Raw genomic sequence first — 72,089 nt, forward strand, 5'->3', positions numbered from 1 at the left:
TTCACTTTTGTAGAAGGACACCCTCTCTGATACTAGATGTGGAATCTGCATAATTCTTTACTCCAGACACAAGATGTTTTGAGAGTGGAACAGGAATAGTTATTTACTGACTTTTTAGTGACATTTTCCAGGCAGTAACATTGTTTCAGCAGTAATGTCAGCTTCAGAATACAGAATATATGTATAACATAAGAATGCTCCATAGGTAGAAGATAAATATGAACATATATATAAGTATATCTAAATACACATAAATATAAAATATATATATATATAATTAAATATATAAATAAACTTATAGCTAGAAGAAAAATAAACCCACATTTTTCTAATGTATCAATAAGTCATAGAATGAGGGAGAGGTTTCACAAAAGGAACAGTCTCAAAAGTATTCTCAGGGCTATTAATAAAAGAAAGCCTTCCTAATCCAGAGGATATTTTACATATGACTTCAATAAGATTTACATACACAAGTGTTTATCTGAAAATATTTGTTCTGAAATTGTTGCAAGATTAACATAGAATTTTCCTAGTAACAAACTATAGAAGGTCACCACACTGTACTTTCATTTTCCTTCCACTTTATGGAACTTATTTTTTTCCCATTTTCATATTAAGTAGCAACCTGACTTACAGCTGACCCTGTACCATGCTGGTTTTTTGGACATGCTGTATTCTCAGCTTGAGTAAATCAGTATACATTTACATTGGCATTATTACCATTATTCTTACTGACTCTTACTGAGGGCATTGATCTAAGTAAATTGATGTTTAGTAACCTCTGAAAGCTGGCACGAGAGTTTTGCAGAAGTGTGCAGTAAACTGGAAAGGTGCAGTTTCCCATAAGGCTTAGATTACTGGTAGTAAAATACTGACCACATCCCTTTTTCTGGTCCTGTAGAGAAGTCTGTGGTTTTGCCGTTCCAGAAATTGTCAACTTTAGACTGAAGTAGAAGCAACCATGTCTATCTGAACAAACTGGGGGAAGGATTAAACTAGCCAGAATGTTTCATGTTCTGGAGTCCTCCCTCCTGGCAGAGATCTATCATTCTCACTGCTAGGTTATTTCTGTGCCTTGAGTTTTCTCTTGATTTTTCTTAACCACTGTAAACGGTATCCCCACAGTAACAGTCTTATGTTGTAGGGCTTTGGATGAAACAGATCTTTTATTTGAGAAATGCAGTTTTGGTTATAGTTTCAAACCGAGCAGCTATTTTTCAGGTTTAACAGTCTGCAAACTGCATTTTGTCTAGCCTTTTTGCATGGAAAAGGCAAGGAAAGCACTCTCCTGCTGTCTGATCACATAAGAACAAACCCAACATGTAACTAAGTAGTGGAGCACAGTCCAGAAGTCCCTCTGCAGAGGTAGGAGATTCTAGAGGAAGAGTCACTTCCCATGTGATCCCGGGAAAAATAAGTTGCACACCTTTAAAGAATAGCAAGACTTCTTACTTTTCACTGTCACTAGGCTCATTTTGACACTTTCAGCCTCTTTGAGAGTTTTCTATGGCCCATCCGCACATGCAGACTGGAACAAGATGTACTTTACCCAGAATTAAAAAAATTCTGATCAGCATGTCCTCCATCATTTTTCCCCATCTTCTGCAAATATTTTTACGTCAATTCCTGCCTGTCAGAAGCACCTGGAATTACCACTGGAAGTAACACTCCTAGGTGGCAGTTGTTACTTGGTTGACTCATACAACTGCATATAGAAGAAATTGGGTGAAGTAGGAAACAGTTTTCCTTGTTTCTTCTCAATGAATTAAAAGGTCAGCTTTGAAAGTTCAGGCTTGTGATCCATGAGGACATTCTTGTCCAGTGTTTATCACTGTAAAAATGTGATAATATGATAAAAGACAGTTTTCTCAACAGACGAGATCCTGCCTGGTACTGAACAGCTGTAGATTGCTAAGACGACGGTATTTTGTATATGCCTGCAATAGCTACATTTTAAAAAATAGCTACAATTTGCAATTACAGAAGGAAAATTGCATAAGATGGAGAAAGATTTGTATTTCTGCTGCAGAGCTTCCTAGATACAATTTTCAGAAGTATTTAGGAGCTAAAAACTTCTAGGATTTCTGTGTGACTTAAATCATTTAAGTTCTTGGAAATTTCACTTGCTGTTTATGTTTCAGATGTGCCAATAAAGGACAGTGTGATACAGATGGGGAAAAGGTGGAGCTGGGAGGATGAAGTATGAAGCAATTAAAAGTTCATTAAATGGGCTGGTAGGTATATCAGACAAACCAAGTAAGCCCTTCTCATTGTAAAAGGAAAATGCAAATAAGCATCATGTCTTTGTAAATAGTAATAAAAATGTAATATATAAATATTACCTCTGTCATAACTCTCCACCCTTGAATGTGTAGAGAGGTTTTTTCTAACCTTCATTCACATGTGTATTGCTACAGGGTTCCTCAGATAAAATACTGCTAATGCAGGTCATATATGAATTAGTCAGGCTTGTATCTGTACAAAAGAACCTTGCATAATAAAAGCCTAGGATCATCAGTACCTCTTTAGGTACTTGCCAAACAACTGCTCACAGATATGTTTATCTAATGACAGATCCTCAGAAGGAGAAAACTACAAAATTTGATCTACTGTCAGGATACTATTCTCTATGTCCTTCTGAGGATCCCACATGCTTTATGTACATTAGTTAATCAACTTATATCCTCTCTGAGAAGTAACGGCAGTTAAAATTATTATCAGGACAGGAGCAAAGTGTAGAGTCAAACTGTAGCACATGGACAATTACTGACGCTTCGTTCCAACCTTGCAAGCATACAAAGAGATGTCCCCTGAGGGAGGTCAGCAAGGACACAGGTCCCAGTGAGTGCTCTGCATGTCTAGCAGGCCCATTTTGCTTTACAAATTTAGAGTCTGTGTTGATGAAAACAGTGGTTGTATTTATGAAATTGATCCTTGCTTACGCCCTGAGTAGCAGCGGTCTTGTCTGCACAATGGGGAAGGTGATTTTTTTTTAGCTCAGAGCTGAAGTTAATTCGCAGACGTTAATGAGGTGCTCAGATTCTGACAGTGCTGATGAGGACGGAGGCAGGTTGCAAAGCAGAGCGGGCTGTCAGCGTGCCGATGGAGCGCACCTGCAGGGGCCTCGCACTGAACCTTGTCGGTAATTAGCAGCGATGTCTGAAGGGCTTGTTCAGTGCCACTGTGTGTGCCCCTTCACCCTTAAATCTCAGGGCTCGTGGATTACCTAAAGCTGTCCTCCCCGAGCACACCCCTTGAAGATGGCGGCTGAGGAAGCTAGCCTGCCTTGTTCTTGCAGTTCAGTGGCCCTTCCTGGGAAGGGAGGAGCTGGCTTCGGCTGTTCACTGATTTGAAGTTTAATACAAATATGACGAGTTAAAGAGGTTTGGTTTTTTTAATTTCCTTGTTAGGAGGGATCTTAATTTGAGGAGAATGCACTTTAAAAAAACCCTAAAACCAGTGTGTGTCCACCATTGGGTTTTTTCTGTCAAAAAGGCTGGGAATAAATCCAAAGTGGGATTTAAAGACTTACTGTATTTCTACAAACAAAACAAAAGAAAAAACCCCACAACCCTACAACCCCTAAATGCTGAAGCTCTTGACTTACTATAATATTTAGATTTGTATAAAAAAGTTTGACTGTAATTGAAACGAAATTCTCTCTCTTGGTTCCAAATGACCAGTTTGCTCTTATCAGCATGACGAGGGACTGGGGCAGAATTTGTAAACAAGGGAAAATACTGAACACAGCGCTCTGTGGTTTCGTTGTATACAATTCTGGCTTTGCTGCATTACTTATGGCAACAGTCTACAGTCTTGGCCTTGTGTCCCAAAACGAACAGATGTAGCATGGACTCCTTATTTTTAACTGGCACATGGTGTCATTCCTGTGAAGCTGTTGCTGCCAGTTAGAATAATTTTAACCTGACTGTTGATTTAAAGGCCTGTGTTGAGTAGCAAATCACTTTTGTGGTGTAAGAATGATAACAAAATCACATATACAATATATGAGAAAAAATGCTTTCATCAAATGGGTATGGTAATATTTCTAAACTCTAAATGCCCATAAATCACTTGGGTAAAGAGTTGAAATGTGATGCAAAGTTCTGAAAATTGTAAACATCCACCTGCTAATTATTATCAACAATTCAGAGGATTTATTCAGCTTTCAAATTCCCTCATTCCTTATATTTATGGCAAAAGTGTCCCACAAGCATAAGAAGAGTCATCTTGGACTACTCTTGAGCCAAAGACTAGTAAGAAGAGCTAAAACCTGGACAGTAAGCTGTACATTTGATTGCTGTCTTTGAAACCATGTTCATACATTACTATATTTATGATCTTTCAGATGCAGACGTCTGTTTAATCATCAACATGAGTGTGCAGGTCTAATGTTTATTATAAATTTCTTCCAAGTCCTTGTTAGAAAGCATTAAAGGAAGAAAAGATCTGAAGAAAGTCTGTTTGGCCACTGCAGCAGACAATGAAACTCAGCATTTCAATAAGTTCAATTTCCCAGCTATGTGAAGGTGATGTCTACCTGGGAAAATGAATAATGTTAGAAAGGAGGTGCCATTGTATCCCATTTTCTGATCTAAAGAATACACAGAATCTGTTCACACAGAATGCCTGCATATTCAGAATATTATTCTGAATGAAGTGTCAGATGGGGCCTGATTATGACTGAAAAACATCCCTTCCCTTTAGTCTCTGCTGAACTTGGGATTTCCTGCAGTCAGAATGTGACCAACAGTTTTTCTACATAGGTAGTGACTAGGACTACAGGACTAGGCATTTAGAAAATGTAAAGCTATTCTTATCAGATCAGAGCTACATGAAGGAGAATTTAATATTTGTAATGTTTATATAGAGATTTATCTCAGAGCCACTTCTCTCATATATATTATTTCCCAGTCTAATCTAATATTTGCTTGGAATCTTCCTTGTGTTCAATACTTTTTAGAACCGTAATAAATAATCCAATTCAATTTAGAGAATAATAATGTTTTCCTCCAAATTCTAATAATCCTGTGATACAATCTGTCCCAGTTATAGTAACATGTAGTAATTTCCTTTCCTTTTCAATTTCTTTTCCTAGTTCTTTTTTCTTTTCAATTATTTTTTTTTTTTTTCGTAAGAGGTTCTTTTGTTCAAAGGGTTTGGAACGGGTTGGCAGGGCTTTTTTGAATTCATGGTTTCACCATATCTCTTTCAATTTCTTCCTTTAATGTACTAGATATTACTCCTGAAAAATTACACATAATCACTAATGGATATTAAGTGCTGCCCAGCACAAACTTTTCATTCATACATTTAAAGATATATGTAATAGATGTCCTGGTTGTTTCTTCTGTTTGATTATCTTGTGCAGTGCATACAAAAGAGGGCTGTGTGGATTCATCCACCCTTCAGTTACTTAGAGTAGGAGTTACACACTTTTTATTAACATATGGACCATAGCAGACCTCAATAAAATAGACCCATTTCATCCTTTATTATTTCTTTGCAAGACTAATGTCAGTATGAGATATTTCTCTGTATAATCCCTAGTTGTTCTTAAAGTTGTATGGGTTACTTTCTGTCCTACATGCTTTTGAAACCCCTAGGGCTCAAGTTTAAAGAAGTTTGTCCAGCCACCCCCTGTTGGTTTTAATGTTGCATTTACCTTTCATACAAGCTAAAACCCTTTATTTTTTAACATAAATTAGCAGACCATAATGAGTGAGTATTGATTTCCAGAAATAGCTTGGTATTTTTACAAGCTGTTGTTTAATGGCCTCATGGTTGTGGAGAGAAATGAAGGAAAATAAGTTGTGGTAGTTAACATGAAGATGCATAAAGTGTGCTGTACTAGCCATGTTTTTATCCGGGGCAATGGTTAACCTTCCAAGCCACTCAGACATGGACTGACAACCATCTTCTTGGACCTGAACATTGAGGAGAGGGATTTGTCCTTGGGACAGTGTCAGCATAGTTGGTAGTGGCTAGAGCTTTCTCAGGGTTAGATCTTACTATGTTCCATCTTCAGAGAAGGTATTAAATTACTTAACCCTTTGGGAATGCCACTTAGATGTTTTTCCAAGCAAGGCAGGCTGTATTCTAGCAGTGATGGCTCATGCAAGCAGCTCTTTTATAGACATCTCTTATGGTTATTTTAGCTATAAACAAATCTCCCTCTCTATGTGTTTGGCTTTCCAAAATTCCCTTGTAACACTACACAGAATGCATGTTTGCTTCTCAGTTGGATCTAGACCTTGGCTGACTTTCTGCTGTTGCATATCAAGAATGCCAAGCCACATGCTCCCAATTTAGCAGGTCTTCTAGAGGTGTTCTCCATTTGTACCTCATCCATCCAGTCCTTCTTTCTCTGCTGTGGGCATAGGTATCAAATTAGCTTTGTGACTGCATCTACAGTTTAGGGATTTGATTTAGGGGTGTGTGGTGCTTGGAAATCTTAACCCAGTTTCTCCAATTTAAATCTGCTTCTTTTGAATTAATTATCACTTCTGTAACACATATTCCCTTCTCAGCACAGTGTGAGCATCAGGTAAACAGACACACTTTGAGAGTAGCTTAAGGGAACTTTTTTACTGGAGTAATCATTTCAAGAGTACTACAGATGCTTGGGGTTTTTTTTAAGAGAAAAAAAAGCAAAATTTCAGCATAAATTGTAAAACAATACAATACTACAGGTGCGTGTGGACCTACACATTATGTGTGCAGATGGGACCTGATCTCTTCTGACATCTTATATGACTAGTTAGTATGTTTGGAGGCCAAATGATCTTCTAGAAAAAAACTGGCTTTGCTATGGGATAGATCTTACAAAGAATAAGTTCAACAAAACTGCTTCCCAGGATAGTTACTCACATCTTAACTCTCTGGCACGATCTTATTCCACAAAGTCGAACAACATTTTTCTTTTCCAAAACAAAGTAAATTTTACTTAATATCTCTTTTTGCTATTGAGGGATAGTTAGGAGATCAGAGAACGGTTCTGCTGAAAAGTTCTTATTCTATTCTGCTGGAGTTTTATGTCCTTCTACTAGTAAACTCAGTACTGAACTGTAAAATGGCTATTATGCTAAGGATGCTATTGTTAATGAATCATCAAATTATTATTGCATCATTACTAAATATGGTTTATGACAACAATTAGGTAGCAAGATGAGAAAGCACATCTGTTATAATGTCATAGGAGTATATCTATTTAGGTCATGTACCTAGGCATTAAGCCAGAGAACAGTTGATTGTTATCCTCAGATATTAAGTATACTTATGTCACTCATCATAGAACAAAGAGAACATTCAGGATGTGGTCACAACACCTGGATAGTTAAGGCAACAGGATTAGAGTTGCGATTCAGTTTGTGTACTACAGAAAAATATATAAGGAGTAGTTGTCTCAGAACTGCCCAAAGTTTAAAACTTATTCCCAAATCTGTCCTCTTCCTTCATAATAATGACTAATAGTAACATATTCTTTGTTTATTATTCATGGTGCATTAGTGATGCATTCATGTGTGCATCAAACTGAACTGACAAAAAAGAAGACAATAGACTAAATTTTCAAAGCACCTAGAAGCCTCAGACCTGTAGACTTTGAGTGTAACTTTGTGCTCAGAGTGTTTGTTGCTGCTTTTGATGATGATTCTAAGAACGTGATTGCAGCATCCAAACAACACCAAAGCAGAAATCCCTGAGCTAGCAAAATTCTAAGTGAGGGACTGAGGGATCCACATAGATGAGGAACGCATACTTGCTTAGGTTTGGAACCATGTGCCTTATGCTTAAGCAAAAAGAAACCCCAAAACCAACAACAAAACCCACTCAAAAAGAAGCCATGCCAGAAGTCTCTAGCCTGTACATACTTAACCCCTATTTAATTCTCTGTGAGTTATTCCTTAAAAATATGTAAGCATTTCCAGAACTGAGTTTGTGCTTTGAGGAGAGCATTCGCAGAACTAATCTAAAAGATATAAATGCATCTTTAACACGGTTATGAAGATTTTTTCTAAAAACTAATGAGTTGATCAGTCTTGTATTTGATAGCTCTAATGACAAGATATGAAAACATGGATCACAGAACAGCTTTCAGGAATTTACCTTCCTTTTCCCTGAAACATTCAAATTATGATCCATATTGCTGTGAGGCAAAATTAAAAGGCCCCCTCTTTTTAAGTCTCCTCAGTCTTTTTGCTCTGCCATATGAGCTACACAGTCTATGGAGGTTATTTGGGCCCACCCATGTGAATATTGTCTTTAGAGGAACTTTACTACCACAACACCATAACATCAGTGTTGTTGCTTTCCTTTTCCTTTCTTCCACCCTCACTTCCAAAAAATAACTCTTAATTCTAACAGAATTATACCCTGATGCAGATAGGCATTGTTAATAGTTCTATGCTAGATGTGCATGCACAGCAAAAATAAGTCTCTTTACGTTTACCTTCATTGGCATACTTCACATAGAGTGGCCACTACAACATCACCAGAGAAGAAACATAGCTAGACATGAGGACAAGATGCTGGAGAATATCTGCTTAAGTGTAGCTGCGCTACTTCTCAGAACAGCAAAATTTATGGTCCAAAGAACTTTTTAATGTACTGTTGTCCTGAAAAGTTGTAGATTTTTTTGCTGTAGCTCTTGCAGACCAGCCCAGGTGTTAGAAATCTCAGTGAGGAATATGGAGGCCTGCACATGGCATAGATCTGTCACGTCACCCTACAATGTGCATGATGATATGAAGGCTGAACAGGAAATCGTGTCTGCAGATCCATATGGCCACAATCTGCCAACTGTAAGGGTTGATGAAGCTGACTAGAGGTTGTTAAAAAGGTGACTGTCTCAAGAGCCTGGTGTTGCCCAGCCCTTCTGTGCAGTTTGAAGAGTAACAAAAACATACATGTATACCCACAGCATTAAAACTAACACCTTTCACGGAAGGAGTGGGAATAAGTCATGCTTAAGGTTTTCTTCTCACATAGATATCTCTCTGGGTATACATTTGATATATTCACGAATATCATATAAATTAAAATTGGTCATTTTACACAGAACACAACAGTAAGTCATAATGATTAATGGGATACTTAAAATAAAGGGGTAACCTTTTCCTAAGGTGTCTAGGTAAACTGATATGCACTTCATTAGCAATATTCCCTATATTGTGTTTATGTAGATGAATAAAAAATCAGTTGGATATTTCATGCTGTATTTTTATGCAAAAGGCTAGACTTAACTCAGTGCTACAGTATAAAAACACAGCACTGCTTTAATTCGGGATTTTACAGTGCTCAATTTAAACCTTATAAAGATGTAGTATATTCCAGATAGGCAGAATGAAACACTAACCAGCCATGATAAAAAATATACCATCAGTGAACATAAAAATGTTTAAAGAAGGACTGACTATGTCTTTTTTGTTGTCAGAAAAGATTGTTGAATTTTGCTTTAGCAACTCAGTTGTGGACTTTGATAAAAAGATTCAGATAGAACTGTAGTTAGAAGCATGAAGAACAAAACCCCGACTTAAACTGCTGCAAATGGTCATTTGGAATAAGAGTATCTTTTTCAAAGAATGGACAAAGCTGAGCTATTTGAATATTTATAAATTATGGAGAAGGAAAGAAGGGACCTTCCACATTGTTAGCTAGTTGGTTATTTAAGCATGCAGTGTGTTTAACTTCTCTCTTCTGCTGCTTTTCCTTCTGAGCTCTGTTTTGAAACCACTGTTCCCAGAGGAATTCTGCCCAATGCTCTTCATATAAGTCTATACTGAGTGACAAAAAGTTTTGGATACATTCAACACACAACAAGTTCTACGCTGATTCTTTCCATTTGTTTTAAAAATGCTTCTGGTTTCTGATTCCGTTACAGCAGACTTTTATACTATGTACAGATAGTCAAGTTTTGCTGGGAGTTCTCCTCTGGGCTAACACATGTCATGTTGCAGTGGACATCTGATCTCACAGAAATGCAGAGAGCATGCTAACAATGAACTGTAGCATTATATAGCTATCTTAAATGGTGGTGCATGGGACCCATGACTTCCAGTTTTAGGTTCACAAAGATATTAGCTGGAGAAGGAGGCTGAAGGAATTAAAGATGTGTGATGTTAATTAGGTACACACATAATCTACATTTGGTGAGATACTGCTTGACAGCAGAAGATTTTGGAGATTTACATCAGAAGTATAGGAATTACACCTAACATATTTGGTCTACAAACAGAAGTGAAAACTGGACACAACTGGCATATGTATAAACACTGCTTTTACTTCCTGAGTTGACCTGACCTCAAATAACTTGAGAATTCCTGATTTTCCAATATTTTATTTTAGAGTCTTCCTGAAAGTGGGAAAGCATTATAACTTTTTTCATCTTGTAAGGAGTGAAATGAAAAAATGGAAGAAGACTCCTGCTCTGATGTATTTGCAGACCACTGACGCCAATGAAACAAATGGGGAAAATGTGTTCCAAACCCAAGTTGAGCACATATGAGCTGTTCTAAGCCAGTTCAATGTCCTGCCTGTTGAATATAGTGGGGTCTGAGTTAGCAGGTTCACAAAAAGATATATTTTTTTTTCCAGTGCTACTTTGAGCTGCCTTTTTGGTTGAGGTCTGCTTGTTTTATTGGGTCACAAGTAAGATGGGAAACTTGCTCCAGAAGTTACTACAATACCTGGAGGACAAGAAAACCTAGGATCTTGCAGCCATTATTAGCCCCAAGAATTAACCCAAGTGGTTTCTTGGATTCTGCCTTACTAGTATGACAACTGTCTGGATAGAAACTTGATAATACTGCGTAGGTACACAGGTTTATACAAAGCTGTTCTTCCTTAAATAAATTCTTAGAAAAACGTACAGATTCTCACTGGGATATGATTGCTATCAGCATCAGAATGCATTTTTTTATTGTTTTTTATGGAAAGAAAATTATTTAGGATTTGACTTTCTCAGGGAAGAAGGCCTAATGTGAGTAATTACTGCCTGGTCAGCTCAAATACTAAGAAATGTCTGAAACAGCTATGAGCCATGATGTACTCATGTGTTTGGATATTTCTTATTTTTTTATAGCTTGCAGTCTTTTACCACCCTTTTCCAGTTTCACTGAGCAACCACTGCTTATTCTCTTCAACATTCAAGAGTCATCTTTGCAAACCCAACTAGAAATCCCTATTAATTAGAAAAAACCCAAGCAAATGCTTAACTAATCAGCTGTTAACAATCAGTACCAGATTACACTAACATGCTTTGAAAATCAAATTGGGGGAGGGGAAGGGAAAACCCTTAACAATTCATGAAGTAGGTAGTAAATCTAGCTGACAGAAGATAAACTTCTCCAGCACTGAGGCAATGAAAGTGGTGTTGATCTATATAGCTGCAGATGTGGCTCCAGGGTGCAATCTGTCCAGCTGCTCAATATCAGTGCTGCCACATGGGCACTGCAACAGGGAAGATAAATAATAAAGCTCTTAGTCAAAGAGATAAATACAATCGGCAGCTGCTAATTTTCACACCAAAAGACTGCTGGTTCCCATTGTTAGGGAAAGAGAGTACTTCTGTGAGGTATCTGATGAACACAGAGGAAGAATGAAGACTTCCCTCATTAACTCTCTTATGTTAGGCAAGCAAGGAGGGAGTTTGGAATTTCATCGTCTAGCTTGCAATTGGTTATGCCAAGGAATACCCTAAAAATTAAGGCTCTGCAGGGAATTTAGACAGGAGTCCAACATTTGACTCCACTGAACCCAAACTGTTCAGTTTATCCTGACGGTGAGGTTTCTGCTTTATGAGCCTGGCAGAACCTCATGTGCTGGTCCACTGAATCCAGGATGCCAAAGGAGATGAGCCATTTGTCTTTCCTCCATCGTTAACCTAGAGGAAGTCAGCGCAATGATTTTGGTTGCAAACCTGAAGCATGTGTCAGAAGAATCAGGTGCAAGCAGTTCGTCTGGTAGATGTGTGCTTATTAAAGACCAGATTAGTAATTATGCATGCCATCACAAGGTAACCGTGGGGTGTCTTAAAAATATATATGGCCAAAATGGTTTGTTACATGCATTTCTGGAGACTATAGCTCCACATAGCTTCTCTGCAGAAGCGTAAACATCTTAAATCCAGTCATTAAAACCTAGGTTCATTAATGTAAATTTTCTACCCCCAGAAACCAATTACTAAAATATTTTGCCATTTTTCCCTTTATCACTCTTAATGAAACAAAAAAAGCTTTCATATTTTGAAAGAATTTCTTACATTTGAAAAATCTTTGCTTCCTGTGGTCCATAACACATCACTAACAATCTTGCTTTGCTGGTTAATAGGAAATCACATTTGATGGATTACTGAGGTTCAGCTAAATAATATTACAATGTTTCCTCCTTAATTTTGTCTTGGAGCAAGAGATTGAAAAGCTGCCGGTGTAAACTTATCAAGAAGTCTGAGTGTGGGCTTTAAAAATTGAATAATAAAATGAAATCCTCTGGCAGGCAGGTGGAAGGATACTGCCTGCAGGACTGTGTTTTCTGATGCCATCCAGTGAGATAATGAATCCATGTCTATGGAAATTGATTCATTAATATTTCATTGCATCGGCTTCAGTACAATTCATGAACTGCCCCTAGAAATTCAATAAGTGAATTCAATGAGTTGCAGAGCTTAACAAATCTGGAGCAAAAAGTAAAAATACTACGAGTTGGTAATTACCAGTGGAATTTGCTGTGTGAAGTGAGCCTTGGCAACAGTATTTTGTGGGTGTATTTTATCTTCAGAAAAGCCTAAACAAAACAGCTGCAAACCTGCATACACATGTGGACCCAGAGAGTGATGCTAAAGTAACGAAAGTTTGAACTGGATAGGGTCCTGAAACAAAAACTTACCTCCTAATGTTTTGGGTTGTTTGAAATTAGAGCCTGAGCTGGATTTGCGTTTTTCAATGGTAGTTATCGTTATAATGGGCTCTTGCTACATAATACCTAAGCGTTGGCAGGTGCAATTGCAGAACCCAAAGCGCACATTGTGACACACGCTTCACTATTCTATCTATCTCCATTGGAAAGTCTGTGGGAAAGAAAAGTTTTACCCAGCAGCACACAATGAAGCTTGTTATTTTGCTACATTTTGTGCAATCAAAGGATGTGGGACAGATGTGAACATTTAAGCCATCTTGGAAGAAAGGATAACCATTGAACATGGTACATAGCTGAGGTTTTGGGTCAGAAACACATGCATACCAGTAGTTCAGTTCACCATGCAGAATTGACATCAAAGGGACTGATTAGGAAAAGAGATTCAAATTACCTTGTCAACTTAGTAATTGGTCTTTGAGTGTCCCTAAAAAGGAACTGATAAATAATTTTATTTTCATTTTGTATCAGTGTTTCCAAGACCATGTCTAACTAACCTGTATTGATGTCGTTTAATTAAACCATGCTTGATATGCTTACGCTGCAGTGGTGCATACTGAGTGTGCATGCTAGACACTCCAGATAAAGTAATTATGCTATTTGTCACTGTCATGATTAATGTGTGACAGCTGTTATGACAGCTGTGCCACTGTTTTGTCACAACACTATGTTCATCCATAACAAAATTAGGTGTCTCACTCAAAGGTACACAGTTGCTGCTATTTCCCTAAGAAGTCAACAATGAAGAAAACTGAGAAGGAATATTGCATGAACTCTGTGACAAATAAGAGAAATGACATCTTTATTTTTTCTTTAAATGATGATATGGCTTGGAAATGCAGATAGCTCACCTTTAGCAAACAAGCTGTCACACAGAGCCAATCCACCACTAATCTAACTAACAAGGTCTTTCTATGTGAAGGGATTGCTTCATAATTTGAATTTACCTTGTCAGGCAAGGCTTTAGATGTTATCTAAATTAGCATTGGCTGTAAATTTCCTGTCTGTCAGGGGGTCGGGGAGGGGGGAAGTTGGGAGGAAAAGCAAAGGCTGTATATAACAGAGCTGGGGAGGTGCATCTTCCTCTCCCTTAGTAGCCAGTCAAACAAAGTAAAATAAATAAACTTCTCCGCATTTGCTCACACCCTTCTTTCTGACACATGCATACCTCCACTTCTTTTAAGCTAATTGAAATCTAACTCCAAGCTGAATCTTAAATAATCTAATTAAATACTGTTATTAATGCTACCTAATATTATTTCTTATGAAGCCCTGAAACCGGATTGTAACAATAATTAAAGAAAGTGATGTGAAGAGACAGATGGCTAAAAGAAAGCATTGTTTCATTACCCGATAAGTTTTGGTGACATGCCTATTGTGCATGTTGTTTAAGTACAGAAGAATGTACTTTGGCTTCTGCTCACTATCAAAGATAAGCCATGAAACATACGCCTTAGAGTAGGAAAGGATATATCCTGCCAAACATACAGTTTTATACTAAGAAGAACTCATTTATTTAAAAGTAGGAAAGACCTTTTTTTCTCATAAGCTCATTTAGAAATGATAAATATCTTTTTTAATTGTACCCCATTTTCTCCATAATTTAGTTTGGATGAGACACACGTGGTGTATTTTACTGCCCTAGCCTACTCTCAGATGCAGAGGAAGAGCATCTATGGTGCTAATTTTATTTTATCCCACATCTAGGATAAAAGAAACTAACTCAGTTACTGTTGCTACTAGACATTTTATGTCAGATATCGTAAGCACCGTGTACTGCATTTTGCAGCTCAGTACTTATATCTGAGCCAAAGTGGACTGTTTGGAATTATCTGTAAAAATGCATCTTTATTCTTACTTGGTGAAAGAAGAAGCATCAGGGAATTTCAAATTCAGTTCAAGAAAATATTCAGCACAAAGTCATTTATTTTCTTTCCAATGATCATTTCAAGACTATGCAAAGAATCAGGTTTTTTTATCTATTGGAAATAAATAACATCATCAGTGGATGTATGTAGCATAGGTGTGTATATTCATGTGTTGAGTGAATGGACTGATATAACTGCATAAATATGTGTCCTGGATTCAGCTGGGATAGAGTTAATTTTCTTTTTAGTAGCTGGTATAGTGTTATGTTTTGGATTTAGTGTGAGAATAATGCTGATAACACACTGATGGTTTCAGTTGTTGCTCAGTAGTATTTATACTAAGCAAAGGCTTTTTCAGCTTCTGATGCCTAGCCAGCAAGAAGACTGGAGGGGCACAAGTCGTGAGGGGACACAGCCAGGGCAGCTGACCCAAACTGGCCAAAGGGGTATTCCATACCATGTGACGTCATGTCCAGTATATAAACTGGGCGAGAGTTGGCCTGGGGGAGATCACTGCTCAGGAACTAACTGGGCATCAGTCTGTGGGTGGTGAGCAATCGCATTGTGCATCACTTGTTTTGCATATACCAATTTTTTTATTATAATTATTATTATTATTGTCATTTTATTATCATTATTATTATCATTATTATTTTCTTCCTTTCTGTTCTATTGGACTGTCTTTATCTTAACACATGAGTTTTACTTTTTTTTCCCCTGATTGTCTCCCCATCCCACTGTGGAGGGGGGTGTTGCGGGGGGAGGGAGTGAGCGGCTGCATGGTGCTTAGTTGCTGGCTGGGGTTAAACCACACCAATAAGTTAGATGAGAAAATGACCAAGTTAAAATCTCTGAATTTTTAAATACTTTTTTGCCTCTTTTTGGAAATGCATGTGAGATCGTTGTAATATATTTGCATCACTGGTCATACATACAGTAGAATATGATGGATACTTAGCATAGGTAAAGAAATTTACTTTAAAATTTAAACCACAAGGTGGTGGATTATCGTAGATTCATATACATTATATTCTAGTCTTTTTCAAAGGCTACATCTAAACTCATGTGAGGAAGAGAGTCCTAATTTTTAATAGAGAGTCATTACAGCATTAGCAAAAAAAGTATCTTACTAACAGGTATGTACAATTTTCATATGAAGACAGGACTCTGGATATTGCAGAGATAGGACCTGTCTTATTGTTTTTCCTCATATCAGTCCAGCTCTAAAGGAAAATACATAAATTCCTCTGTTGATCCTCTCAGCAGTAATTGTGGCTATGGTAAGAAGGAAACTGTTCTGATGAATATCAGTCTGGACAATCCAATGTTTCAGATTAACATAATTTAAAACTAAAGCTCACCCCCCTCCCCTTTTGCCTATAAATGTTGGACATTTACAGTAGCAAAGAAAACTTCCTAAGCTGTTCAGTGATGTTTAAAAATGTAGTAGAATCCTCCTTGACAGGAAACACTTTTCACAATTAAGAAGTCCAACTTTAAATACCAAACACACCCTAAAGCAAAGCCAGGCCAAACACCACTTTTATTGAGGGCATCAACTACTTTTTATTTTCATTTACTTAGTGAACAGATTATTTTTTTAATTTTCTTCCTGTAACTCTCTAAAGGAAACACTTTTTCCTTTAATTTTCCTTTAACTCTTTTCCTTTTATTTCCCTCTAAGTCTGGCTTGGAAATTCATTTTTACATGAGAATTGCCTACTCTATTTTGATGGCAAAGAGTGGTTTTGCACTGTTTGAAAAAAACAATTCAAGATTTTTCTGAATTACTCTGTATTGAAATCTCAGTGCTCTTGCATGATTGTGTCCCGATCTAGTTCAAAAGTGATATGGTAAACTGTCCTTTTTCTGAAACTTTCTGTATACTTCTTTTTCAGAGTTTATGTGAAGTCTATGTGTGAAGAAACTCGACTATATGTAAGAGAAATAAAACATTTTTGTCTGGATATTGCTGAGTGCCATACTACTTCCTCTGATTCAGTAATTGTTTTTAGTATGTACTTCAGTGGCAGTAAGATTTGCACATGGTTTGTCTTTGTATTTCCCCATCTGTTGGCTGCCTGTACTTATGAAGTATGTCTGCAGCATGCATGCAGCCTCTCCAGAAAGTTCTACTGGAAAGATGATCTTGATCAACCTCTTTCACAAATGCATTCAAAACCATTGCTTATGAAGGTTACATGTAGGAACAGCTATAAAGATGTGCACAGGCACATATATAGGAACTAAGAATGTGAATCCTAATTACTGACTGTAACAGAGCCCTCTGCTCATATGAAGGGACTTTGAAAGCTTCACTGCTAATTGCTGATTACATTCAACTTACTGGTGTGATCCTGTCACAAAGGCAGAAGGATAATCACTGACATACTGTGTTTCAAGGTGGTAAATGTATTTGCATAAGATGAGTCATCTGTTGAAGTACAGGGCCCATTTCTAGTGACATTTTAAAGTAACATTTCTCTTTTATATTTAATTGGTGTTGCCAAGAGTGCATGCTAGGAAAGGTTAGCACATCCAGGCTTCTGCTGACGTTTGTGACTGATCCATTTCAAATGTTTGATTGTCTTCTGAATCATACCATTATTATTATGTGTGGAATGAATGTAGTGTCCTACAGACACTACAGAGCATTTTTACATTCTGTAGGACCAATGTGTTGATTCCTATAAGCATCAGTAAGACTCCTCCCTTATGACTGTTGAGGATGAGGTAAGAGGTGTGGTGTGATTACTTTCTAACTTACAGTGTTGTTTGCATTTCCTGTATACTGTGTACACTGAAAAGGAAATTAAAAGATACCCCTTTCCTCAGAGGCACCTAACTCTGTTGGTCTTCACTCCATTGCTTGTCATCTTCAGGCAGCACAGAACAAGGGCACCTGAACATGTTAGAGTGAGTTGGTTTTCTGCAGGGTGGCATGCAGCCAATATACTCACCCTTTTGGGAGAGAAAACCAGTCAGAAAAAAAATACGCATGTGGTTCGTTTGGGAACAAAGCACTGTGCTGGTTTTGGCTGGAATAGTTAATTTCCTTCATAGTAGCTAGTATGGGGTGATGTTTTGGATTTGTGTTGAGAACAGTGCTGATAATGCAGAGATGTTTTTGTTACTGCTGAGCAGTGCTTACACAGAGTCAAGGCCTTTTCTGCTTCTCCCCCACCCCACCAGCGAGGAGGCTGGGGGCCCACGAGAAACTGGGAGGGGACACAGCTGGGACAGCTGACCCCAGCTGACCAAAGGGATATTCCAGACCATACGACGTCATGCTCAGCATATACAGCTGGGGGAAGAAGGAAGGGGGGACTTTCGGAGTGATGGCATTTGTCTTCCCAAGTTACCATTATGCATTATGGAGCTCTGCTTTCCTGGAGATGGCTGAACACCTGCCTGCCGATGGGAAGTAGTGAATTAATTCCTTCATTTGCTTTGTCTGTGCACACGGCTTTTGCTTTACCTATTAAACTGTCTTTATCTCAGCCCATGAGTTTTCTCACTTTTACTCTTCTGACTCTCTCCCCCATCCCACTGGGTGGGAGTGAGCGAGTGGCTGTGTGGTGCTTAGTTGCTGGCTGGGGTTAAACCATGACAAGCATCAATTGTCAAAAAGTATTTTAACAACAGCTGACGTTACACAACATGGCAGAACCGACCAAAATAATCTTCTTGTATACTAAATCTCTAGTGCTGTGCTTGAAATATATACCAGTAGCTTCCATCTAATCCATGGAATTTACTAGAAAAATTCTAAAAAAATTACAAGCATGTGATAAAAATTAAGAGTTTGTGCTTATGTAATCAGTACTGAATGATGCGTAGTATCAATTCTGAAAGTAAAAGGTTTTACTCATGCAGAATGTCTACAGTAAAACTGTGAGGTTTGATAATCACGTGTTTGCTAATAACAGGGAAATTAGAGACAACAGACTGAAAATATCAGGGACATTAAAAAATACTTGCAGCTGACTTTACAGGTATTAAAAAAGCAATGATACATCCCATTTGGGGTCAGCTTTCTAGGAGCAAAAGAGTAGAATTTGAAAGCATTTGATAGGAGAATGATATGAATAGACTATATTTAACTTGTGACATACTCAGAGTAGAGAGCAAGTGTGAGGGAATGTGAAATTTAGACAGTGACTGGAAACAGCTTCTAAACATCTCTGTGTTTAGCAATTTACAGTGTAATAAAAGAAACAAACAAAAAAATCAGAAAACAACAGCCAAAAATATTTTTGTCATTTAGTAAACCACAAATGGAGAAACACCAATCCAAAGGAATTAGTTTTCCCCTATTTCTCCTTACTTTAGTTTGCAGATAGTCCTAGACAGCAGGAAGACCAATAACATACAGTGCATATCTATTGTTCAGACAAACTTGGAAAAACATCCATAAACCAAATTAGAAAGACTCTGCTTCTTGGGTGACTGAGTAGCTTCTGTGAATTCATCGGCTCTGGGCTGAAAATGGTTTTTAACATGCAAGCACCATCTCTGGTTATTGGATGAAGATTACTAGCCTTTCTCAAATAATATAGATTACTCTGATCTCTGTGAATAGAGTGTAACTGGTAAATCCATTTTACCATCTAGCTAAATGTAAATAAAATAAGAACTAGTTATTTACTGTGTAGGGCAGGCAACTAGATTTGGCACAAAAAACATAACCCAAAACAACAAAATGTCCTGTAAATTTGCAGGCTATAACGAAGCTATAATAGAAACACTTTTTATTTCATCAGGTGAGTCTATATCTTAAGCATTACTTTCATGAGTTCAGACAGGATAGGCTTATATCTCAAACTGCATGCCCTTCATGTTGCAGAACACTAGTGTTTTAAGTTGGCTAATAGGGGAAACGAGACCATAAGTGCTTGGCATTTACCTTGTGCAATAAGGTCAAGACAGACCGAAGAGCTGCAGTAGAGGTAGGTACCACATATTGTTTTCCTGGAGATCATGGGAAATGGCAGCAGTGGAGACAGGCTCTTAGCAAGCATGTCACAGCACATTGATCATACAGAGAAGGAAACGCATCCTCATGGCTGGGATTGTTAATGAGGAAATTACTGTTTCCTGACCTTGCACCTGCTTGAAGCTTTGCTATATGGAAGTCCTGAAGATTCAAAATATCTCTTGTTAAGATCAGAGAAAGGGGCGCACATGTGTGTGTGTTATCTTGTTTTTAATGGAGATATTTTTCCTTTAAACTTCAGCCAGACTTCAGTTAGTTTTCTAGACTGTGATAAAGTCTGAGGAATCAAATACAGAGTGACCTTCCCCACGATCATACTGACTGCCTGTTCCTGATCTGGTGATTAAACATGGAGACATCCTGCCGATGTTGTCCTTGCCCAGGAACTAGTGCAGACAGAAATGTTAATTATTCTCAGCTAGTTCACTTGTGAAGAGGCAGCCTTACACTGTTACCTTGAGGTTTTAACTCTAAGGCGGAAGGTTATAGATAATGCCATTGAGTATGCCTAGTCTGTTCCCAAGGTCGATGAACATGTACTAGAAGCAAATCTAAACATTTTCCAGTTTTATGTATTATGCTAGATATGTCTACTCTTTCAAGACTGTAGATCTGCTGTTTTACTCTGTTCATGTTTCTTGTTTCTCCTTCCATTTAAAAAAAAAAAAAATAGAAGCTGAAGTCATGCTAACTTTGTATAGTATGCTCACATTTTCTCACTTTCTTCAGGGTGTTGTGTAAGTTAAGCTCTAATCTTGTGAATATGAATATGCTAGTCTTTTATGTTATACTTAATTCTGAAAAACAAGGCATATTTGACCCAGACAAAATGCTTGCATAATGCACCAGCTTTCTAGTACCTCATGTAGAGTTACTTCCATGACATAGTATTATGCTATGTGGATGTACACTGAGTGATTGGAAAAGAAAATGAAAAGAAGGGAGTGAGCCAAAAAAGCTAAGGAATTTAATTCTTTTAATTAATTATTTGCTTATTTTTCAAAAACTTCTCAACATTTGAATAGGTCAGGATTCTGCCTCTGATCTTTTATTGCATGCATCCTCTGCCCCTATCTTGACTTAAGTACAGGTGGAAGTTAGGTACATGACAATATAGTAATCATCTTCATTTTATTACATCAGTAGAAAATGCAGCATGACCAATGTCTTTATCTGTTCTCACATTCTGTACCATATTGAACAGACATTTGGTAAGCAATGGCTGTGAGATGACCTGACATATCTTAGCTGAAAAGAACACAAATAACTTTCTGCAAGGACAGAACACACAATAGCCTTGCTGGTCTTTCCCTGGTAACCCAGTTTCGAAAGGCAAAGCTAAGTGAAATTCAGAGCATGCACAGTAATATCTAGGATTTACTAATACCTGTAAACCCGAGAAAGTAAATTCCATTGAAGGGTAACTCTCTGTTTTGAAGAAATAGTATGTATATACATATATATGTATATGTGTGTATATATATGCATATGTGTGTATGTATATATATACACTATTCTGTGTATATACATATGAGTCTGTGTCTACTTCTGTCTATACATCTTATATGTATAAAGATAATACATATAAGATAATTTTAAATAACCTGCTTGCTAAATGAATAGAGACTACAAAAGGACTGTGAATTTGATAAGCAATATAACTATTTCTTTATTTCTCACAGTAAATGGTATTTGTCTGTTCTGTATTCATGCAACGTTCCTTGTGCAAAGTCAAAGGAGCACACAAGGTAGCTATTAAAGTGTGTCTGGAGTTCCACAAACCACAGATCTTATCTTAGGGCAGGAGGTGGTAAAAGTGATAGAGTATCTTAGGCTGTAAACTGCTAATCTGTTTTATACGTATCAAAGACTACAGAAAGTACAAAATCAAATGTACAGCCTCTGAATAGTTCAGAACAACCACACTTATGTCAATATTTAAGCCCATCTGATTTTGTGTGTGATTCCCAAAATAACTGAAGCCTAAGTACCACTGCTATTAATTTTGTTCCAAATTCAAAAGCAGATCTATTACTGCTATTAATAAATCAATCATTTTCTATGAGATTCCTGATTGTGATAAGCTGTGATATCCAAATGACTGGCAATGAAGAGCAAATGCAACACTCTTAAATGATTGTTGCTTTCATATCCAGTTTACAGTGCCCAAATATTTTGAGGCCTATGAATCTAGCAGGTTTTTTTCCTAAACAGCACAGTGTAATATATCCAGCTGTAAACGTTCCCCATTTTTGTAAATGTGAACAAAGTGGTTTTGTTACATTTTGCAATCCCTTTTCCCTCTCCACCAAAACAGTGAAGAATATTACTTCCTGTGGAATAACCTTTGTGCAACAGGAGTGGTTTTTGTCACACTGGGTTTTTTTGTACTTCCTTCCAGTGGTTAGGCTATGCGGCATCATCCCAGGCTGCTGGGGTGCTTTGTCAAAGCCTGCCAGTCAGAAACTGGTGTCAGTCAAATCTAAGTGAATGTCAGGACTGTTATGCAACAGTTGCTTCCAAGTTTTGCTTTAATACCTGGGGTTTGTGTTACTGATATTAAATAAAAATTCTTTGCAATGAATTTTAAATGAAGGAAAAGCTCTCACCAGAGATTTGTTAAAAGCAGGCTAACAGTTGTTCTCTTTTTTTTCCCCTCCTTTTTAGTAGAAGGGCTTTAAATTATATATTAACCAAAAAGGTAAACAGAATAAAATGGGCAATTAAATATTAATGGAAGATGTAGTGGAATTGTCCTGTGCAGCACTTAAAATGTCCTGAATGATTGAGCTGTGAATTGCTCTCCCTTAGGTATTGAAAAATTCATCAGCACTATTTAATAAATGTTCGTATTCGTAGCCACTCATGTTTACACTACAGCACTTCCAGGAGAGTGCTTACTAAAGAAAACATTTTAATGGAAGGTGAACTTTCCTGTACAGTGAGTCACCTTAAATTATACAAACTATGTGGCAGAGGAGACAGAGAAATCTCTGAACTGACAAATGAGAAGTCTGCATAACTTAAGAGCATCTTTTCTTAAAGAGAACTGCCCGTGGATTATAAAGGGTTTTCTGAATCCAAAGCTATTTTGAAGCTTTTAAATATTCATTTTGTTTGCATTTTAAAAATATTTAACCTTCACTGCCTATGTGAAATCGTCCTCCATGATGACTTGGGCTAAACACGAGATTATTACTAGAAAGCCATCTGCCTGATCTACAGGAAGGGAAAGAGTGGCAAAACAAAACTTGCCTCACAAATCAATCAAACATTGCAGTAGTTCTCCAGGTGACACTCTGTAGACTCAATTTGCATATGCCACATATTAATGTTATTAAAATATTCATTAGCAAATTTACTGTGTTAATTAATGAATTCACACCAAAATCTTAGAAAATAAACAAAAAAATTCATGAGTGCTTAGTGTATTAGTATGGAAACTAATGAGGTCATAGGAATGTCTGTGCTTTATATGAGGATTTTTTGCCTAGATGTGATTCAGTCGCTACCCTAGGCTGAAGGCAGCACACTGTTGTTGTTAGCCTCTCCCTTAAATTCTCCCATTGCTCCTGCACACCACGCATGGTGGGGAAGAAAGCAACAGCTTTCTGTTTTCTGGAGGGTTGTGGGGGACTTGCTTTCAGCAACCCAGTGACTGTTGCTCTAGTCTGCCTTTGTGTCCCTGTTCTGCTCCAGGGGGTGGGTTTTTGAACTTTTGTTGTACTTGCTATTTCTCTCATTAGCGTGTTCAAGATTGCAGCTTAGGGGAAGGGTGGGACTGCTCATAGCTAGTGTTCAGATGCAGCATTAGCTGCAGAGCAGTGTGATCTTTGTCTGTCTTGTTAAGTTATTAATCTAGCAGAGGTCCCATCTGACCTTCATGGCTCTCCGATTCTGCTCATTAATTCTTCTCACAAAAAGCATGATATCCCATGATGGTTCTGTTTGGTGCACTCCAGCTGCTCCAGACGTGCACCGGGGAAGTTTTGACCAAAATATTTGGCTCCAAGTGAAGTTGTCTTGGTTGTGCTGTGTGGGTTCACACAGTAGCTAAGGACTTGTGTTGGCAGGTGGATGAAGTTTAGAATAAAGTAGTTGTTTCTGTTAGGAGAATTTAGATTGCTTCAACTGAAGTGACATGGTGGCAAGTTGACTATACTTCTGATAAAAGATGTACTGGATGATATAGGTCTGCTGAATATTTTCTGAAGAGAGCTGCTTCACTGAAGGTTAGCATGGTTGGAGGCAAGATTTGACTCAATTGCTGTGCTGTGAGGCAACTAAAATAGACTTCAGAAAATAATTTTCTCCTGCTTTCTCTAGCATGTGCTTTTCTCTGGAAGTTAAGTCAAATTCAGCTTTTTCAAAATTCAGACTTGGTTTCCACAAAGCATTCTCAGAGGCTAGGAGGCTATTTGCAAAGCTGCAGTAGCAACACTTGCCGCAAAACAAAGGTACACTAATTACATTGTAGTGCTGAAATGATAAACTTCTCAGCTCAAAGAGCTACCCAGTGGAGCTGTGTCAGACAAACCGCGTCTAAGAAATCCCATCTCTCTCTGTCGCTGTCATAGGGAGCGATACATGCACAAGCGAAGAAGCAGATGATGGTTTCAGCCAGTGCATGAAATGACAATAGAAGTTGAAAATGATTACAAACTTGATTTGCCCTTCTTATAACTGACTTTCTAAAATAAAGAGTGTTTAAAAACTGTATGCATAGAAACTTTTCAAATAATCAAGATTGTTGCATAACTGCTTTAAAAACTCTTCCAGAAAACCTCTTGTCAGAAAGGAGTAAGCTAAGTACATTAATACACATTAATAATATGGTCTGGAAAAAAAATCAAAGCTAGTTAGGATTTATTCCTCAGGGGTAGCTCAGAACCCCACCTGGGAACAGATTACAATAAAATATTCCTCAGGGGATTAACACTAATGTTTTTATATTTCCTTTGCTTGGTTTGTGGACACATTAAAGGGAACTGTAGAACTTGTTAATGTAGTGCAGCATGTAGCTGTGATGTGGGAGACAGGGATGCTGCATAATAACAGAGAAGCTCCAAGGTGCTGTGGCTGCCTTCACTGAAAGTAAAAGAAAAAAAAAAAAAAAATTGCCCCAAGCTTGGATCAGGTTACTAGAACAGTAAAGAAGAAACAAACTTGTGTTAGTAGCCCAGGTTAAAATTAATTTGTTTCCCTGTGATAAGGTTTAACATGATGGAATAAGATGAGTTATGCCAGCCGCACTGCTGGCTGACATGGTTTAGCTGATTTCAGTAATTTCAGTTAGACAGCCCTGGTTAGGAGCATAGCTCATCTTGTGTTGAAGGCATATGCTCACTCAGAGAAGATTTACATGGAAAAGACTTTGTGTTCAAGCTTCAACAAAAACTACATCACAGGTGATAAGCTTTGCTTCCAGAGCAAAATGTTAAATTTTCAGATAAACAGAAAAATAAGACTATCTGCAGTACTGCCATCTGGTTTCCCCAATCAGTGGCTACAGATTTTAGAGCCTATGAGTTGTAGTTAAGACACCTCTCTGATTTCTTTAATGACAAGAAAAGGAATTGTAGATCACCTCCAGGCAGGCTCAGTGAGTTTGGCTCCTAGTTCTGTTGATAGAGAGGACAGGACTTCCCAAAGCTTTTTAGACAGTAGAAGGTCTTTCACTTACAAATATAAGTTATGGGAGACAGGCTACCCAGTGCCTAGATAAATACTAAGTAAGCTGAGAGTGGACAACAGTAAGAAAAACAGTGTGTATGACCTGGGCTGTTCCCTATCCCAGAAGCAAGAAGTAGTGGAAGAATACAGACAGTGGTTATTCCAACTCTTCATAGAACAAAGCTACAGATGAAGGAATTCAGGGCCCTTATCACTTCACATTTTTCCTAAAAAATAGTTGCATGATTTTAATACAGTCCAGAGCTTAGCTTCTTCACAGAAGATGACTGGTCTCGACTCCCATTAGCTAATTTGTGCTATAGATATGCTAAGGTTTTTCTGTGTTCTTATTTTCATCAATACTTATTTCCTAACCGGTCATCATATGTGTCTGTATAGATGTTCTCAGACTGGTTTAAAGTGGACTTGGTTTAGGCAATGCCAATTCAATCCTTAACTGAAGTTAACTTGATTTAAAGTAAAATAAGAGTTTCTAAGTGTACAAAGTTAAATTATTTCATTTTTACTTTAGTGTAATTAACCTGATACAACATATTTATATGAAATGGATCTATATAAACTATACAGTTATAAAGAAACACTAAAACTACAATTGGTTAAACACTTCAGAATTAAACTTTCTCTTCTCGTGTAATAGAATTCTTGCAGACTGCCCATTCACAAGGCACTTGCAACAGGAAACACAGCTCTCAAAATTTTGTAAATACTAACAAGCACTTCCTTACCATTCTCTCCACCTCACAAAACTATTTTAAATGTTTGCTTTTTATGCGACTTGGTTAAGTAAGTTGAAGTATCTGAGACAAAGCTTATTTTCCAAGCTAGCCAGCTGGCACATCAAGGGACTAAGTAATTTCACGTAATATGTCATGACTTCACATGTGACACAGTATGATCAATACCTTGGGGAATGAGGGAGAGGGGGAAAAGGCCTAAATTTGAACCAAAAATTTCTGCACAAAGAACCCTTGTTAAAGACATGTAGTATTTTTAGTTTTCCTCATGTGTGCATGGGAAAAAAGGGACATCTAATTCAGGAAGTATGGCAAATACATTGTATTTGTAGCTAACAAGAAGGATACAGATTTTCACTGGCCTTCATTTGCTGTGGTTGGGAAGGATTCTTGTTCCTGTTTTATTTGGAGGTAATTTAAACCAAACGTTTGATAAGCATCCTGCTTTTTTTTAACTCACTTGCTATACTGGAAAAGAAATGCTGCCATCTCTAGAAGACTGAAAAGTGGAAAGATCACCTCTTTTTTTTTTTTTAAAAAAGAGAGGTTGGGGGAATTATTACCAGTCTTTGGCCAGAAAGTCAGAACTAAATTTTTAGTGGAGAGGGATTTTAAGGTAAATTATTATTCTGGGAGAAACATCCTGCTTGATTCTCTGGCTGGCCACCTGGAAAACTCTAATCAGTATGTAGATGGATATTGGCAGGAATTTTTGAGCCTTGTTGATGGTGAAAGACTGAATCCGTTCAGTCAACCTTTTTGCCTTCCATCTTTTCAGGAGCAGGGAACTTGGTTCAGGCCCAGCAGTTTTTTGTGGGAGGCTCTTATAAACTTCACTTTCACTTCCAGAGCAGTGGTTTCAATTTTTTTCTCATGGAAAATCTCTTCAGTTTCCTCCCAGACAAGTAACTTTTTCCATAGGAAATGTTGTTTTTGATTGAACTTTCTGGGAAGTACTTAAGCAGTTCTGCTTTAAGGTCCCTGTGCTATAGAAAAAAGTCTGTACCCACTTTGTATTTCATTAGGCCCTCTCAGAAACAGAATCCAAGCAGAATCGTACACAGCTTTCGAATTCTTGAATTACTACTGGAAACATTGCATTTTAAATCAAGCTGCTTCAATTTTTACTGATGAAACAACAGACTACTTTTGCTGTCAATTCAAGTGTGTGTGGTATCTGAGAGAAGTATTGACTTAAAAAGTAGGAAGCGCTCAAAGTGCATAATGAACTCTGGCTGCCTGTCTTATCCTAAGTATTGTGAAACCATAACCCCTTCTTGAGGCTGCTAGTCACTCTTCATTCTTTTCAAGCTCTAGTAAAGAAAAGCCCACTTGGTTTTGTTTAGGATCTTCCTCTGTAACTTTATCCTGATCCATTTTATGAACCCCTTCCCACTTCTTAGTCCTTCATTTATTGAGCATTGGACTTCATCTCGCTTCCCTTTATATATCACTCTTGGAATATGAGTCTTTTTCTCTGGAGAACAGATAATAAGAAAAAAATGTATTTGTATCTCTCAGTCTTGTTGTGGTTCTCTGCTGAAAACTTCTCTTTTCCTGTATCTCTTAATTCCTCTCCTCCTTTCCTGTGCATTATTAACATTGCCCCTAAATTATTTACTGTAGCTCTGTAAAATGTCATTAGTGAGAGTCTTTTCACTGGTGAGGAGAGCTAAAAACTAGCTTGCAGATGATTGAAGGAGAGTGAGAGAAGGAGAAACAGAGAGTCTGAAGAAATATCACTGTTTTGAAGAGGGGTAGAGGGTGGAGGCTTGAGGCAGAGAAGAGATCATTGGAAGAAAGGGCTGGAGTGGGGACAGTAGTGCTAAAGAGGGGCTGAGAATGAAAGAGGGAACTAGTAGCAACATTAGGGAGGAAAAATAAAAGAATTGTATTGATTTGAAAGTAAGAGCACTTACATAAAAGGCCATTACAATGCATCCAGCGAGTGGATGGCATTGGATGAGGCAGGAGATGGGCTTGTTCACCAAAGCAGAAAAATCACAAAGGTAACCTGAGAAAGAGAGAGCTGATGCAAATTAATAGCATTGTTTTAGTTGTAACATGTAAAGAGCTAGATCTTGGCTGGAGGAATGATGACATAGTTTAAAAATACTCATAGGTGACCCACGGAGGAAGGAGAAATGAAGATTTCTGGCAGAGGAAAGCTTTGGAAAAGAATAATGGAAAAAAAAGTTCATAAAAGAAAGATGAACAACGGCTTGTGAAAACTTCTTCAGTGAAACTCTAAGACACAGTCCTGACACTGCAGACAGAAGCTATAGGAAAGCAAAAATGCATATTCATGAAGGAGAGAAATGGGAAGTGATACTGAGACAATGAAACGGATAGTAGGCTTAAAATTACAAATGCAAGAAGTAAAAGAAATGGAAAGGGGGGGGGCGGAAATAGGTGAGGACAAAAAAGCCTTTCAGGAATATGGAAATGTCTGAAAAACGGGGAAACTTCATTTTTTCTTCCTCCAGTAACCTGTTTTCTACTAGAATTTTAAGGCACTCTTAGCTGCATCCTCCTTCAACATTATCTTATGCTTCAGTGGTATCTTCTACATGGTCTTTAGCTAGAAAAGATTTGGCGTATTCTCAGTTTTGGGATTTTGTACGATATACATAGTTTTCTTGTAAACGTTGGACCATATTGTACAGGCAATGAGGATATTTAGCATCTTTCCCAGGTACTAGCAGACAGCAGCTCTAAAGCAGCCATTAGATCTTCAGGCTAAGACATGAAAAGGTACATTTTCCAAGCTGTATGCAAGTATAAAATGTGCAAATCCATTTATTCACTAATGGGGTTTAGCCTTAGCTCCACGTGCACAGCTTTGCAAATTTACTTACAAATGACCATACGTTAAAATTCAGGCTGCTCCTGTGGGGTAACTCTTTTTTTTTTTTTTTTTTTTTTCCTCAGTAGGTAATTAATACTTAGATAAGTAATAAATTTAGATTGCAAGTAACTATTCATGTAAAAACCTGGCATGCTTTAAAGTGACACATTTGTTGAATCTTTGTTAAACTGCAGCAGCCTAATCCCTTTTGCCCTCCTCTGGCAGGTTTACCCTGGAACTTAATACTGTACTTGTATGGGATTATGCCTCAGAATTGCAGATTGAGGGACTGCACATGGATGCCGCATAGGGAATGGAGGATTAAAGACTGAGAATCTAAGTGTGTAGCATGGTTTCTTATGATTAAAATAGACTGAGTTTAACAGATAATTATTAATCTGTATTTTCTTAAAAAACAAAGAACCATAAACAGTTTTATCAAAGTTACTTTGAACATAGGCATAAAAAACAGAGATACCATGTATTTGCTCTAACAACCCATTTGGCCCTCAGGGTTGAATCCTTCACGGGGATATCTGCATGTGTGTTTGAAAAGATGTAGTGGGGAATAGTGAATTCTTTGAAAATGTTGTGGACACTTTATTTAAAAAAATGCTATAGTCCAGACCTTCCTACAGATAGTTAGCACATCATGTTCCCCTCCCCTTGAATGTTATACAAAAGCGAAACCTGAAGTATTTTTAGGCAAATATGTACGTTTGAACATCTGTCTGTAAGCTAGTGTGAAGGTCACTCCTTTGAGGGATTGAGTTGAAGGAGTTACATGAGAAGTATTTTCTGCATCTTTGTTTCATGGCCAAAATTGGCTGACAAGATTCTTCCAGTATCACACGCGTTCTGCTAAGATCTCCAGCTTCCAGCACGTAAAAGCGGAGTGCCAATAGGCTTCACATTACACTGTTCAAAACAACATCCAGAAAACACTCATTTGGAATATTTATCATTAGGAATCTGGTTTGTCATATGGGGGAGCAGTGAACATTTTAAGTGTAAATTGGAGGAGGACCCTTGGAAGCAAGATTTTGAATATGAATGGCCCATCATTGTAGCAATATTCTGCAATCCCATCAGGTGGGCAGACAAGCAGACTGAAGACTGGGCCATTGGCTGAAAAGGAGTGACAATTTTTTTGCTATGACAGATGACATTTTAGTTTCATGACAGGCTTATTTCATGAAAGGAAGAAGTTCCTACAAATGTTTCAAGATAGCTATTTTCTTTTTTGTACATGGTTTTGTGGCAAGCCAAACAAAACAATGGAGTAAAAAATTAATCTAGAATGCTTTAATTTTTTTTTCATTTGATTATATATTATAGCATGCACTGAGTATTTCTGGAGTTCTATTCACTGTACAGACTTCCACAAAAGTTGCTTTTAAAACACTTTCTTTTGTTGCTGGGTTCATGTGAAATCAAATTATAAAACCCAGAGATTTAATAGAGCCCAGCTGCTACTTTCATAGGTAAAAACTCAAGAAACTGAAACTTTGAGATTAAAATCAGCCTAATATCGTATTTTCAATACAGCTGTCTCCACATGGCTAGGATTTCAGAAGCTCTGTGGGAGAATGTTACCACACATTCAGTAAGTGCTACAGATCAAGGAACTGAGAATAATAAAGGTCAGTGTTGGTCCTTGTTGTGAATGTTCTTGCATTCCTGCTTTATTTCTTTCTTTTGGCATACTTTAAGAAAGTAGAGGGGTTTTGTTTTTAATGTTCATTTGAAGTAACAGACAGGTATGGTAGCTTTGTCTCTGAAATTATTGGCTTAGAACACAGAAGCACCTTCAGGGTGATTTATTGTAAAAACACAGGACAATCTCCAGACATTGTCTGTAGCATGTTGAGATGCTGAAATCTTGGTGTTGATAATGGATCTATAATATTAAGGAATTAGTAACTTTATGAATTAAAAAAATAATTTATTGAGTGGGTAAGTTACGTAGTAACTTAGAGAGACTTAAAGGTGTTTTCATGCTTCAGGAAACATTAAACTGTTTTGATCTGAAACTCATAAAAAATGTCTTATGAAACCAGAGTAATGTAAAAGATTTCGCGGGCCTCTAGGTGCTCAGAATTTCTAAGTAGCAGGATATTATTAATTAAGCGTATTTTTCTTTTGCCCCTAAGTTTGAAAGTTGTGGCTAAAAATGTTTGGCTGCTTATGCTGCTATGAATATATATATTTTTTTCCTTTATTTATCTTCTTTACTTGTCATTCAGTGCTTACATGATGATAATGGAGATAGACCAAGGTGAAGTGTTTCTTTAAATGCTCTTACTCAGGCAAACAGGTAATAAAACTCTTACTGACTTCAGTGGAAGCAGAGTTACTACAAACCTCAGCAATCTGCATGCCGTGTGGACACAGAGACTTTTAGATAGTATAACTATGTATTCAAAAGTAAGCAGAAGTCTGTCATAAGAAAAGGCCTGCAGTACAACTATCTCTATAGACTTAAGAATACAGTATGTTTGTGACCAGTGTTAAAAACCTTTGAGACACATGGAGATGAGTCATCCTGCAATTTTAGCACAAACTAATTCACTTTTAATTCTGACTGAGTTAAATGTGATAAAGAATATACTTAAGCTATATTTGTTTCTGAACATAGTTAGGGGTACTGAAATGGAAACTAGCCTGGAAGAAAGGTCCAGGTTTTACTTGAAAAGTAATCTCTGTTGTCCAAATAATAATAATGTCACTTTCCAAACATTTTTTTCTGATAAAGGACAATCCACACCAAGAAAGAGATATCATTTCTTCTTTTTCTACCTTGCCCTGTGAGATTTTTCATTAAGGTGAAGATCTGCCATCACGGAGAAAGTATAATTTTGGCAATTAATGTCATTGCTTTGTGTGTTCTTTTGAGGATAAAGGAAAATGTGGATGGGTTGCTTATCTGTTGATGAAGGCAGATACCATAACATTGTAACTGAAATCAGAATCACACAGATGCTCCTGAGAGGTTAAGACTTTTAAAATCATATTGTATGTATATTCATAACATTTATGCATGTGTCAATTCAGTCTTTACATTACAAAATGGAATGCAATCAAATATGATAGAGGTGGAATAACACAATAAGATAAACAATGTTGGCTGGTGGGAGAACAGGTAAATGGAAACTGTTTGAACAGCAAAATCTCCAAGACTTTCATCAGCTCTCCTCTGCACTAGGTGCAAGTGTCTTTAGAGCTTATGACAGGCACAGTGTGGAATTACCCTTACATGATGCTGAGCTTTATTTTAAAGTTGTTTGTTAAAATAACCATGACAGTTCTGTACAGAGAAATGAGTGCAAGTGCCCCTTTGAAGGTTTGACCCTGAAATAAATGGGAAAGACTTGGCAAATGCTGCTGTGAACTATAAAACATGAAAAGTAAGAAAATCTGTAGGTCTCCAGTTGTGACAGCTCAACAGTACTATATTTATCTAGATGGGAGGAGAATGCTAAGAACAGCAGGCTGTGCTGGATGCTGAAAGGCATAAGGCAGCTGGATAGATACCCTGGAGTTCCACAGTGGTGAGATTTTTCTAGGAAAAAACAGAATAACATGTGTATCACAGCCCCAGAGAAATGAGAACAATTCAGTACGCTTTTTAAATACTTGGTTCTCTATTCCACAACACATGTTTTTAGTGCAAGATTGAAAGATGAGAGCCTGTCCCATTGAAATGGACCTCATGTCATCTCCACATAAGCTCCTGTATTTTTTTGTGATTTTTCGCTGTTGTGTGAAACTTCCAGTCTGAGGGACGAAGGGGTATTCTACTGGTGAGAACTGAGCGAATTCACTGAGCTCAATGCCTGCTTGCTGCATTAATAAAAATAAAATGAAAAAAGCAATCTGATTAAATTATGTGTGGCTTTTCCTATGCCGGTGGAGCTTAACTAAGCAAACAGAAGCAGTGAAGTAAATCAGTGTTGGTTTATTAAAGATCAGAATTCAATATCTCAATAGTTGAAGGGCTTATGCACCAGTGTTCTCACTGTTTAGCTTTTCTATGCAAAGAAAGCAAACACAATGGCACTGTGGGGACTCTTGTTAGGAAAGTGACACTTAGAGAAGCCTAGTTTTCTTGCAAGGAAGATGCTGCCCTATCTCCTACTTCTTGTCTCTTGCCAAAAGATTATAATGAAAACAAAAATCTTAATATTGTTTGCTGATGGTGATGTCATCCTCTGTAACAGAGGCATTCTCCTTGAAATATCCTTAGGGCTTGCAGATAGAAATGTCCCTTACCTCGGCTACTTTTAATACTCTTATCTGCACAAACACAGATTCCCCCTCACATTGATCTTAGTGCACCATCAAGATAGCGGCTTTTTTGGGGAGGGAAGAAGTTAAGGATGTTTAATCTAGTCTTTAAGAAAGACTCTTAAAGTTTATACATTGCAAGATTGCACTCTGAGTATTAGGGGGCTCATAGGAGATCTCCAGAAGAATTTACTCTAGTCTGCAGAGTGGAAAATCTGTCAGTTAACTCCATGATGCAAGCAAGACTTGGCTTCTGCAAATTTAGAAACCCCAAATACCTGCTCCTCATGACTGGGGTTGGCTGATGGCTTTGTTATGATCAGACCAAGTACAGACTGAGAATTTCAAATGTTCCTTTTATACCTGTCTCATATTAATGATGATCAACCTCCATACCTAACAAAGGGCATCACACTGTGCAGAACTGTGCTTGCTGGTGCACTTGTAGGAACTACTCAGCTCTCCCTCAGGAAGCACTTTTATAGGCAGGCAGTTGTCCAAGTATCATTAGGCATGAAGTGTTATGTCTGTAGATACAAACTCACATACTGGAACATAGAAGTATTTATGTAAAAGAATTGCATATTTAATGCCTAAGACAGGTATATAGGAATCAGTTAAAAATCTGTGCTTTGGTGCTAGTGTTCAATACTGTATTAATATGCAGTGAACTGCTTCTTCCTCTCCTCTTTTTGCTGGCTGTCACAAACTGAGCAAAGCCTTGGTAATTGTACTTAGCTGCTGCTTTTACCTGTTGTCTCAAAAAGACAGAGATAACAGGCACCCAGTCAGAGAGATAAGCAATCAGGAACACATAGGAAATGGTCTTTAGAAGCACAGCTCCTTCTGCTTTTGTACTGGGAACCCCCTGGCACACATGATGCTTTGCAGAAACTAAAGAGCCCTCATGCACTGCTTTTGCATGCTGACCTGATGTAGACTCATTGCAGAGAGGTATGAAGTTTCCAGTTGTGAATAACTAGAAAATTTCATTTTCTTTGCTGCTTGGATGCTTCAGAACTTGAAGAGATCAGTGAAGACTATGCGGGTGGAGACAGGCAGCCATGAAGTTATTTTCTTGTATAAGAGGTAGGTCCAAGCCATAAGTGAGCTTGGCAGGAACTATCTCTTTCTTTAAATAAGTGATTTCCAGAAAGCTAGGATAAATGCCACATTGTGTAATATGTGTGATAAAAGTAAGGGCCATCATCAGAGCTACTTGGAAACTTTCTAATAAAGCAGAATTCGTGACATCTTGGGAAGCCATGTGGTCAAGTGAAACAGAAACACCTGAAGCTTCCAGCCAGGCACGTCGTATGACAGACCTGCCCTCAAAGTGTCAGCTGTTGCTGAGGAAAAATGATGCTCTTCTATTAGCCATTATAAAATGAGAAGAAACATCATTATCACTGAGCAGACACAAGGAAATAAGCAAATGTGAAATGATTCCTCTTTCCTGGCTCATGGGAAAAATTGAAAGTTTTGGTTTCGGCCCAGTTAATAGTAAAATTAAATAGCAAAGTAATATGCATTTCCTTTGAAAAACTGCATGAATTTGTGTGAATTGAAAAGTATTAATGTGAGATGGTGACTTTCAGAACAGATGAATCCAAAGACTGAATTCTCCTCATCTATGCCTTTTGCATGTGAGGAGAAATGACGGTCTTGAAGTTTCTTCTTGCAGATTGTGAAGAATTTGGGAATGGTCTTGAAAGATGAGATTACTACTAATTTTGCAAGCACTGGACGGCAAGGGAAGCTATCTGACAATCAAGGACTGTCTAAACGTGCAAAGTCCAGAAAGGAGCAGAGGCAAGGAAAAAGCAAGAGTGGTGAATGGGGAGGGAGACCAGTTTGCATCTCAGCCTCCAAAGGGACAGGTGATTCTTTGCTGTCATCATGCACAATGTTGGTGAGACCTTCTGCCTACTGAGATTCATTCACGGAAAAGTCTTGGTATCATTTGTTTTTCTCGGTGGTGGCCCTGTTTACAGAGAGGAGGATATGAGTAGATCTGTTGGAATATAAGAAAACAAGTTACTATCTACTTACATGTTCCCTCCTAAATGCTAAAAAGTATCTCCATTCCATTCAATGTCAGTTTTTAGCCTTAAATTAAAGACAATCCCAGACCTCACCTTGCTCATTCAGACCCTTTCTAGGCATTTATAAAGTCAGCAGTCAAGTCTCAATAGTTCTTTCATGGCAGTGTGTGAAGAAAGCTAAGTGAAAATCTCATTTGAACACTAAGAAGCAGCAAATATAGCAGAGAAAAATTAAACTGGATTTTTTTTCTGAATAACCTTAAAAAGAAAATAAGTTTTTCCTTGGATGCTAGAAAATATCTGAGCTACCTGACTTACTGTAGTTTTTGATCAGGGTTAGAATTTCTTGCCCTCTGTAAAAAGGGGAGGGAGAGAAGAAGCTAACATTACTAACCACATCTATATACAATGTTAATGACAAAATGTTAATATATAAATAGTACTCGTCAGTGTTGAAACATTAACACTACTCAGAAAAAAGAAAAAAAACTGCAAGAGCTAGCTTGGTCAGATGAGGTCAGGGACATGCTTTATAACTATTTTAAGCTGTGTCCTAAATACTAGTATGGTTCCTTTGACAGCACCTGCTCTCATTCAGAAGACTGTATATTCAATTCCCTTAGCAGAAGCTGGGCTCGAACCCAGTGCCGAGTATACAACCCATTACTAAATAAATGCTGGCTGGTTGGTAGCCATATTGACCTTTAGCTGAGATACTGAAATCCTCTTGCCAACATTCCCACCTCTTGCTTAATTGGCACTGTATAAAATGTGTTTCCAAGGGAGTGTGCAACAGCAGTCATGGTCGCCTGCAATATTAACACAGCAAAAGAAGCATGTAATTTATTCCTCTGAAAAAATGGATGCATAATAAAATCCAGCATAATAAATCTTTTTCTGCAAGGATTATGATGACTGCAAGTAGGCAGACCATGGTCTATTTTCACAGTACTTCTTTCATCCAAGAAACTATTTTGGGTTTGTACCAAAGTCTTAGTGGTGCAATTAGGTGGCACCACAGCCCACCTTTTATTAACACTCAAGTTTATCCTTTTTGTTGAGACAAATTAGTCCTGTTATTAAAATTCAATGTAAATAGGAAGCTGTTAAGTATATCATCTAGATACATTTCACCACAACATATGACAGAGAGAGCTTGATTGCGGATGCTACCATTTCTATCCAATAAGACTGCAATAATTTGCTGAAACTATTGAAAATATTTTAAATTTTTAAATAAATATGAAGTGATGACATGAAAGAAAAGACAAATCACTTCAATGGATGATACTGGAATGGGCTATGTTAGGACATGCACTAGCAGGACACTAATAATGAAGTGAATTAGGTCAGTGAATTTTAGTGTATTTTTTAGGGTATTGTTTAGGATGAAACTCCACATGTACTTCTCTTATCAAACATCATAGAAAAAATTAGTACTTTGTATTGGTGCAACAGCTTTTCTAGAAATCATCCTTAATATTCTGAAGCAACCTAACAGGTTTTCTTTGAAAGATTCTTTTATTATGGGTCCAGCTGTCTTTACTCGGAAAATACGAAAGGCCATTTCCTCTCCCTTTGCCTATAAAAAAGCCCACCAACAAATACGGTCACTGATTACATGCAGAAGTTTCCTTTGAAACATATCTTGTGTATTTATAGGCATCTTTCAGTGTAGCAGGTGGAAAGAGAAGAAGCATCACAAGAATATTCAGCTCCCTGGAGACCACTAGCAAATGCCTCAAAGGTCTCCCTAGAGGGGAAAACTAGCATTTTACAGCAGAAGTCACAAATTTGTAAGTCTTCTGGGCAAATTATAAAATTCAATGATTCAGCGCCACTAGAAGACTCATCATGTTTACCAAGATTTGTCACCATTATGATATGTCACTTTTTCTGCCTGTGAAGCTTTAAAAAGGGAACATTCAGTATGTTTCTGAAGAGCTGGAAAAAAACTAAAAAAATATTTCGTGTGAGTTCTTCCCACTCCCATACATGCCCTTTTGTCTCAACACCCATGTAAATATCTTTTGATAACTCTATGGATCTGATATGATCAACATAATTTCATTTGCAATGGAAAATAGTGAAGAGATTAAGTCAAAGTACTTACCCACTCTAGCACACCCATCAGGCCCATGTTTGCTTCTTACTCAGAACTAAGCAGATATTAATGTACCTCATTTAGTGGTTCAGAATAGTCTCCTTAAAGACGGAAATGCTTACCTTTTGCTATTTCCCTCGGTAATTAGAATTTAATACCCTTGGATATTTAACCTCCACCTGGACATTAAAAAAAAAAGAGAACAGAGGGCCTTACTTTACCATACAGCCCACCAGATGAAACCCTGAGCAGCTTTACTGCAGCTAGCTCCATGTCCTGCTGCCTTGTCATCTGTGGCACTGAAATCCTCCACTGCCTTCATTGCGGCAAGAATTCCCTGACATACAGAACTTGACCCCAATGCCTTTAGCTTCAGCATGAGGATGTTGCCTCTTGAAGCCATAAGGGAACTGGATTACTCCTTTATTGATCAATTGTTGAGTTAGCAATCAATGGGTAATTGACTGTTAACCTCCGTGAGATGACTCATGCACTTAAGTCAGGCACACAGTTAAATATCTTGCTGAACAAGTGCCTACACACTGTCTGTGGCTTCTGTACACAAATTTGTCAGCTTTACATTATTCAAAGCCACGTAAAAAAATCTTCCGTAAATGAGCCACACAGAAAAGAATAAACCTGTTATAGGGATAGATTTACAGTGTAGTACCATTCCATATTTAAGAGCCCCCCTCTCTCTCTGTTATTACTGAGGCAATCAAAGGTGCCTTGAAAGATTGCTAAAAATGATTAAGGGTGCTTTATTTTAGATTGATAACTGCAGTAGCAAGTGTGAGAAGGAGAGCAAGCAATTGAAGTGGATGGGATCATTGTGTGCCTGCCTAACATCACTGGCTTAACATTTGTATTTTAGACTGTCTCTTGCCTAATAACAGCATGTAGTGAAATAAAAGGTTCGTTCTGGAGGTAATTGTTATGTGGTGGAATATAAACAAGACCCATTCTGCAGTATATTTACCACAGTGCATATTTATGAGTTGGGTTTAATTAAAAGTCAGGAACACTAGAGCTATTTTTTAACTAGATGCCTATTACCTAGTGTCAAATGCTTGGTTTTAATCACGCATTTTATACCATCGTGACCTAGATCACTGCCTGTGACATACGAGATAGTGTGTTGTCTTTCCTGAGAAGATGTAGCCAAGCTTGATGGATGTTTTCTCATTCCTAACCTCATTACTACTGGCTTCCCATCCATCTAATAAAATGCTATGATAGAGAGTAGGAAGGTGCTATAAATCATAATATTCCAGCCGCTCCAAGCAGATTCATTAGAAATGCTGCCTATATATCTCATACCCAGAAAGTCAACACACAAAGTAGGTTGCTGCTTCTGCCTGTGTTGGAGACATCCCCTCACTCCCTCCAGTCAAGTTAGGATTTGTTTTTAATGGCAAAGATGACATTTAATGAAGTTCTGGGTGGCAGGCTGCTTTGACCTGATTAACCCAATAAATATTCCAGCTGTTATTAGTTTTAAACTGTGCGGTAACCTGTTAGCTCACTCGCATCATTACTCCACCACTGAGAATACATAATTGCTAACTAATGAACTATTTTTTTTGAGTGAGGTAAGAAACTGAGACATCCTACTTTAATGCTGCTTTTCCAGTATTTTCCTGAAAAGAAGAGTATCTTGTTTCTCATTTAGTCTGAGCTAGGTCGCTGAAGGGAGTATATAGTGGGAAGGGGGAGAATCTGTCCCGTCTATCTGTCTTTCCTTTCAGTCTATGAAAGAAAATGTGGCTATGAAGATAAAAATGTCCCAGACTTGTGCCTGGAGAAGGAGAACTGAACTGGCTGCATCGTCTGAAGTCCAAGCTATGAATTTTCACTTCAGAGTCGGATAGTATTTTATCCAGGTTTTGCTTTTTAGTGGAATCTGCACACTTGAAGAGGTAATGACAGCTGTGATCTTTGCAAAATGGGCAGGGTCATTAAAGGAAGGAAAAAACAGTAAAAGAAAGGAAACAACAAGCGATTTTCACACAATTCAGCTCTAAAAAATGCTGTGTGAGTGTGACTGCTGCTGTCCCAGGTGTTTAGATTTTCATACTGCTCCTGTGGCAGATACTCAGAGCTACTTACATTCTCCTGTGCAGTTTTCTTTGGTGACAAATTTCATGCAGCCCTTATGAGCCTGCCATTCAAAGGATTTTGGTGAGAGATCACCCAAAGTTGTCTACCTGTAGCCTGTTATGTCTTGGTAGCTCACACAGACCTCTCCCTTTGGACCAAGTTTGTTGGCAGAGCCATAGTATCCAACTTTGTTTTCTTTCAAATATATTGCAATTAATAATATAAAAACATCAGTGACCTTTCTGTTGGAATTGAAACAAGGTATATATTGGTCCTTAGAATTATTTTCTTTCCTTGTGTGTGACATGGGATGTCAGGCAAGCATATGGGCATAAGCAGACTGATGGAAGGCAGTGGTGCATATAGCTTGCAGGAATTCATCAGGGGACACCAGTGGGCTCTTCTGTCTGTGCTCAAAGGCTGTTTCACTCCATTTTGGGGAGATGAGATAGTGTGTAAGCTGGTAGTATTCTTTATTAAATCCTTAAGGGGGAAATGCAATTGTGTTTGTATGCTATCTGCAAGCAGCATTTTCATTATAACTTGCTGTGATCTCTAGTACTTAGTGTCAAACTGTTTCAGGGAAAATGATTGATAGCTGTTATTAGTAATCCATGGCTTTATGAATGTACAAATTAAAAGTAATCATAGAGAGAGGGGAATTGTACATCAGTTAATATAATCCATTTATTTTGAAACATGATCTAAGGAGTTGCATTCATCTTTATTGCAATGGCAAGTCTCAGATTTGTGGTGATATTCTCAAGCAGATGATGGTAAAACATATAAAGGATTCACTTTAACAACATAGTGGCCACTTTCTGGTTCCTGAAGCATTCCTCAAGTTACACCTACGAAACAGCAATACCTCCCTGAATTGCAATGAACAATATAAAAGTGTCTGTCGAATGTGACTCCCACTGGGGAGGCCTGAGGACCTCTGTCACCTATAGACACCTCACCTGACACTGCACCTGAGTGCAGCTATGAAAGGGCTACCTCTGCCCTTGGCCCCTTTCTGTCCCTATAGATCTAAATCCAAATCAAATTCTGATTGGATGTGTCTGGAATAATTATGTAAAGAATTGTCATGTCTGGTTTTGAGTTTTTTGGGGGGCTTGTGGGTTTGTGTTTACTTATTTATTTCTTTAAACACACTAATGTAATGTAAGGGTTATATGCCAATATCCAAAACTCATGTCAAATCTGCAAAATGAATGTCATAGCAGAGATGCCTGTTAGTAGTGTATTATCAACTGTCAGGCATAAAAGTACAATAAGATGGGACAGGATGACTGCAGTTGAATTGTCTGGCAATTATTCTAAATACCTTTAGAACTAAACAGGAAACACCGCATTTTTATACTTGTTTTTTGTTTGTGTGTGTTTTTTTAAAAGCTGTTGCATTCACCTATCACTATCAGTGGTGTCAACAAAAGGACTATTGATATAAAGAAATTCTTCTATAAAGATAATTATTTTTGTTTAAAACCTACAGAATTAATCCAGGAAGATAAACATACAAAACACAAGCTATTTAATAGTATCTGTTGCAAGCCATGCTAATACTGTGTCTGTTTAGTCTGTAGAGTTTCCTGTTGAAGAAACCCATGGTTAGGAAAAACTTTGTGACCTGCAGAAAAGCAGAGTACGGGAGGAACAGGCCCAGAATTATCACACGATTGAAGGAAAAAGATATGATGCCAGAACCATCCCTGCTTCGTGATATTGTTGTTCACGGATTACTAATATGGTCAGTGCAAACAAGCAAAGAGACACCCCACAATGTCTTCCTCTGTGTCCTAAAATATGAAAAAAACTGTCACTGATAGGAATTTATTGGAATTTAGCTGATATTTGAAGGACTTGCTCTTATGCACACTGCTCTGTTGTATTCAGGTTTTGTTGGTTATGGAACAAAAGCAAAGCACTTCATGTTTATGTGCTCCCAATCTTCATAGAACAGTACAAATCTAAATTTGTATTTACCTCAGGATGTCATTGGAAACTGAAGGCTGTCATACTTTGTCTACTATGTCACTTTGTCTAAATGTGGATCTTATAAAGTTTTCATCTTATAAAGATTTCATATCAAATAGTGGCAACATAGAGGCAGCAAAACCCAAACCAGTAATGTTCTTTTTAGGGAAAAGAGAAATGTAGCCAACTTTTAGTAATATGGGCAATGATTACGGGTAATAGGGAATGTAAATTTAGAATTTCCTGTTTTTTTAAGGATTAAACATGAATCAAATGTTTATTTTAATATGGTAACTGCTTTTAGCGTAATTGCTTTCCAATCAAGATATCTTTACAGATCATAAGATACAGGTAGTATTTACATGGTGTTATCATGGACTGTATCAGTACAGCATACCAACACACAAGAAGCCCCAGAGCCTTAAAATTAGATTTAGGGGGTGAGTAGTTGCTATAACTCAGAAGAAATAAATAAATAAATAAAATACCAAAAACTTTTGCATACACAAACTGTTATTTAATCAAAGAACAAAGAAATAGGGGAAAGGCCAAGTAAAAACAGAAGGATATTAAAGGGACACTTTCCTAAAATGATATAAAGATTCAGTCTTACTGTCTTTGTTACATCTTCATGTCCTGGCTTCAAAACCAATATGTAAGAGCTACCAATTATTATAAAACTACATAATTAATCTTTGTACACAAGTGTTTGTGTACTACATTTGGCAGTGTGTCAAGTTTATTTATAGTAAGACAAATCTAGGGGTTGGTATCAGGTTTCTTTCCCTCACTTCCCTGCATCAGAAGCATAAGGCTCTCTTATCATGTTATACAGCTGTACCTGATCAGCCTCCCACCAAAATGTATCTATGTATCTATCTATTTACTGATCTTGGGTTTTAGTAAGAACATTGTAGTATAACTAAGAATTTTAACATAGTAGAATATTGTAACAAACAATTGTATTGAACTTGAAATAAATAAGGACATTTTTAGGTATAACTGTTTTCTGAATTAGGGATTCTAGGGGTAGTATTTAGTCAATCCCAGCTAAGAGAAAGAGGAAATTTCACTGCCTAAAATCAAGGGGAAATCATGGTTTGATTTCACTAGTAGAGGTGGAAATCATTGGATCAAAAATATTTCCTCAGTCCTGAGAAATCCAGGAGAGACATAATATGCTACTTCTTTTCCTAGTAAGTTGTTCTAACTTTCTCCCATCTTCCGTTTCCTTTTTTTCACTTTTTTCTGTGCCCTCACAATCCATTGCACTTTCTCATCTTCAGCTCATTCTCTCCAACTATGGTCCTTCTTCACCTGAGAGATAGATTGGTCTGAGTGTCTCACTGAGCTGATGATGGGTTCTTTCATATTTCTGTATCTGCTTTTCCCTATCAGTGATTAATAAATCAGTGTCTCTCTCCTTTTTCCTTTCTTGCCCCTTTTTCATAGCAATGTGAACCAGCGCTGTCTCAAGTTAGGAGCAAACCTGACACACCTTCTTGGTCAGAGTTTAGGTTAAGGCTCTCCACACACTGATGCATACATACTTGTACTAGTGGTACGGAGGCGCAGATGGTGTATAACATTAAATTGACTTTAACTTTTAATTATTGCTCATTTGTAAGCTAAGTTTTCTGCAAACTTCTCTGACACACAAGGTAGCCATTTTGTTTTAACTCCACTCTTATTTCCAGCTCTCCCACTTCATGAGTTTCACAGACTATTCACTGTATCTTCATATTATTGGCATGCAATTAGAAGCAGCAGTATAAGTGGTTTTAGTCTTGCCTCGTTACTAAATATCTGTATATTTGGCTAAATAGCCAGGCCTCCTCTACAGGTGTTTAAACCTAGAAACAGAAGCAAAATCTGAACTCCTTGCAGTTTTCCCTTTCTCTTCACTGTAACCCACACACCTGCTCTGTAGCTATATGATATATAATCAAAAGAGTGCAGGTGCTCAGTATGATTGAATTGAACCCTTCCATTTAGTCTATTGCTTTTCTAATTCAGGAGTGATGCTCAGTGGGTGTGATTGAAGAGATGTCTCTCTAATTATGGAGATTTCTCTGTGCAGCGTTGGAGGAATTTTTTTTATTATTTACACTGTTCAGTCTGGCAGTAATATTTCTGTCTGCCAATGTCAATTACATTGCTCTTGACTGGTGCAGATCAGCAGTCTGTGATATCTCTGAAAAGCCAGTGTGTATCACATGTCACTAGCAGACATATTAATGTTTGAGTTGAGGAGTGCAAGTGATGTAACAAGATTAGATGGCACTGATATAAAGAACTAACTCTAAGCCCATGAATAACCAAGAAACTGCTAGATGACAACTGTCAATTATTTATTGCCCCTGTCCAATGTAATATTAATAGCTGGGAGTCTGCACTTTTCCTTTCTCTTTTTTACTAGCTCAGTGTTCAATTCCTCAATTTTACAGAAGTAGCATTCTTTTCAAGGCATTTTGCCCTGAGCTGTTATTAAGTGATTAACAAAAAACCTGAAGAGGCCATGCTGAACTATATCCTCTGACATGCCAGCGGACCTCATTAACCAGAAAGGATTAATTAGTTTCAAAGGTATTTTCCCTTATCTTAGTTGTTAACACTTCACGTCTACTTTAGCTTTATATTTTTTCTTTTCTAATACTAAACAATGCAGTAGGAAACAATTCTGTCATAGAAAGGAAATTAAGTGGTATGGTTTTTTTTCACTTATCTCTGAGCAGAACAACTCCATATTTTTAAAAAACTCAGCTAAAATTGAAAGAAAATATCATATGTCTGAAACTGTAGTTGCATGAAACTGTCATGGCCCAGGTATCTGCCATAAACTTAACTCCTCCACCAATAATATGCAAAAGGAAACTCCTGTTTTTCATACGTTCTTTCTTTTTTTTAAATAACTGGTTTCTGCATTTTGTTTTTACTTCACATTTTCAGGCAAGTTTTATTGCCCCCTGCCCCATGGGTTCAATTACTTCTTTCAGGTGGGCAGGTGGAGCTAACTAGAATAAATGATACTTTAGGTAAAGGGGTCTGGATAGACAGGGGAGAAGAGAAGCTAGAGAAGACATTAACTGATGTTATACAACATTCACCTCAACAGGAGAAATATAATAAACATGTTATATATCCCAGACTGTGCTTAGTTCAAGCTTCAGCTCATGCAACTAAATTTAGCCTAACCACTTACAAATACTGGATTATGATTGTGGTGCCTTTTTAAGCACTTCCACTGGCAGATTAAATGTCACCAAACAGACATGAAATTCAAAAACACAACTATAAAATTTTAAGTTTAAATGTAGCAGCCCAGTTACTATTTTTAGTAACAACATTGACAAATCAGGATTAACCATGTGTTGTTCATAACCAAATGTAACTGACTTCCAGACTTTCAACAGAGCCAACATTTTAGTGTATGTGTTCTGTTGGGAATGATAATCTTAGGCACTAGGTGATGCTGATAACGATAGCATAAAGGCAGTAAAGTAGCCCTCTGCTTCTGCATGCCTCACAGTCATCTAGCACATCTATTAGTACCTGTTTGTCAATGAATATTTGCATATTCATTTTTGTGGGATTATTTCTGAATGTATACTAACACTTGTCAGCAGATATAGTAAGTCTGTAGATTGCATATTCACTAATGTGAGTTTTTGTACTTTTTCATAAATTTAACTATTTTTTCTTACAATTGAGAGACTTTGCAGCTCTAAGAAATGATTTAGTACTTGAATTCTAAAGGATATAAAGAGATACAGAGGATACTCAAAAGACTTCAGCTGGATATACCTTATATTACCATCTAGCCTTTTTTTATGTCAGAGGAAAGAACATTTGCTTGTGTTTGTGAGGTACAGATAAGAAAGAACAGAGATCTTCTAGCACATATCAATAAAGCAGAAAAAAAGTTGCATAACAGCAACAGCAGTCTGCTGGGATAACAGATTGGTGCCCACTAGTAAGGGGGCAAGACTCATAATTCACAAGCAATGAAGCCACAAGTGAATTATAAAGGTCTTGTCCTCCTCCAATGGAGATAAATGAGTCCGTCTAGTACAACCAATCATATGATCTGTTTGGATAGGTCTTCTTTGTCCATAATCCTTTCTCATATAAAATTTTTTAGGTGGGTATCACAACAAATAGAGAATAAAAGACATTCTGCTCATTTCTCCACTCTGTTGCTGAGGATCCCCTACTCTGGTGCTGAAGCATTGAAGTTGTTGCCTGTTTTTCTTTCTAATTTTCATCTAAAGCATCATTAAACTTATCATTTTCAGTAACAGGCATACATGACAGTATTATCTTTGGTTGAGTTTTTTTCCTTAACTGATCTATAAATTCAATTTTCTTGCTGTTCTTACTACTTCTTACTATCACTACACTTGCACCTTCCCACTCCATGCCCCTCAAGTATGATTGCCTCTCTAGTGGTCACATAAATTTGTCCATGCTCCCTGGAGAAAGCAGAGTAAAAGCCTCTCTTTAAAGCAGTAGACTGCTGCTGTCTTACCACTGGTGGTGTTTGAAAGCCTGGAGTCTTGTTACTGAGACCTTGATTATGCCAGGGGCTGAATCCCTGTTAAAGAAATTTAAATGTGACCAGTCTTTTAAAAGTCATGATAACTATGAGTCTTTACATAAGGTAACCTCTTAGTAAGGCTATAGGTGTTTTGTGAGACAGGCCAGTATTTGCATAAGATAAAGCAAAACAACACCCCCAAACTTTTATAGCAATTTTATTTGATATGTTTTGAATGATTTGTTTGATCATTCATTTGTACTCCTTCTGACAAATAGGTCATTTAAACTGAGGCATTGGAGTTAAATGGTGGGAGGGTAATCTCAGAGAGAGAGTGAGATCAAAATGCTGATTCTGAGAAGTAATTAAGATTACAGGCACTATGCAAGCAGAGATGGCAGAAACTAAGATTCCACACTGATTTTTCATTGTAAGATCTTCTTTCAGTTGCTTATCAGTTTGACAGTTTTGCCAGCTGCGACTTAAATTTTTTATTCTAAGTGTCTTTCTAAAGCAGATTTAAACAAAAAATAAAAAAATTTTGAGACTCTCTCAGCTAAAACATTCCAGTTATTTCTGAGAATCAGCTAAAGTTAAATTACAGTATGTCATGTTTCAATATATTTTGCAATCATTTTGGTGAGAACACTCTGTCTACACTTGTAGTAGTCTACCCATGTAATACATGAATTTTTGTGGAGGTGTTTTGTTTCAGGTATGTCCTTTTGCTGTTCTTATGGAAGGTTGCCTACATTTAGTTAGGAGACACACATTTTAATTTTCATGTGTTTGATAGAGTTGTGTTAAAATTTGCCAGCTAAATTCTCTAGAGACTCTGACTACAAAATGAGCATGCTCATGCTCCTCAGAGCTCTTCCATGATGGCTAGTGGCCCATGTACCAGTGATGGTCTCTGCTTGGGACTTGAAGACTTAGTGAGATTTTCTCTGCTGTTACTGCTCTGGGGTGTTCTGTTGCCAGGCACAAAAACTGATTAGAGGAGTTATTTTTCTTGTACTTCATTGCTCCCATACGGGTGTTCAGGTAGTGTGAAAGAGAGAGAGGAATGTCTCTTCCATGACCCCAAAATAGTGTTGGGGACAGAGAGCTAGTTGAAGGGAAAGAAGCAATGAATAGGGACAGAGAAAGGGGTAAAAAGCAAACACAAATGAGCAAGAAGAATAGAATAGGGCAGTGATGGAGGAGGAAGGACCTGACATTATATGAGATGGGAAAGAGTCATGAAAAACTGGTAAGAAGGAGATTTAGGATCATGCAGGGAGAGGGAAAGGAAAGGAGGATGTATACACTATGAGCACTGCTTCAGTGAGTTAAAGCATTTATTTCCTGAAAGCTAATGTCAAGCTGAGAGATTCCATCTCTGTTGCAACGCTGTACTAAAATCAGGAGAAATTGAGTTCTTTGTTGAAAAGCTGTTCCCTCAACCATTTATTATCAACCAAATTGTGACCATGGATAATGTCACTGATGAGGAACTGGTTGTCTGTGGCACTAGGCTTTTAGGAAGAAAAAACTAAATGACACAAGGGCCAATAATTTGAATTAAACCACTTTAGTTGTAGACTCAGGGTTTTTTTTTCAAAAGGATTGTTTTCTCCCATGAAGGATTATTTACTTATTATATAAAACCTTTTTAGAAATTAGTTAATAAGAATCATTAAGAAACTGTATGTGGTCTTAAATTTCGTGTTTACATACTAAACTGGCCTAGCTTCCTGTGAGCAGCCACATCTGCAGTCACCCTGCTTATTTGTTTCTCTTGGGGCTGAGGACTTATTTACATTATATTATGCTACACTAACACTTTCCTTAACATTGCTTTTAAAAACTGAACTAAATATTGCTATTTGTATAAAATATGTATTTAAAAATGAGAATTACTGCTCAGACAGGGTGTAAATATTTATTGAATCACATGCCATTTAAATATGCTTCATTTTATTTGGAATGATTTCTGAAAGCCTCAAAAGCAACAAAAATATTATATTCTAAAAGTATATCCCAAATTAACTCCCTTGGGCTTTTTTGTAGGTTCCAGAGAGAACTCAGAACACAATACTATGAAATGGAGACACATAACTAAAAAGGTATTAGTATCTCACCTGAAATTATGTTGGGTTTTCTACTGCTAGCTGAAATTAACAGAATCTGTCTTTTATATTCATGGGGGGCAAGCTCTGGCATTTCTACAGATACTTAAATTTCAAATATCAGTAGCCTGCAACTCCCTTCTTTTTCTCCCTTTTTCCATAGAGCCAATATATACATTGGAAATTTCTGAATAAGCTCACTGACATTCTGGACTAAGGCTTTGAAAAGGAGTTTTATTTTTGAGATGTTCTCAATGTCAGAGGAAAACATTCTGGAATCTTTATGCCTTACAAAGTTGCTGTGGGTCAATAAAAAATAGCATCAGTGAGTGGGAGAAGTTGCCTTGGCTGTGTTCCAGTAGGAGGAGCTCAGGAGAACCATGTTGCTACAGGGTCTGATAGTTTAGGTCTTTTCAGGTACTGCAGTGAATTTTACCTATTATCTTCTAAGCTTGTTTTGCTTGCTGGATTTTGGCCTAGAGGAAATCTTTCTACACAGATTCCAAATCCCTGCCTCAAAATCACAGCTGAGAACTTACAAGATAATTAAGAAGCAACCTCTCTCAAAGAAAAAATTACGACAATGGTGATAACAGTCCAGACACTGGCCACACCCCTCTGATTTACCAGTAGCTTGTAGGTCAACACAGAATGTATGGAGCTAAACGGTACTTGACTGCTGGTTGAGTCTAACTGGATGCCCTTCTGAGAGCTAGGAAAGGATGCTGTCTTGGATTTGGATTTACATTTTTCTGATTAAGTTGGGGAATCAGGGAAAGGGACTGGCATCTTCTAAATGTCACTCTCTCACCATACTGAAAAGAGATGGCCATCACAACTAACTGCACAACTTTATGATGCTTGCTTTTATTCCTGACAGTAGCAACAGGCATGGTTAATGGTATGACTTCTCCTGTGAAAATAACACCACTATATATTCCTACAGGAATAGCTATAGATTTGCAGTGACCATCAGTGAGCATCAATAGTAACCCTTGCTGAGGTGAATAGAGCAATTGGGCAGTGGCACTCTTCCCTTCAATGACACTGGCAATTTAGGAACCAATATTCCACTCATACGAAGGAATTAGTTATGAAAAGGTCATGTTCCTGCCTCTCATTGATCAGGACTTCATTGTGGAGAGACATCTGAGAACTGCTTTGTTCCATCTACAGTCACTTTCGTTTCAAGTAACCCATACAGAGTATTTTTCCAAAACTGGAGCAGTAAAATAACTGTTCTTAGTTCTAATTTTTTAATAGGAAACCTAAAACTTCCAAGCACAATCCCATAATTCCTTAATGATGCTGTTGCCATGAAAATATGTGATATCCACTAGTTTTGAGCTCTATTGTCTGCCACCTTAAGTTCACTCTCCAGCACTGCAGTTGTGTTATAAATGAGGTAAAGAGGTAAGTATAAGCTGGAGCAATCAGAGGCAAGAGATGGTTAAAAAATGTGCACTTTCTCTGTCTATCTGCCCATCTCTCACACTCCCCCCCCAGCCCCTGGTGGAAAAATATTTTTTTCTTGACGTTATTATTTTTCCTGAAAATTTTAATGGGGAGGAAAATTATGAGCTTAGAGATCATCTTAATTTTGGACCATTGATACCTCTTTCTCTCCTGCTCCTGTGTTCTATTTCTAACAAGAGGTTTTAATGTTTCCTTCCTGAACGTACTGATTTTGTCATGAACTTTCAAATTTTTATTGTTTTGCATAAAACAATTTTCAATCATTGCAGTACTTCTCCTTTTGAAATAAGGAGGTTTGAAATAACCAGTGTCAGTGTCAAGTGATTAGTGCCATATAAAAACTTAGCCTGTAAAGAGAAAGGAAACATTAGGAGGGCTTGAGTATGGGAAGAGTAAAGGCATAATGAATGATAAATCAGTACTTTTAGATTACCAGCATTAAAGCACAAGAATGAACTGGAGAAAAAAATAAGAAATTTAAATGTGATAATTATTTAACATATCCTTAGCTTTGTGAAACTATTTGCTGCATTTGGCATTTAGGGCAAAGGTCTGGACAATTTAGACACAGAAATGTTTTATAAGAAAATCCAAGTATACAATCTGGCAGTGGCGATTAAAAAAAAAAAACCCAAACCCTAAGAGAAACATATTTACACTGTTTGGAGAATGTGTAGCTTCTAAATAAATATTAATCTAATCTCTTTAGATGTTAATAGCTTTCATAAGCAATGCTGTTTTCTAAATGTCAGAGTAGGATTTTTGAAAGACCTAATACTGGGAAAAAAACATATTAAAAGCACATTAAAATTGACTCTGAGGTTGAAAATGGATGAGAACTGGCAGGAAACTTAAGGTCATGAAACTTGTTTAGCTGAATGACACAGCAGAGTGTCTAATTCAATCTTAGTGTGCATAAGAGAGAAACTCAAAGTGTAGAAGGTACCTAGAGAATACAAACCCATAAAATTTTTGTTATTTGCTATTAGCATGTATTTACTCTAAAATATAAATCCAGATTGTTAATATACTCTGTGGATTTTGTTGCACAGGAAAAATATTTTTCTAGTCTTATTTAATTGTGTCTTATTTTTGTTATTGACTTAATTCTCTAAGTACTACATTTATACAGTGAAGCAGGAGTACACATGGAATTGTGAAGTGTGTGTAAGGCTGCTTGACTTAAAAGTGAAGTTGAATTGCATGAAATGCAAAGTGTGTGGGAACAAAAGTTTTTGAATTCTGTGATTCTGCTGAAAATAGTTATGATTTAAGTAATTTAGGAATCTATTTTCCCATCTTGCCATCCTGGGACTTATTCTATCCTTAACATGACCATTTTGTCAGATCAAGATGGATGCTCTGAGGGCTTGTATGTTAAAAACAACAGTGTAAATGCAAAGGGCCACTTTACTAAATAAGAGTCCTTGGCTCTTGAGAAATTATCAATATTGGCTTCTTTTCATAAGTGTCTGGATATCCAACAGTTAAATAAAAATGGTGGTAGTTCTTCTGCAGTTGATCAGTTCATCACTGAATCTAACAGGAATGATGTGGCTGAAGCTTAGCAGAGTTCCAAGAACTTGGTGCTTCCAAACTACTTTTCTTGCATTTTGCCAGCTTGATGGGGTCAGTGCTGGGGGGCTGGCATCACACACTGTTTTCATTTGACTGAAGAGAATATTGAGCCAAAAGAAGAAAACCCTCCTCACTCCTTATTGACTTCGTTTCATGGATAATATGCCAGCTTCCTATTTTTTGCATTATGTTATCCTCCATCAGGAGAGAGTCTTGCTTGGAAGAAGACTACCATTCTACCGCCCCATTATCCAGTATCTACCTATTGGCCAGTCAGATCAAGTCAGGTAATTATTTCAAAAGGTTGGGCTGAATAAAATAATTGCCACAGAGTAACTCATCTTTTTCACGTAACAACCCAAGAGGTTACTGGCTTATCTCCTTGGTTTCTGCCTAAGCTGTATGTTTATTTTAGCTTTAGAATTTGGTACTTGGAACAGATGCTGTAGGAAAGCAAGGAGCCACTGAAGTCACTCCCAAGGACAGCAGTGAGTAAAGGAGCACAACCTTTGTATTTAGTATCTCATTTGAGTGGCTGTAAAGTTAGACTGCTCTATTAATTGTTTTGGATATAAAATCAGTAGTTCTCTTGGAAATAATTCAAAGTTTAAGAAATTGTTGGCTAAGTATTTACACATAGGAAAAATGAACCAGGTGATCAAGAGCAATTGCCATAACATAAAAACTTCAAAAATAACTGAATGCAAAGCAATCTTAACAAGGATGGTAAATCTTTATCACTTTTATCAAGAACTAAAGATAATTTCCTAGCTGTCTTCTTGTGAAGAGATACATTCTTGCCACAGACTATATTAAACTACTTGGTTTTAGTCTGCCAAAAGACTGGGGTTTTTTTTCAGAAAGAAAAGGTCTTTCAAATGTCTGCTCTGACTTTAGTCTTTATCTCAAGAGCTTACTACCTCCTGGTGTATAGCCTCAGAAGTCTCCCCACCCAAGAAGAACCCCAGCTCTATATTTATTCCAGGAATCCAGACTTAAAAATACCTTTTACTGGTAACTGCTTAGCTGTAAGCATAAACAGAGAAGGTAAGTTCTACAGATTTTTGGTCACACCTTATTTGTACTGCTTTTTCAGTTGGTGTATAAACTAAAGAACAATTTTTACAAATTTCTATTCAGAAGTTTTGAATCTCATTTCCTATGTTCTGTTCAACGATAGCTGACAGTGCAGCGAATGATTATGTGGAGCAGCCAGCTTGACAAGCAATAATCTTTCAAACTGTCATTTTATAAAGCAGAAAATCTAGAAAGGATTAATGTGGCTCAGTATTATTGCTTCCCTTTTTAATTTTGGGATAGTACCTTTAAAATTTTTATTCTAGGGAATCTTGACCTACCATGGTAAAAGTCATGTTCTGACTTTGCCTCGCAGGCTGGATTTCCTTAGAGACAAGACATTCCTCTTACGTTGCCAATTCCGTAATTCCCTGATTCTCTAATTTCATACAGAAGTGCAATACTTTTTAATTCACCTTTTAGTTGTTGTTTGCACCCAGTATAAGTCTGGTCAGCACCACTGTGGGAAGAGAATTATTTTTTAATTGCATCAGAAACAGAGCAAAACAAAATCTGAAATATATGAAGGCTCATCAGGTGTCCCCACTTTAATTTGACCTTTAAGTGGTTTGACAAAAGTGTGACATAAGGGTACTATTCCACTCATGAAATTCAGCCCTTTTCCCTGTACTCACAGCATTACTTGAGGAATGGGTAGATAAGTACTGGGTTCTTCCTCCTTCATATTTACCATTTTGCTTTGGTGAACAAGATCACTCATTGGTGTGCCTCTTTCTCTCTAGTGATTACAAAACCACTTTAATTAAATGGCTAAAATTAGGAAATTCAAGGTATAAAAGTCCTCTGAATGTCAATGACTCAAGCAGATATCCAGCCTGCTCTTTTCTTTTCTGGATAGATATTTTAATGTGGCCCTTACAGCTATGCAACTGTTCATGAAAGAGGAGGCAAATAGAAATAAGATGTCCAGCTCTTCTTGTCCATGTGAAAGCTTGGTGATGAACTGCTATTTGTTTACCTTCAAAAGTCTCCTAGATAATCTTTGCTTATGCTAGGGATATTTTTATTTTAACATTTATTTTTGGCACAAATTAATACATGAGAAATGGTGCAGAAAGGAAGTTCCAAATCTTTCTGACCTTCACTAAGATTATTCTTGAATTTTCGTTGAAGGTTTGGGTCACTTGTTGCTTTATTCCAGCTCTCTCTTTCACTTACGTTAATCACTTTATGCTGTTGTGGTCTTGTGGGTTGCTCAAATAAAACTGCTGAAAGTCCATTTCTAAATGTCAGTTAGCCACATAATTCCCAGAAGAAAATTTAAGGCTATTAGTTTTATGCTGCCCTTTCTGAAGAGTGTATGAAAAGACTCAAAAATGGCTGAAATGCTTAAAGGAAATTATCATGTAACTGAGCTGTGCATGTTACTGCATATCATGCTTCTGCTCAGATACCACAGCGACAGGTGTCCTAAAATTGAAATAGATAGATGTCATTCAGGCATGACAGAATATACGTGTAGTAAATTATCATGGCCTTGGCCAGCAGCACCAGTGAAGATGTATTACTGTTAAGGTGAATGGTACTATTAAACATGTGATAGGTGTGACCTGTAATAGAAGGACTTTGTGTACTGAAACTGACAGTTTTTAAGGTCTTCTAACACATGATGTGAAGGTTGCTATACGTGCCATTTCCAAGTTTAGACATTGCACAAAACCATTTTACTGTTTGGCAAGAGAAAACTGCCTCCTAGAATTTCCTGATATTTCACTGTATACTCATATTTATCAGGTTATATAACTAACAAATGCATAAAATATATAACAATATATTTGTTAAGTTGTATTTCCATAATACCACCTTTCATTCTAGGGATTATTTATCCCAAATGTATACACACTAGTGTTTGTCTGTCTTTTCTGAATTTTCTGCAAGGAGCCATTTTTATATTTGTGATTTGGTTTTCTACCCAAGGAAAATATTCTTGGTTGTGGAAATGGTGTGTTTGGCTTTTTCTTCTTTCTTTCCATCTCTACTACTTCTGGAGTTCAAGATCGGGTGAAAAAGGGATTTGAGAGTATGCTAGGGCAAGAGAGTATCTGCAAACATAAACGTCACAGGTTTTTGAATTTCTATTTTTCTGAATGAAGAGAGGTTTGACAGGTTACTGCACACCCAGTCTACCTTTAACTTTCTCTATCCCTCTTTTCTTTTTTTAATATTTACACACTATTTTTATTGAATTTTTTTAATACAAGCACATAAATCCAAAGTAGTAAAGGAAAAAGATAAGTGTGTTTGTAATTAAATAGATATGGACCTAGCCAAGCAACTTTACAGCAATAGAAATAAACTTACTGAGCTTCTGTTTCTGAGGCTAGATATATAAGGTAGTAAAAATCATACATGAATAAGTGGGTATAAGTTATGGTGAGGTAAACACATGAGACACAGAACAAGTGATACATCAGGTAATGAATATTAGGATACAGAAAGTATCTGTGGTTCTTTTCCTCTGACGGTCCACTAAGCTTTGCAATTCCATGTGTAAACTAGGAACATTTAAACTCCTTTTCAAATATTAATTTAGATTACTTTACAGATGATCTCTAAGCTTGGCCACATTTCTCTGAAGCTGTCCTGTGTTCACATAAATAGCAACGCTCTAGCAACATTTTGAGCATAAAGATGCAAATACACATAAAGGTGTACTGCTGCATATATGCATGCACAGGCATGCATATATTTTCATGTAAGTGTGTACATCTCTGTACATGTTTTTTTTCTCTCTTCCTCTTGCTCTCTTTATTTTAAGCAGGCATTCTATCAATAAAAAAAGAGAGGCTTGGATTATCCTAACAAGGATAAATATAATCCTGAGAAAACAGAAAAGTTATTCTGCTTTTTGCAGGTTTAAGTGGGCAAATAATATATTATTTTACTAATTGCATTGAGTGAAAAAACTTCCAGACCTGATTGTCTCCAAAACTTTAGGTTGCCAGTGAGTTGTGATGCACAGGCCCAGCTTGAATAACAACATAATGTAAAAGCCATAACATAGATGCTATATATTTAAAATTATTAAAGTGAAATTAATTTTGTTCCTGCTTTTAAATTGGGGAATTTTATTTCCTTAGTAAGCTACTATGTAATGTTCCCAACTGTTGTATTTCCAGTGCAAAAATCAATTTGGTCTACCAATATGAATAAAATCAAAATATTTACACGTATTTTTATCACACTTCTATTTCCTAGTTCTGTGTGTATATGTATAATACAGACCCCCCCCTAATATTTTTTTTCTTACAGATGATTAAAGAGGGGCTGGGCAATATTGGCAGTTTCAGAGAAGTCTGCCACTACTGAATTATAAACAGATTTAATTATTCTATCACAAAAAGCTAGAAGAGCAAAATAAATACGCTTACTGCAGGCAGAATCTCTGCAACTCTAATTGCCAGTGCACTGTAAGAGCTTTCAAATAATAAGCCCTTAAATAATAAATTGATATGGGAGAGAATAATGACACCCAGGTGTGAAACCTTAACCTGAGAGTAGTGTTGCATACTCAATGACATAATTGCCTCTATTACCATATTCTCATCTAGCATGGGGTTTTGAGTCATAGAAACTGGATTGAAATGAAAGACAAAACATGTTCAAATCACAGGTGGGATTTGAAACAGAAATATATAATAAAGTCCAGGTAACTAAATTGCTACTTGAGTTTTGAAAGCAGGCTTAGATATTATGTGAAAAATTATATTTAAATACTATTCACAGTCTAACTTACTCCCACAAAAGCAAGGGTTAAGAAAATTCACACTGGGAACAGAAAGAGCCTTTGTTAAAAAGCTCTCAAAAACGCAGTAGATATTTCTTATTTCCCTGTGAAAATCCTTCTTGTTCGTAAGTATTTTTTTCCATGCAACAGATGAGGCTGTGGAAGTTTCCTTTAGTAAAGATGTTTCTTTCCTGACATCCTTGCTGTTCAGAGCCTAATTCTGTTCATCATTCTAACAAACATGAACCAATGTAAAACATAAGTAGTGGATTTTCATGTATATTTTATATTTATTTTTGTGTCATGTTCAGTGTAACAGAACATGGGAAGGAGCTATTTAGTAGAGCTCATCACATCTCAGCGCTGTTGCAGGTATTACCTTGCCAGTTGCCATTCTGAAATATATTGTGCCACCACAGAGCAGAACAAGATGACTATTGACATGAGTGATACCAGTGCTTTTTTTAATGCCATATTCAGGAAGCACTATGTCCCGTAGAAGCAGGAACTGGGAAAGGTGTAATCGGTTATATCACCCCATACCTCCACTGTTGTTGAGGAAATTTCTACACAAATAAATTACATTAGTAGTAAGCAGAGCTGATTCTGACTTTTCTGTGGACATGATCAGCACCAGGTGTTTGTTATCAGTTCCCCAAGTCAGGCTTCTTAAAGTACATGCAAATTTTGGAGAATAAGAAGTTGGCATTTGCACTGCAGCAACATTTTGATCCAAGGGTTATGACAGTTTTCACATTCTGCTGGAGGGTCAAAACTACAGAAATGATGCAAATTCCCCCACTCCCCAGAAGACACCTTTTTAGGCTGCTAAAAATATCTGTTGCTGACTACTGAAAACCTGACAGTTACTGTCAGCATTGTATCTAATGCAGAAACTCCTATTGGTATTAGATACAACTTAAGTGTAGAACCAACAGGTGACCCTTGTCTTCAGAACTGTTAATATAAATATAAATGAAGAAACAATGGAGAGATCTTATTGGCCAGTTCTGTCTAATGCAACAGGCAATTATCAAAATTGATGTGATAATGTACATTTCTACCCTGTCCCCATAATGGATTTTCCAAGGGTTTCAGGAGTTAGGATCTGGATTCTTGGAGCAAAAGGTGTGGCATGCTTGTACCCATGGGATTCCCCTCACTGAAGTAAGAGGTCTAAGATGCTTCTTTTTGCCTCTGTCACCACAAGACCACTCCTGGTTGCAATTCTGCTATTGCTACTGTTTGGGAAGAGTCAAGTGTTTTAAGATAGTTATTCTACAGGAGGAGACTGAGGGTTTAAGAACATTCCTGCACATCACTGACTGAAGTTTGTGACTTGGAGCTTCTCTCCAAAGGAAGACGTTACTGAGGACACTGTATGAGTCTAATTGTTCAATGGACTCTGAAGGAAATGGCAGCTTATCCTATAGGTGTTCTGCTCTGGCAATCTCTCTGTTTTTTCATCTTCCTTGGTAGCGTGGATCTGAATACCCACTGGTTCCTTTTGTTATCTTAACACCTTACTGTCATGCCAAGGGTTCCCGTAGATGAAGGTGCTGGGCAAGAGACAATGTTAATCTTGTAAGAATCAGAGACCATGAAGGAATACACACACCCAAATACTACTTCTCTACACATGGCATGCTCATGTCCTCCATGCAAAACTTTTTGCATGTTAGGTAAGGACTGCTCCTAGAAGGCAGGTAAAGCAGATGCAAAGGTGCTCTTATGTCCCTTTTTTGAAGCGTTCACCTGGACTTTGCTCCCTTCTCATTGCATAGGAATTCATCAGCATGGGTAACAACTTAAATGCACAGCAGTATAGTCATTTGAGAATCACATTTAAAAACTAGGTGGAAGGAGATTCTTTATAGTTAAACCTAAGTAAAATGCACTTTTATGCGGTTTAACAGGACAGTGCAGTTCTTTATTACAGAAATACTAGGATTTAAGAAACTTTTCTTAAAAAAGAAGGAACAATTCTCTTTATATGCCTGTTGTTAAAGCTGATCATGTAAATTGCACAAACAAATTCTATGCTGGGTACATGTACATAAATACTGGTAACAGATATGTACTTGTGCACAAACAAATTAATTATTTAAAGGGATAACAATTTGAAGCTACTTCTTTACAGAACACTTGAACATTAGTGCTGTCTTTGAAACTCCTTAACAACTTCTATGAGATAACAGCTTAGAATTTTCTATTTTAAAAATTCTTTCATCCCCCCTGTGGCTGAACAAATTTCCCCTGTGGAGAAACTCACTATTTTGCTGTAGTCTAATGCTTGCGCACAAAGGTCTATGCTCTCATTGTAGTTCCTTCTTTAAGGGTTCTCAGGAAAACTGGAGAGAAAGGTAAGCAACCTAAATTCCACTTCTCCTTCTCATCTTCTGACTGGTGCTTAGCATGTGATATAACCTCTCTGTGCCTTGGGTCTACTTTCTATAGAGTGGTAGCAATAATATCCATTTCTGTAAAGAATTCTGAGGCCTGCAGCTGAAAAGCACTTCATAAGTCTCTCCTATATTAATACTATTATCACATATAGTTAAGCCCCACTGAGTTTAGCCATCTTTTATCTTCCATGGTTTGACTTTCTTAATCTGTTCAGATGAGTCCTGAATATAAAATTCCAGTCCTGCTCTGCAGACTTTTCTTCTGATTTCCTGTCATTTATGTGTCTGCCTTCTTTTCTGCTCCCTACTAGACCATCAAAGGTTATTTGCTCTATTATTTGAGTAGCACTCCACTTTGACCCTTAATTGGTCCATTGCTTTCTCTCATTTTCATCTTTACCTTCCAATTTCCTTTTTCAGATTCTTGTTATCCTCCTCCTTTTGTTCCCATGGATGAATATGAAACACAGACTAAGAAAGGACCCTTGGAGTACAAGAGTGTTTTATTGTTCATTGTATTGTGGTGCTGAGTTCTCAGCATTAGTTAAGTATGTCTTGGCATTTCAATTTGTAAACTCCACTTCAGGGATTTGATAAATAGCTTGGTTGGATAAGTGATGCAGTTAAAGGAGTTCATTATTTAAAGACAAACTTCTGGGTTTGGGTTAGATTTTTGATATAAGAAAAAATGAATTATAAAAGCTGGGTCCTGTGAGAACATATGGAAGCACATTCCACTCTTGGTCACCCTTTTAATGGGACAGTGAGAGTTCTGTGTATTCAGTGGGAGCTCTGTGTATTCAAGAGAGGAATGCAGCCTTCAGGGTCTGATTTTTCCAAATATGAGAAGCTCAGGGCCATGTGCAAAAATGCATGCATAATTACACACTTAATCTGAATGTACATTTACTGTGATTGCAAATGCAAATCAGGTTGTGTGCATGAAAATGGTCAGTTGAGTTTCAATACCTGAGTGTCACATGAAGTCACAGTAATTGTGCATGCGGATTAAGCATGTAATTGGGCGTATATTTTTGCAAGTGGCCTTGTGCTTCAGTGCTTTGAAAATGAGACCCTTTGAGCTCATTGTTAATGGGTGTCTCTTGTTATTTTCTTTTTAAAATTGCGTTGCCAAAATTAGTGTATAATACATTGAGTTGATCTCGCACTCATTATTCTATAATTTGGACTTCATCAGAGATGCTTCCCAATGTCTTTGTTGGGTGGAATGGTCTTTTATATTTGGGGCACATTTCTAAGCAGAGTACCTGAAAGAAAAAAAAACAAAACCAGTACTACTGGGGTCTTTCCCATCAATGTCAGTATTTTTAGTTTGCTGTTCTTCTATAGCTTTATAGTACTGAAAGTTTAAAAATAACTGCATATATATCAGACCCCCAAATAGCTCTTTTATGTACAAGATAATAGAAAATGTTCCCCATTTCATGTGACAGCAACCTTATCTGGAGTAAAGGGCTGGAAGTCTGTGCAGCTAAACTGAATGAGGTTTATTGTTAAGGAAACAAAACAATAGCCAAACAGAATGAAAAAAAATATAAATGATGCTCTGATTTCTGTTTTCAGATGTTTTTAAAAAATAAACAAAGAAGCAACAGTATAATTTATTCTCAATATTCTCTGCTTCTTCTCTCTGTTCTGATTATTAATCGACCCTAATCCTACAGAAATAATTGAATTCAAGGTGAGTTGGCTGATTCTTACCCCTCTTCAAAAGAAGACTCCACTCTGAACTCTTAGGAGGATAAGAAAGAAAAATTTAAAAGAACCAGAGTAAAACTTGATTCTAATATAGAATTTATAGAAAGTTTCCCTTCTTCCCTTCCCTTCCCTTCCCTTCCCTCCTTCCCTTCCCTTCCCTTCCCTTCCCTTCCCTTCCCTTCCCTTCCCTTCCCTTCCCTTCCCTTCCCTTCCCTTCCCTTCCCTTCCCTTCCCTTCCCTTCCCTTCCCTTCCCTTCCCTTCCCTTCCCTTCCCTTCCCTTCCCTTCCCTTCCCTTCCCTTCCCTTTTTTAAGAATATGACTTTCAAAGGAGACTCAAGAAAGAAAGAATGTTCCTAAAATTAAGATCTAGGCAAGAACGAGAACAGTGTAACTTGGAACAAATAATCAAACCGTTCATTACCATCTAAAAAATAACCTGGAGACAACTAACAGACCTGGACATTTGATACGTTAATCAGGAACAAACTTAGTCAAATCATTCCTGCAAGATGGTAACAGGCCTTATAAATGGGAAAGGTAATAACAATTGGATACTAAGGTATCCAATAATATCCAATAATAAAGGGAACAATAATTGGATACAGAATCATGTGACCAACATAAGCTAAATTAGGAAGTACTGTTCTGATGATACATCAGTAAAACGGTGCAAAGATGGGAAATAACTGTTACTCAGAGAGAATTTACCATTGTTCACAGTCAAAAAGAAAGATTTTTCTGAGTGTGGCATTGTAGAAAGTGACATCGATGTAGCTGAACATGTTTAAGGGACTAGATCTTTCCAGTCCTGTCCTTTATGGTTCCCCCAAAATAATAAAGTTGAACCAAAACATTTTACTTCATCAAAATCAAATACAAAACTTGAAATCATTCATTTTGACATATCCCCATATAAAACTTAATGGAAATTGGCATGTTCCACTGGAAAAAAAAAAAAAATCAATTTGATGAAGCTTCATCTTCTGATGTAAAACTGTTCCATCAAAGGTGTTTTGACTGGTTCTTACTTTCATCAGATAAATCATAAAACCATGACCACTTGCAATGCTTATAAAAATCTTGCTGATAGCCTCTGAAGACAGGCTGAAAAAAATGGCTGTAGAGCTTAATTTCTCTCAGACTAGTGACTACCTCTGCAGCTTGGTCTTCAAGCACATGAACATGAATTCAGGACTGTGGAATAGAAATCAGGATGTGGCCCATTATGTGCCCAGACAGAGGTCTTTTGTCTTTCAGAGGCTGCTAATCTGTCATCTTTTGCTAGTATCAACTACCTGTGTAATGCACAAAAGGATAAAATTTATGTAGCTTAGAGAAAGCATGAGTGGGAGAAACTGAACTTTGGATCTTCAAGTTAGAACAGGAGGACTTTTTAAGATAATTGCTTTTTGAAGAACTATGTGGAAAGGAACTGCAATGGTGTTTTGCCCTGAAATGATGCTATATCAAGGCTTTTGATCAGAGTAATCACTGTAGAATGTGCACACTCTGCTTTGTTGTCTGTCAATCTGTGCTTGTTGAATGAAGTATACTTAGGAGTAGTCTGAAAATACTGTCCTAATCGTTTATGAATTATACTAATCAAAGTACTCATCTACTGTTCAAGGGAAGTTTTTTTTTTTATGATTACTTTTGAGGAGAGTTCATCTTTTAACAGGAAGCCTTTGCTGTATCTTTTGCATTGGGTGCCAAGAAAACCCACTCTGTTAGGGGATTTAGACATTCAGCAAATATTTGATCCCAGATACAGGACACAGTGAAGTAGGCTCTGTTCTCTCCTCAATAGTGCAGAGGAGGGCTCTTCACAACTGCAAGGATTCTGGATCTCCACTGACTGTTTTGAATTATGAGGTGTAAGCAGTAAAGTAGCAGGAAACATTGATAAATGATTGTAGGTTTCTTTGTGTAAGAAGATTGTGTGTATGTATTGAAATCCTATTAAAGAATAGCAAGACCTGGGGTGAGGAACTAAATTTTCAGTGCTGAAGAGGAAGAAAAAGGCCAATTAAAATGTCTTATTATGCTGGGAAGTAAAAGCAAGGTGGCAGAAGCTATGTTTACAGTTCATAATGTATCTGTCACTTGTTGGAAATAGTTAACTTGGATTAGCAAGAGTTATATCTCCTTACTAGAAGACCAATCTTGTCTTAAATCATTAAAAGTAATTTGAATGTACTTCATTCCAAAGAGTGAGATATGGAACCTGTAAAACTGCTGAGATTCTTTTTACACATAATGAGAAAATAATTTAACAAAACCACTGCTGAGAGCTCTGTGGCAAGGTACTGACCAGGCTGACCTGTATTGTAATGTTGTGAAGATTTGTGGCATTATAAGGTCATATTTCTCTCAAAAATTACTAAATTATTTTGATTTCCTGTGAGATCAATTTCCATATGCTTTTCTCCTACCTTAAATGCCCTTTTCAGGAACAAACCTCTTGCAGGTTATGTTCCTTTTTCTCATCCTAACAGGTTGGCTTCTGAAAGTCCTGTTTGCCTAGTCACTTAGGCATTACATCACTATGTAAAATACAAATATTTTCATTGGACTGGTGATTATTGAGGAGGACGGGGGGAGTAGTAGTTTGGCAAGTAATAAAATGGGATATCCTTTTGGTCAATTGGGGTCAGCTGTCCCAGCTGTGTCCTCTCCCAACTTCTCGTGCACCCCAGTCTGCTCACTGTCAGAGCAGTCTGAGAAGCAGAAAAGGCCTTAATGCTGTGTAATCACTGCTCAGCAACAACTCAAACACTATCTATGAAAGTGCTTTTTGGGTGGAAAAGAAGTTGCCCCAAATCAAAATTCTCTACAGGAAAATTTCCATTTTAACAATTTTTCAGGTGGAAAATCAAGGTTAATTTTTTTGCCCAAAGTGTACAACATGTAGCATGGTCTGCCAAGTCTTCCGGGAAATAGAAGCCACAAGAAACTGGAAATAAAACTCCGATGATGCCCCAAAGAAGTTTGGGAACATGTTAAAGTCATTACAGTAAAATGTTTTGAGTTTGGAATGTCAAAATATTCTGTTTTGATCTCAAATGCTGAAATGGAATGTTGGATAGTTTGAATTTTCTTGAGACCAACAGAAATTACATGACACCAGGGAAGGCCTGATGGATAGAAAAGCACTACTGTGAAAGAAGTAGGAGACACAGTTGGTATTATTTGTTGTTGCTGGCCACATTAAAAGGCCTATAATATCAGGTTGGGAAACCTGAAGAAATGTACTAAAAACTGATGGTGGTAATCTAATCATCTGGTGGTATTTCTAAGGCATTTGATTCTCTGGGGAGAAATACACAGAACAGAAAAAAAAATCTGCATAAAAAGCAAACCAATTAAAGAGAGTTTATAAAATACTTTTACAAGAACAAGTCTTTGAACAATGTCAGATGAATGCTGCCTGTAAGCATTAGAAAGTGAGGCTATGCCCCCATCTCCAGCATTGTCTTTTTGCCTCCAGCTGAAGAACTGATATGCCATATGCGAGCAATCTGACTCCACCCACCTCATTACACCTGCAGATAGGAAAACATTTTAAACTTGCAGTTAATTACCCCTTCAAATAGAATGTGTAAAAGGTACAGGAAACCCCTGTGGAATCCATGAATTATCAATCATAATATGAAAGAAATTAATCCCCAAGGACAAACAACTTGGCAGGGTAGGGCTGGTATTTTATTAAAGGCCTTATTTCCCCAGTAAGAAAGGATCTATTAACTTCAAACACATGGAACCACATGAATTAAATTAGGTCACTCCTCATGTTACAGTTTCAGATTTCATAAAGTGCAGCTTGTGGTTATATGTCATGTGTTTCACATCTAAAGCACTGGTTGATGACTTCCCAAACTCTTCAATACTGTACTACCAGTGATATTTACCATAGCTTGACCACAACACTTTCAAAGCTGATGTTAATAATACATGCACGAGTTTTGTAGGTCTGACCATCTTTTCCTTCTCAATAAACAAATATTTGTGGTGTGATTGTGGGTAGCTTAACTGTCTGAGTGCCTTGCTGTGAGCCTCTCTTCAGGAAGAAAAAGGCAACAGTATGGTCCTGGCTTAATTATGGGTAGTGATAATGGCTCGTTGAAAGCATCCTTTTAAAAGGGGTGTAACTGCAAAAGCTTACTTAGACATGAAGAATGAACAATTGCTAGAGAGCAAAATACAACTAAAGTAACTGGTTTAAATCTCTCTCCCTCCTCTAATAAATTTCGTTTCATTTACTTCTCTACGGCATTAGATGCAGAGGGTGTGTAAGGCACAGAAAGTTTGTTAATCACAGTAGAGCTGCTTGGGCATCATTTCTTATGCAACCCTTGGATCACAAATCATAGATCAGCAAATAAATAGCTAAACATAACAAGAAACTTTTGTTATTTATCTTAGTATGTTACTATTCCCAGAATGAGGGTCTATTAAAAACAGAGACATCAGCATGTCCATTCAGCCTGTCTTGTTTCACTTAATTTATTTTGTTTGCAGACATAACAAGCATGTTAGTTATTTAGTTTATTCAGTTCTAAGTAAATACCAAAGCTAGGATGCATTCATTTTAATCCTTTAATTTAACTATCACATACTTCAGGAAGACAAAGGCATTTCATGAGGATTGGAGTAAAGAGCTCTGTTTCCTCTTACATTAAAACATATATGAATATATGATTTGTAATATTTCATTATACTTGATATTTGGGCTTTCTCTCATTTGAGTTTACATTGGTGTAACATCATCTGAAAGTGCTATTTTACTATCTACTGCATGCATCCTTCCAAAGCATCTTTAAAAAAACAAGATCAGAAAAACTTACATTATCAAACAGTAAATGTGAGAAACCAGCTAATCTGCTGCCTGTAAAGTACCTGGGCTGAGTCCTAGTTCCCACCCTGCCCTGCCCTGTCGTTAACACCTGCTTTGGTTTTGGGGCCTGTACACCCGTCTCTTACAGAGCTCTTTCTATCAAGCTTCAAACTAACTTAGCTTTTGTGTGTCCTTTCAAAGCCTTAAATTTTCTTTGCCTTCTCACTGCATCTTCAAAAAGCCAATTAGCATTTGGATTTCTAGGATGGTTTTTACAAGCCCAGCCTTCAGTGGGGTTGCAGCCTTATGAATAAAGGATCATTTACTTAGTGGTAAATGCCAACAGATACACACTGACTTTGAAAGGTAGATTTAAGGTAAATATTAGGACACTTCATCGTACTCCACTAGCACCTCCCAAATACATTGACCCACAAGCATAATTTTTTCAGTGCTAAAATATACAAATACTTTCCAACTCACCCTGTGTTGCTGTTTGCAGCTCTCCAAGTTTTTTGATCGTCTTGAGCACTCTCTTGTCACCTTGGATGACCCTGTGGGTCAATGCTTTTATGAAAAAATGCTGTCAAAATGCTCTTGTATATCTCCAGCCCCATTATCCCCTTTGGTGTGCCTCTTTTCTGGTTCATGTCCCTCTATGGGTTCTGCTGATGAAGAGAGCTGTTGACAGATCATCTTCACAAGGCATGTGAAGAAGTTCACCACAGAGGAGAATAAAATGCCAAACCTCCAGCTTTTGAAAGGTGACCAGGTGTTGTCATGGCTACATAGCGTTAAGAAGGTCAAGGCACAGACGTGGAAGGATCTGAATGAGGCCTTGGAAATTTTAATACATTGTGCCTTGGCAGTGGTATGTCTTGAGAAGCTTATATACTTTCATGCATGGTAAAAAGTTAGAGCTGTTAGTCAGGTGATTCAGCAATATATGTCCTTTCTTAAGTTTCACTTATGATCTGAAAAATTATTTTTAAAGACTTTTTTTTAGTAACTTACTTTGGGCAAGCTCATAAAAACTTATCTGGATGTGTAAATGAGAAGGCCAGCTTAATCCAAATTCTGTAACTCAAGCTCAAAACTGCCATATGAAAAACTGTCATTCTGTGGTGGCCTAACTTCAGAACAGCTTAAATCCGGCACTACCTCTTTGTCTGATCTTTCTGTGTCTGAAGTCCTGCTTCTGCAACTGTCTTGTCTCACACTCCAACAGAAGCCTCAGTAGCAGAGCCCTGGCTCTCCTGTTCTTTCACTATGTGTAGTTGTGGCTACATTAAAATGAGTCTGTCGAAGGGAAAGAAGGAATTACTAGACTTCCCATGTTTTGATTGATGAATGAATGATTATAGCACTGATCCAGAGCTTCTGCCCACCTCTGCTTTTCCAGGGGTTCAAATCAGCATTTGCATACCCTGGAAGAGTAGTCAAACCAGTAGCCTGTGGCTCAGCTTGGAACTGGAGGTATAGTCTACCCCCCCAGTCCTCCCCTTCTAGAGAAATAAAATACCAAAGAAGTGGGTTATTGTAAAATAATGTCTTATTTTTACATTTTCCTCATAAGTTGCTGATGCTATAAAACAATAACAATAGAAAGGTTTTAAAAATAAATATCCAAGGTGTTAAATGTAAACAGTATAAATAATTACCTAGTGGAGTGAGGTTTTATTGTGAAGTAGCAAAAATGAATAAAAAATCATGCTCTCAAGAACAGGATAAGAATAATTATGGTAGGTAAGGTAAAACAAAAAAAAAGGTAAAAAGGTAAAACAATACAAAGGAAGTAAGTTTCAACGCACACATTAACATACAGGAGAAATGTGTTTATAATATATAAAAGATTGCTAGGAAATTTAGCATTATTACAGTGCAAAATGTAATGGGATTTCTTGTGTTCTGTATCTGTTCTAAGAAAATCATATAGATATAAGTAACGCTAAAGTCCTTTCTACCTAAGCTAGACTTCTAAAGGCAAGATATTCCTTTTTAAATTGTATAGAGTTTCAAAGATGTATAGAAATGTTATCATTCTCTAATACTGCATTTTCAGTCCACTTGACTCTATTTCTATTACATTCTATAGTCTTTTAAACCTGAAAGAAACATAGGAAATTATGAGATGAAGGACATAATTTTCCTTAAGAATTACAATCCTTTTGTAATTGCAGAAGTGACATGTAAAAGGAAATAATGGACGTCTAATATATCTACAGAAAGAAAAGAGGTTGATGGAATCCTGACTAAGGGATTGCAAAAACAGTCCAGGTAATCTGGTCAGAGAAAGAATGCGTTTGTAAAATACGATCTCCTTCACATAAAAAGGGGGGATATTTTTTGTTAGGCATTCTGCAGTTCCAATCTACAAAGGAGGGAGAGCACAAGTCTGAAAAAAAGATTTCATTTATGCTACCATATGAGTCTGTGCGTAAGAGAGAAAGGGGTTGTACAGGGAACATAAGGTTACTTTACAGTTACTGTGAAATAAAAACATTTCACGTTAATAATGTTGCAACTACATGGTTGTTGTTTTGGATATAATAAATGTGCGGCAAATTGCATTATTATGCCATCACTTTTTCTATGAGGTATTTTTTCACAAATGTTACTTAGAAACTGGACTACAGGGAAAACTAACTCAGTACAAATGGGGCCTATTCCAGCTCCCACTGAACTCACTGTAAAAAGTCCCATCAGCTTCAATGAGCCTCATAGAAAACAAATGAACTATGTTTTTTATTTACAGTTGGGACTCATATAGTTCAGAGACACAACTTGAAACCTGTAAGTGTCAATAAAGGAGTTCAATGACAAGGGCTACAAACTAGACTAGGGAAAAAAAAGGGGGTGGGGGGAGAAAAAAAACCCAAATGTAAAGAGAAAGCTCCCTATTGTGCAGATAAGCAAAGCAGTATATGAGAAGAGAGGAAAAACCACGTCAGCATCTAAGATCTCTTTTTCCTGGCGCAAATGTGAAGCAAAAAGCCAAACTACCTGTCCACCCATAACTGCCACTCGGTGGTGTTTTATCCCTGTATACCTTTTCCCATATGAGGATAATAATAAACTGATATATCTCTAGGGATAATAAATCTAGTTTAATTTAATTAATACACACATGCATGTGTGTGTGTGTATATATGTATATATATATATGTATTCCTGCGATGATGCTAGTACAAAAACTACTTACACCAGGCACTGGAGTGAAATACCGAAAGTAGATGTAGCTTGTCTTGTTGCTAGGGAAATTCCAGTGGCTTGCAGTGCCAATAAACTTGTGGTTTTATCAGCATCGAACATTTTAAAAGAACATTTCTCCAATTTAACTACACTAACAGGACAAGATCCTTCTGGAACCTCAGTTCATATCCTGCCAACTGACAGGATTTCTCCTGCTGGTATCATAAAATAATAGAGCCATACAATACCCTGAGTTGAAAGAGACCCACGTGGATCATCAAGTCTGACTCCTGACACCACACAGGGCAACCTGAAAGTTAAACCATGTATCTAAGAGTGTTGTCCAAGCACTTCTTGAACACCAGCAAGCTTGGGGCCATGACCACTTCCCTGGGGAGCTTGTTCCAGGGCTTGACCACCCTTTCAGTGAAAAACCTTTTCCTCATATCCAATCTGAGCTTCCCCTGATGGAGCTTTAAGCGATTCCTTTGCATCCTATCACTGGACAACAGGGAGGAGATCAGCACCTCACACTCCACTCCCCCCTCTAAGGAAGCTGTAGACAGCAATGAGGTCACCCCTCAGCTTCCTTTTCTTTGAGGTGAACAAACCTAGTATCCTCAGCCACTCCTCCTAAGTCATGTCCTCTAGTCCTTTCACCATCTTTGTTGCCCTTCTTTGGACACATTCCAATACTTTTATATTATTCTTATATTGTGGAGCCCAAAACTGCACACAGTACTCAAGGTAAGGCTGCACCAATATGGAGTATAAGCAGGACAATCACTTCTTTTGACCAGTTAGCTATACTGTACTTAATGCACCCTAGGGTATGGTTGGCCCTTTTGGCCACCAGAACACATTGTTGACTCATATTGAGCTTACCATCAACCACAGCCCTCAGATCCTTTTCTGCAGGGCTGCACTCCAGCCTCTTGTACATCTAGGATTACACTGTCCCAGGTGCAGAATCCAGCATTTGTCCTTGTTAAATTTCATATGGTTTGTGATTGTCCAGTGCCCTAATCCATCAAGATCTCTCTGTAAGGCCTCTCTTGAATCAGTGACTCCTCCTAATTTAGTACCGTCAGTAAACTTACTTTGTGTGCACTTAACTGCTGTGTCCAGGTTATTGATAAAAACATCGAAGAGAACTAGCCCTAAAACTGGGCACCTTGAGGAACACCACTAGTGTGTTACTGGATGTTACTCCATTTACTACAACTCTTTAGGCCTGACCCTTCAGCCAGTTGTTCACCCATCTTACTTTATCACAGCCCTAAGACAACGCTTTCAAGCTGTTCAGGCCCCAGAACTCAAAGGTGCCCTGGAAGCCCTGAGCCTTGCGGGACTGTCATGGTGGTGTGTAGGTTACCTCATATGCAGCTAAAAGCTACCAGTTTGCAAGATGTCTGCTCCACGATGAAAGGGGAAGAAACATGTAGAGGAAGGAGGGATGTCTCTTGTGCCTTGGTGAATGCTACGTCCTTGCTCCCCAGGTAAAACTCATGGGGTGTTCTGGGAATGGGACAGCTCAGGGGATCAGAGAAAGTTGGCTGGCTGCTCTCTCCATTGCATTTGGGGAAATTAAAACCAAAATAGTTTTATTTCTGTGAGTTCTTTTCTTAATATTTCTCTGAAGGAATCACTTGTTTTAGTTCTGAGTGTTCCCAAAGTAAACAAATCCACAGTTTCTGCCAGCTCATTTTAGGTAGTTTATTCTTTGTAATGAATATTAATCTACTTCAACTGACGTGAGAAAAGTCTAAGAAAAGGCAAGAGAAATCTTACCACCTACACCTCTCTGGAGATGGAAGGAAAGTTGACAGGAAATATTACATAAGAAACTAAACTGATCATTATGAAAACAGCTGAAATAACAGACAATACTGGAAAATAATGTATTTTTTAAAATTACATTGGTGTAGGGCTTACAGATGTAGTCTCATGAGGATGTCAAGCATGGAGAGCAGCTGACAGACTGACAGCAAAGGATTTGATATGTTCTAATGCAAATTTGTCTTTACCTGCATGCAGGAAATAGCCACCAAATATGCGGCTCACTTTTCTGATGACTGGAAAGGATCATGACAGAACTTGGCAGGATGTTTTTTATTTATGGAAAGTTTATGGAAGCTTTTGGAAGTGACTGATTTACTTGTGCCATTTTTAGGACTCTAGCGGGTGTGCTAGGAGACTCCTCTGCTTCTGTTTATTCCATTTTGCCTGAGAGAGCTGATATATAAGTACTTGAAATTAATAGTTTTATTTTGATTCTGTAAATCTATTACAATTTAGAAAGGAAAAATGGTGAAAATAGAAGGCACAGCTATTTTGCAGTAATTAAGTATTATTTTCTTATGAACATGTATTTTAGAGAGTTACAGTTATTTTTAGAAAGATTAGACATAGTCTGGCTTCAGAGAGTGGTAACACCATGCAGACTATCTTCATCTACTCTCATTTCAAGTGCCACTGATAAGTAATGTCACCATCTGATGAACTACATGGAAAAGCTTTCCAGTTAACAATGACCAAACCCCAGCCCTGAGGGAAACAGCTGAAACTCAAGGCTTCCCCTCTCCAACCCCTGCATGACATCCTCTGCCCTAGAGTCAGTTGACTTCTTAGGTGATAACTCAGCCTGAGTATCTCTGGAGTTTGCATAAAATGGGATAGCTTCAACTGGCAGGAAGAGCACCACCTTTGAGACAGTCTGCAACTTTCTAGATGGTAAAAGGTAAAGGTATGGCCCCTGAGACTCAAAGGAGAGAACTGCCTGCCTCTGGGTCAACTGGTCGAATCGCGAGACCTGGTCTAGCCATGATCAAAAATACAGTGCCCACCCCTCCCTGTGTTTTAGGAGAAAACCCTGTCTGCTGCCATGTTTTTTTTGCAAAGCATGAGGTAAGCCTTGCCCTGAGTATTGTCTTGAAACATTAGTCCTAGGTGTAAAATGAGGGTGACACTATTCCTTTCTTTTACCCTTAGTCTCTTTATATACAATATGATCCGTACTTCAATATATGTATGGGAGACTGAACACAATAGTGCTGTAGACAGTTGGTACTGTTGGTACTGTAATACCCTTTCTTCTGCATGCATTGTAAAAATAACTTAATTTTTATTTAACATTTTGTTATCTTTAGACCTCAGAGTGTTTTGCATAGAGAAGTATTATGACCTCCATTTCACAGATGAGGAAACCGAGGCGAGTAAGAAAAAAAAAAAGGCAAGTAATCCAAAGAAACCATGTAGGGGAAGAACATTGAGTCCCTTGGTTTGTCTGTTAGACCACATTAAATAAAATGACTTATAAAAATAAGATATTTTTGGCTGCTTCTACTTTCTAGAGGGGAGGGAAGTCAGTTGAACAGAAAAGCTAGAAGATGCCTCAAAGTGATATGTTTACAACGTATTTAGTAAAGATAAAAATGTTTTTCAGAGGTGTTACATGTATCAATATCTGCTAATGCTCCATAAATCTGTTTGAATAATTAACTTCAATTTAATTAATGTGCAATATGAAGTTTAATCTAAATTATCTGTTAATTATATTTAAGACAAGCTAACATTTTATTATTTGGATTGTTTTGGGAGCGAATTTTGCTAAAAGTATTTTAATTATTTTACAGTTGTTCTAGGAGAACACATTAATTAGACAATAAGTTAAAAATTACCAAGGTGTTTCTGTGGTTTTGTTGGTTTTTAGCTGTGAGTATGTAGTGTGAATGAATACTGAATGATGGCAGTGTTACTAGGACCAAGGGAGAAGAGACACTTAGGAATTGGATGTCTCAGAGAGTCAAATTGACTTTGCCAGCATGACTCTAACAGCCACACCAG

The sequence above is a fragment of the Aquila chrysaetos genome, chromosome Z (genome assembly GCF_900496995.4).
Source record: "Aquila chrysaetos chrysaetos chromosome Z, bAquChr1.4, whole genome shotgun sequence".
Lineage (NCBI taxonomy): Eukaryota > Metazoa > Chordata > Aves > Accipitriformes > Accipitridae > Aquila > Aquila chrysaetos.